This window comes from Bufo gargarizans, chromosome 2 (assembly GCF_014858855.1).
Source record: "Bufo gargarizans isolate SCDJY-AF-19 chromosome 2, ASM1485885v1, whole genome shotgun sequence".
Classification (NCBI taxonomy): domain Eukaryota; kingdom Metazoa; phylum Chordata; class Amphibia; order Anura; family Bufonidae; genus Bufo; species Bufo gargarizans.
This window is the reverse complement of record NC_058081.1, coordinates 678,070,903-678,142,991: the sequence shown is the minus strand read 5'-3', so window position 1 is coordinate 678,142,991 and position 72,089 is coordinate 678,070,903. Positions and strand designations below refer to the sequence as shown.

At 44.8% G+C, this 72,089-nt stretch overlaps 3 protein-coding genes across 4 annotated transcripts in view; 2 read left to right on the top strand and 1 right to left on the bottom strand.

Annotated features, from left to right (window-relative positions):
* Positions 1 to 10,815, top strand: part of LOC122926944 — a 16,631-nt gene extending 5,816 nt beyond the window's left edge. Inside the window, exons 2-4 of one of the 2 annotated variants that reach the window (XM_044278467.1) lie at positions 7,391 to 7,503; positions 8,380 to 8,853; positions 10,101 to 10,815. In XM_044278467.1, coding sequence (XP_044134402.1) covers positions 7,455 to 7,503; positions 8,380 to 8,853; positions 10,101 to 10,780 — 1,203 coding nt within the window. In that variant the 5' untranslated portion in view covers positions 7,391 to 7,454 and the 3' untranslated portion in view covers positions 10,781 to 10,815. The remainder of the gene's footprint in view (positions 1 to 7,390; positions 7,504 to 8,379; positions 8,854 to 10,100) is intronic. The other variant, XM_044278468.1, reaches the window with a different exon arrangement.
* A 17,991-nt stretch (positions 10,816 to 28,806) lies between these two features.
* On the bottom strand, positions 28,807 to 31,134 carry TIMM8B (translocase of inner mitochondrial membrane 8 homolog B). Its single transcript, XM_044278466.1, has 2 exons — positions 30,938 to 31,134; positions 28,807 to 29,115 (listed from the first exon to the last, which is right to left on the bottom strand). Exons 1-2 carry the CDS (start codon positions 31,052 to 31,054, stop codon positions 28,948 to 28,950), a joined length of 285 nt encoding a protein of 94 aa, XP_044134401.1. The 5' UTR covers positions 31,055 to 31,134; the 3' UTR covers positions 28,807 to 28,947.
* Positions 31,135 to 31,384: 250 nt separating this feature from the next.
* On the top strand, positions 31,385 to 44,591 carry SDHD (succinate dehydrogenase complex subunit D). The gene is made up of 4 exons (XM_044278465.1): positions 31,385 to 31,491; positions 37,068 to 37,172; positions 40,376 to 40,520; positions 43,906 to 44,591. The coding sequence occupies exons 1-4, from the start codon at positions 31,446 to 31,448 to the stop codon at positions 44,069 to 44,071; spliced, it is 462 nt and encodes a 153-aa protein (XP_044134400.1). The 5' UTR covers positions 31,385 to 31,445; the 3' UTR covers positions 44,072 to 44,591.
* Positions 44,592 to 72,089: the final 27,498 nt, after the last annotated feature.

Below are 72,089 nucleotides of genomic sequence, written 5' to 3'. Positions count from 1 at the left end.
ACTTATAAATAGCAGTTGAGAGCGCTGGACTTATATATTGCAGTGAGAGCGCTGGACTTATAAATAGCAGTGAGAGCGCTGGACTTATATATTGCAGTGAGAGCGCTGGACTTATAAATAGCAGTGAGAGCGCTGGACTTATAAATAGCAGTGAGAGCGCTGGACTTATAAATAGCAGTGAGAGCGCTGGACTTATAAATAGCAGTGAGAGCGCTGGACTTATAAATAGCAGTGAGAGCGCTGGACTTATAAATAGCAGTGAGAGCGCTGGACTTATAAATAGCAGTGAGAGCGCTGGACTTATAAATAGCAGTGAGAGCGCTGGACTTATAATATGCAGTGAGAGCGCTGGACTTATAATATTGCAGTGAGAGCGCTGGACTTATAAATAGCAGTGAGAGCGCTGGACTTATAAATAGCAGTGAGAGCGCTGGACTTATAAATAGCAGTGAGAGCGCTGGACTTATATATTGCAGTGAGAGCGCTGGACTTATAAATAGCGGTGAGAGCGCTGGACTTATATATTGCAGTGAGAGCGCTGGACTTATATATTGCAGTGAGAGCGCTGGACTTATAAATAGCGGTGAGAGCGCTGGATTGACATTACCCGGTAGGAGCACTTAATTTATATTTACAACTAGAAGCGCTGGGGTCACATATGACTGTGGGAGCGCTGGGCACATATTTGGCAGTGGCATCGCCAGGTTCATGTTTAGTATTGGAAGCGCTTGGTTGCTGTATCAGCGGGAGGGAACGGTTTTCTGATGTTGGTATATGATAGCTTGTGCTGTGTGTAGGGGAGAAATCCTATATGAGGAAGAACAACCTTTTTAAATTGTAACTATAGCGCCATCGGTGACTGTGTGGGGAGGACCTAGACGTGAATATAACTACTCGAAGCCGCAGGGGGGGGGGGGGGGTGAACCTCTGGATCGGACCTATGGGTATATGTGCGTGTTGTACACAATAGGGGCACTGATGTATAATACTTTTCTTTATCTATGTAATATCCCTCATATTTTTTGCTAAAAATTATATATATATATATATATATATATATATATATATATATATATCAATAAAAATCTATGCAGATAAAAAGATAGACTAATTGCCAGGTTTTGGGGGACACTGGACAGCTGGAAGGTGTACCATATTACAAACTATGTATAATCTATGGATTCATAGCCATTGACTCATAATGATGCATGTAAATAATGAATAATACATTGTGACTCGATAGCTGGGATGTAAATAATTAAATAAATAATAGATATTATATATAATTTCATTAAAATACATGAAATTAATAAGTGGAAAAAGATTCAAACATGCATAATTCTATAATTATTAGGCTGCTTTCACACTAGCGTTCGGGTGTCCGCTCGTGAGCTCCGTTTGAAGGGGCTCACGAGCGGACCCGAACGCAGCCGTCCAGCCCTGATGCAGTCTGAATGGATGCGGATCCGCTCAGACTGCATCAGTCTGGCGGCGTTCAGCCTCCGCTCCGCTCGCCTCCGCACGGACAGGCGGACAGCTGAACGCTGCTTGCAGCGTTCGGGTGTCCGCCTGGCCGTGCGGATCCGTGCGGATCCGTCCAGACTTACAATGTAAGTCAATAGGGGACGGATCCGTTTGAAGATGCCACAATGTGGCTCAATCTTCAAGCGGATCCGTCCCCCATTGACTTTACATTGAAAGTCTGGACGGATCCGTACGAGGCTATTTTCACACTTTCGTTTTTTTTGCTAATATAATGCAGACGGATCCGTTCTGAACGGAGCCTCCGTCTGCATTATTATGAGCGGATCCGTTCAGAACGGATCCGCCCGAACGCTAGTGTGAAAGTAGCCTTACTCTGTAAAAAACTCTTCAAGCTGATGATAGTAATGAAATGATAAATAAATAAAACTACATGAGATTACATAAAAAGCCATTAAAAGATAGTTTCACTAATCTCATTGAGCCCGTGTGGGTGTCTAATTGATAGATCCAGTAGACCTCTCGCTTCTGGAGGCTACTGAATCTGTTAAACGGGTTTTCGGGTATGCGGTCGATAAGCGTTATTTTTAGCGGATAGTTTTCTTTGTCAGGCGTAGATGCAGAATGCCTAGAGACGCTGTGTTTTTGATACTGTCTGTGGATATTGTATCTGTGTTGGTTCACATGACAATGCAGTGCCTGTGCCGTGCGACCAACATATTGGAGGCCACATCCGCATTCGATCAGATAAATTCCGAAGCTAGATTGACACGTCATATGATGTTTTATTTTGAAAGTTGTCCCGTTTTTGCATTAAATAAAATCAGTGCGATTATGTGTGATAACTTTGCAGCACAAACACCGTTTGGTTCCGCATTTATAGCTCCCTATTTTTTGTGGCTGTTTGTATACACCAGAATGAGGGGCCTTACTATGTTATTTGGGTTTACTGGGGGCCAGGATGTTTCTGATGGTTGGGGCCCTTCGATATCATCCTGGGTTTTGAAGGCAGATATTTTGCCAGATAAGGGTCCTGAAGTAGGAGGTGCCAGTGTTTGGCCAATGTCATGCGTATAATCTTTTTCGATGTATTGTACTGGGTGATGAAGTTTATGTTTGCTTCTGTTTGTGTCCCTTCTTTTTTCGTGGCAGCTTGAAGACAGTCTTCTTGTGTGTTTGATATACATCTGGTATAGGCGTTTTTTATGAGTTCTTTTGGATAACCTTTTCAAATTCCCCCATAAAGAGATTTGCATAGACTGGTGCTACTCTCGTCCCCATTGCGGTCCCCCTGCATTGGTGATAGGTGGTGTTATTATATATAAAGAAGTTATTTTTAAGGATAAACCATAAACTTTCGAAGAGAAATTCCACTTGTGGCGTTTTTAGTTCGATGTCATTTTCTAGAGTGGTTCTTATGCACTGTATCCCCAACTCAGTGTTTTATATTTGAGTATAGGGCTGTCACATACATAGGGAGTAGGGCATATGTATCTTTTCAGGAGATGTCTCTAAGTTTGTGGATGAGTTGGCTTGAATCGTGGAGGTAACTGGCTAATTTCTATACATGTGGTTGTAGGAAGAGGTCTAAATAGTGTGATAGATTACTTACATTTTGTATTTGAGACAATTGGTCTACCTGGTGGGTTTTCAGTACATTTGTGAATTTTCAGGAGATGGTAGAAGTAGGGGGCACTTGGGGATCTTTTTTTTCTATTTCCTTAGTATAGAAGTCAGTAAGGTTATAGAAGTCAGTAAGGTTTTTTGTTTTGTTAATAATAATTCTGATCATGCCCGCAGCAGACTGGTCCAGATAATTATTCCACTCGTAGGTGAAGATGTATCCAGTCATCTGGAAAAGTGGGGGCAATCCCTATTCTCAAACCCCTAGGGGCTATATTTTCATGGAGATAATTTTTAAAAAATATTACGGTATATCTAATGAATGTAACAGTTCACTTTTTCGATTGTCCTCAAGTGTTTTAAAAAGTTCAAGCATCATATTAGAGTTATTAGCGGTGTAACTTGCCGTATTACTGTCAGCCGCTGTGGATCACAGATGCCCGGTGAGGTTCTTCTTTGTGGTGTAACGTGACACCATTGACTGGCGTTGTTGTGGACGCTGTGGGAAGTATTCCATAGTCGGTACAGTGCTTTGCAAACTTCACTATTGGCTTGAAACACAGAACACAAAGGCTGCAGGTCCTCCGCTTAGAAACAGTCGGACTGGACGTGTCCTCCGGTTGCAGTAAAATCAGACACTGCTCTGGACAGTACATGCAAGAGGAAGTATTGTTTCACTACCACAGCAGACTCCCTATGTGTTTTACTGCAAGGCACAGTGTTCTATACCACTAAAAAGGCTTTCTGCAGCCAGGAAATAGCTGTTTTTTTTAACAAGATTTGTCACAAATAAATTTGGATCGAATCAAACCTTTTAGGGAAATTCGGCTAATCGTCCGAATCTAATTTTAGAAAAATTCGCTCATCTCTAGTCATCAGTATAAAACTCCCAGAAAACCTCTTTAAATGGGGCATTTCATGCCCAATGGCCTATCCCCCAATAGACAAACCAATGGTATCATGTAAAAAGGTAAATCCTAAGGCATTAGTAATGATGGTACAAATATGTGACCAAAAGATGCAAACCATGGGACAAGGCCACCAAATATGACACATTTATTCCAATGCATCTCTAAAAACAAAGTGGCAAAACCATTGGGTAGATATGGTGTAATCTTTCTGGAACCAAATATGTTCTATGTAGGAATTGGATGGGAGGGATGTCTCCACCAGTGTTTCCTGAGAATGGATGTCCTCCCCCCACCTGGTCATCTGTCAGACTGTTCATCCAACCAAACCTTACAAACGGCGCCTGGGAAAATACTTTTTATCAGCTGTAGGAGCAACTACTGGCAATGGTGCCCACTCATGTTTAAAGACCCAACTTCCACCGTACATTTATAGCGGAGGTTGGGAAGGGGTTAAAGAGGCCCTGTCACATCTCATGACATGTCTGTTTTAGTAATTACTTATATCCCCATTGTAGTAACAATTATGTATTTCCTCTATTAATCCTTCTAGAAGGTTAAGAATAAATTTCAAGCAGTCTGCACCCCCAGTTAGGGATATGTTCATACACAATCTAACTCCCCTAACTAGATCAACAATAAAAAAATAAACATCATTAGCACCAACGAGTCCCAAAATGCCCATACTATTAAAATATAAAAGTAATTATTCTGTGCAGTTAATGCTTCACCTCCCCAAAAAATGTAATGAAACCTACAAAAAAAACTCAATGAAAACTACTGATCGCCCCACAAAAATGAGCCTTGACACAGCTATGTAGACTTAACTATTAAAAAAAAAGTTATGGGTGTCAGAATATGGAGATGCTAAGAAAAAAAAAAATTTTCACAAGAAAAACTAAATAAATGTGGTATCGCTGTAATGTTACTGACCCGAGAATGAAGTTAGCTGTCAGTTTTACTGCATAGGGAACGCCGTCAAAGCAAAAGCAATAAAGCTGCTGTTGAATTGAGTTTTTTTTTATTTCCTCATTTTTTCCAGCTTCCCCTTCATTATATTCAGTTTTAAATGAGGCCTTTAGAAACTGCAACTTGTCCCCCCAAAAAACAAGCCCTCATATGGCTATGTGAATGGAAAAATAAAAATAATAATAATTCTTGTTTTAGAATATGACGAATATTCTAAAAAACAAAGTTATAGCAATATAGCGAATATTCGTAAAATACACATATAGACTGCAATTGATCTAATGTAGTGCTATAATCTTTTTCTTTATAGTCAATTTTTTTTGTCTCTTCTTAACTTCAGATTTGGAAAAAATGTACACTATTTAAAAAAAAGTACTATAGCACTATATTAGCTAAATTGCATATGTGTAGTTTACGAATATTCGCTATATTGCTATATATTCTTGTCTTAGAATATGACGAATATTCTAAAAAACGAAGTTATAGCAATATAGCGAAAATATTCATTATTCAGAATATTCGTCTTTTTTTTCCAATGTGTACTGTTATACTCCTCCCCAACAAGCCTCCCCGTCACCATGGGATCGCCTGTGGGTTAGAATATACCATCGGATCTGAGTTTTCACAGTCTCAGGGAAAGCTCAGATCCGATGGTATTTTCTAACCCGCAGGCGATCCCATGGTGACGGGGACGCTTGTCGGGGGGGAGTATGCGAACAACTGTACAGATAGGAAAAAAAAATCGAATATTCTAAATAACGAATATATTCACTATATTGCTATATATTCGTTCTTTAGAATATTTGTCATTTTTTTTCTATATGAAAACATGATCCCCCCCTGCTTAAGTTGCTTGTGGGCCAATAACTCATTGACCCACAAGAAAGAAGCAGGAAGGAATCATGTTTTCAGAGGTTAAAAAATGACGAATATTCTATATAGCGAATATATTCGAAATATTCGCGAATTAGAGAAGTTGCGATATTCGCGATTAATATTCGCTATTCGCGCTCAACTCTCATGACAGTCTGGAGTGGTTCAGCCTTTCTGGCTACAGGCTTCCTTCATTTTGTAGAGGTACAGCCAGTTTAGGAGGCAGCACTTACAAGAACACACTAGCAAGGCTGCTCCAAGAGATATCTTCCCCAACACTGGCTTCAACCCTCATTGCCTACCATGCAGAAATGAAGAAAATGCTCAACCTAGAGCATATAGATACAGAAGGAAATAAAGAAAGAAAAGCCACAAATTTTTTAGGAAAGAGAGAGAGAGGTTAATGCAATATCTGATTACACAATAGAAGTTGCCCAACCAATGTCTACATTCAGACTCACCGAATTATATCTACTAAAGAGTTGGAAAGTTACAAAAGTAGACCTAAACTGGTCGATGTGTGATATTGTTGACTATAGTATTTTTTTCTGATCCTAGAAACTGGGTGTATGTTGCTGAATAATATTGTGTATATCTTACTATGTTAGTCCTGATCCTGATTCTTTTTTGTTATAAGGGGCTTGGAACCAGGATGACGTGTATTGTTAGGCTACGTTCACATCAGCAGCATGGATTCCTGACAGGCTATTTCTGCAGAGAACATTCTGCCGGAGTTCACTGGATCCGGCACTGTCAGATGCAACCGTTATGCCTGTCAGCCCCATTAACTATTATCTGTCCAAGCGCTGCACGCTACGGTGTGAGTCCGGCTGATTCCTGCCATTCTCTGCCGGAACTGGAGGCCGGTTCATAGTGCATAGTAACCTAAATAGTATTCCATAGTAGCCTAAATATGCAAAAGTGAAATACTAATAGAGAGAGAGGCTGATTGATGTGGGACATCAATGATGGAATGCCTGGCTGCTGATGCATGGTGACTCTTATTATGGTGGCCAAATGGTAGCTTGATAATAGGTCCCCCAGCAATTCCTTTGCTGGCTTTAGCTCATAAGTAGGAAAACTGCCTCCACATAGGTTTATGTTCCAGTGTGTCTGACCAGCTTATTAGTGAAAGGCTAGATTGGTGACTGGTATGTGAGTATTGACCTGTGCTATAAGCAGGTTCATGTCCCATACACCACTAGAAGCAGAATATACAATCTAGCACAGAGAAGGAGTAATATGGTCATGTATAAAGAAGGCATGTGGAGCAGGTGCCTGTTCATAGTCCCCGGGCATATCAGCTAACACAAAAGATTAGAACCCAAAGAACTCAAAGTTTAGATGCCATACAAGCTTGACCACTTATTCATCATTTATTTTAAAAAAAGGGTTGTTTATACAAAGGTCAACGTTCCTTTTTTGATAAATCTGTGCAATCACTTAGGGAGGAAAGACTTTGATCCATGAACAAAACTACTTAGATGACGGCTTTTACCATTAGCACTCTAGTTACTTCTCATGCATTCTTTTAGATTATTTTGATTCAAGCTCTGGTCTCCTTCGACCATACATGACAAGAAGAAGAAGAAGAAACTCATGAAAATTACAGACTTTTTCCCATGTTCTAAATCTTTCGCCAACAAAGGTACCTGCTTAACCACTCGTGTAAGATGTAGATGTTTTGTGACTGAAGCTATCACATTAGTTGGCTGCTGGACTACATTTATCACCTATCCACAGCACAGGTGATAAATGTACGATTGCTGGGGGACTGACCGCTGCAGCCCCACGAGAACGAGGACCCCCGAGTCTTCTGTATGACTAGAGAGATTGTGGGCAGAAATCCACAACATAAATTGAAATGATATAAAATTTGCACCACATGTCAAGTCATGTGTGTATTTGGTCTGTCCCACTTCACGTTACTGCGCATTCTTGGACATATAAGGGTATGGCCACTCTGTAAGGTTTCTTGATGTAGTTTTAGAAGCCACCTTTCATAAAACGAGAGGAAGTATAAAGGACAGAAACAAATATTCATATTTTTTATTTATTTATTCACTCCTGGTTTTGGCTTCCAAAGCCACATCAATAAACGTGAACTTGTGGCCGAACCCTAAGAACCGACAATCCAGCTGTCGCACGTGGCCAATGGCCGCATGATGTTGCAGGTTTTAATTCATGTATATGCGATCCTTAAGAGCAATAATTAGTGTTATCAACGGGTGTGCTTGTGTATCAAAGTGTGTGGTAAGGTGCTGGAAGGGATGTTCAGTGCCTTGCAAAACTATTCACCCCCCTTGACTTTTTTTTGTATTTTGGTTCCTCACAACCTAGAATTAACATGGATTGTTTGAGGATGTGCCAAGAGCCTGCAGTCCCATATGGAATGAATAGAGCAGCAGGGCGCATGCTTGACCTGCCAAACCATTAGGATTGGGGAACAAGACCCTCTTCTTGGGATTAGTGGGGGATAGTAACTCTGCATGATATTACATGGCCCATTTATTGTATCTCATAGGAGAAGAGAAGCCCGTCTCCACTCCTGCCATCGACAACACACAACAGGAGGAAAATATGTCTCTCGGTGGATCAATAACATTCCAAACACCCAAGAAAAAAAGGAAAAGGTTTTCCGACCCTGAGAACCAAAAACTTGTAGATATAGTCCTAGCAAATATCCAGCAACTATTTGGGGCTACAGCACTTAACGCCGCTGGCAAGGCATCGGTCTGGGATAAGGTGATGAAGGAGGTGAACAAAGTAGAAGGCATGAAGCGCACAGCTGAAGAATGCAAGAAAAGATGGAACGACTATAAGAGGAGAGTTAAGCAAACAATTGATAACCAGAAATTGCAGCCATCTATGGGGGGTCAGATGTTGCCTCTTTCAGAAATGTTGACCAAACGACAGATGATGGTCGCTCAGTATTTTAAAATGGATGCAAGTCATGGCCAAAATATTGAAGTACATGATGAATATTCATCGAATAAAGGTAATTATATTACGTATAAGTACAAAACTCCATTCACATTTAAAGCTACTTTTACACTCGCGTTTGGTGTGGATCAGTCATGGATCTGCACAGACGGATCTGCAACGATAATACAACCGCATTTATCCATTCAGACCGTATCCGTTTGTATTATCTTTAACATTGCCAAAACGGATCCATCTTGAACACCATTGAAAGTCAATATGGGCGGATCCGTTTTGCATTGTGTGAGTGAAAACGGATCCCTCCCCATTGACTTACATTGTGTGTCAGGACGGATCCATTTGCTCCGCGTCATCAGGCGGACACCAAAGTGCTGCAAGCAGCGTTTTGGTGTCCGCCTCCAGAGCGGAATGGAGACAGAACGGAGGCAAACTGATGCATTCTGAGCGGATCCTTATCCATTCAGAATGCATTAGGGCAAAACTGGACCGGTTCTGAGAGCCCTGAACGGATCTCACAAACGGAAACCAAAACGAAAGTAACCTTAAAGGGTTGTGCAGCAGAGACATATTGATGACCTGTCCTCGGGATAGGCGTCTGACACCCTCCAAGCCCACCAATCAGCTGTTTTGGCAGTGCCGGAAGTACACAACTTCATCCGTTATGTAGTGAATGCAACTGGTTACTGCAGCGCTGCTCCCATTCTCCATGCATCTATTTCCATCGCTAGGGCTGCTTCCAAATGGATGGTTTATGGGGTACAGGGTGTTGTACACTCGCTGGTTAGATGAATGGAATAATCAGTTCCTTTAAGACCAAAGTGAGACTAGAATAGCTCAGAATAGATGTTTTTCAGTGAGTAGATTTTTTCATCTTGGATTAAATGCTCTTAAACCATCGTAAAGATGAGTGAATTGGTTCATATGAATTGATTCGTTCATCAACAACAGAGTTTTTGAATAGATAGGGGCTGTTCCCACTGCCCAAGAGGCTCACCCTTCTCGCTTTATTGACAGGGCTGGATATCTCGCCCAGCACTGTCAATCTTGTGCCTGCGTCGCTGCTCCTGGAAGTGTAGCGCTGCATGCATAGTCGCTGCTCCAGGCGCAGCAGCAGAGCCTCGGGATTGACAAGACTAGGCGAGATGTCCGGCCCCGTCAATCAAGCCGGAGGGGTGAGCCTCTCGAGTTACTCATGAACTCTGTTTAATGAACAAATCGATTCATGTGAATTATTTGCTCATCTGTAAAACCATGCATGATGTTAATAACTATTACTTCTGTCTGCTTATGTTTATTTTCAAGGAGAATGTGTTTCTTCTATTGAGCCTTTCTTGAGCACCTCCTGTACTGTTGATTCTGAAGATGAATTCCACCCCAGCCAGAACATATCATTTTCATCTACCAGCCACCAAGATAAATACATTTCACAGTCTTCACAGGAGCCTCAGGATTCAAGTCAACCATGGGATCCTGACAACACCGAGGCAGTAGATACGTCCCTATCCTCAAACACCACCATTAACTCCCAACTACAGTTGAAGGCTCAAATAGATCAGTTAGCTGCTCAGCAAAATAATTTCTTTCAGGTATTAAAAGGCATTCAGGAGAGTGTCACCGCAAGTCTGAACATCCAGAAAGGCATATGCAATGTTGTTAAGGGCAGCTTTCTGGAGTTGCAGAAAACCCTTCTATCCGGTCAGAAGGCCTCAAGTGATCACAGCGATATCATGGAATTCAGACTGAAAAGTCTTCAAGCTAAACTGGATGAGATGAACAGCATCCTCCAAGTAAAACACCTTCAGGAAATTATCTCCACAGATGGGTCAGAGTTAGGTTCAAGTGGCACACAAGATACAAGATCTACTCCTAGCCTTATACACACACCGGCAGCAACATGTACTCCTAAGAACAACACTCCAGCTAGAAAGAGGGCAGTGGACCAGTCCACTTCATCAGCTGGTTTCATAAAAAAGAAGAAATAGATCATATTGCTATAAAAAAAAAAAAAAAAAATCAACCAAGTATGTTAATACAAAGTAAAGACCCCCATAGACAAAAGTCAGTTGAATCGATGATTTCAGAGGTACCAAACAACTCTTTTATGTCTATGGGGGCCTCGCGATAGATGCTGCAGAAGAAAGGAAGTATTGGCCATGTTGAATTTCAACTCCCGATCTTTTTTTTTCTCAAGGCAGATAAGTCGTCACCAGTGGTGTCTATTGGCAGCATAGACTACTTTCACATGTGCGGTAACAGGGTCCGGCAGGGGAACAGCCTGCCGGATCAGTGCTAAGGCTAGCCCACCGTGCCACCGGAAGTCCGCTCCGGCCCCATTTACTATAAGCCAGAGGTCCAGCCGCAGCACGGAAAACATGCCAAGAGGCGGCCGGACAAAAACTACAGCATGTTCTGACAGCACAGTGGGCTAGCGTTAACATGGATCAGGCAGGCTGTTCCCCCTGACGGACCCTGTTACTGCAAGTGTGAAAGTAGCCTTAGGCTACTTTCACACTTGCGTTTAGAGCGGATCCGTCTGGTGTCTGCACAGACGGATCTGCTCCTATAATGCAAACGATGGTATCCGTTCAGACGGATCCGTCTGCATTATATTTCAGAAAAAAGTCCAATTTGTAGTCAGACGGATTCGTCCAGACTTTACATTGAAAGTAAATGGGGGACGGATCCGTTTGAAATTGCACCATATTGTGTCAACGTCAAACGGATCCGTCCCCATTGACTTACATTGTAAGTCTGGACGGATCCGTTTGGCTCCGCACGGCCAGGTGGACACGACAAAAAGCTGCAAGCAGCGTTCAGGTGTCCGCTTGCTGAGCGGAGCGGAGGCTGAACGCTGCCATACTGATGCATTCTGAGCGGATCCGCATCCACTCAGAATGCATTAGGGCAGTACGGATCCATTCGGGGCGGCTTGTGAGAGCCTTCAAACGGAACTCACAAGCGGAACCCCGAACGCAAGTGTGAAAGCAGCCTTACTCTGCTCTTCTCATTGACAACACTGCATTCTCAGCCAAGCTGTTGTCCGAATGAGCATTCATCCGACACCTACTGCAGATATATGCGCATCTTTAGGCCACCCGCACACGTAGTGGATTACGCACGGTTTTTCTGCACAGATTCTTGTGACGAAAAAAAAAATGCAGCACAATACAGTACCAGCAAAGTGTAGGAGTTTACACAAATCTCTCGTACACTGTGTTCCTTTCTCCCTCCCATGCGGAAATTGACCTGCCCTGTGGATGTAAAATCTGCACCATGTGAATTATGTTTGCGGTTCTTCTGTGCAGACGTCACCCTTTTCAATGCAAGGGTGAGATCTGCAGCAAAGCCACATCAAACCACACCAAGAACCGCAAGTAGCACAACTTGGTTTTGAGTGCGGATTTGGTGAGGAAACACACAGAAAATGGCACGGAAATTCATATGGAGTTTCTACAAAAAAAGTTCCACCTGTGTGCAGGAAACCTTAGGCTGCTTTTACCTAGCCATATCCCTAGGACCCCCCAAGATCTTAGATCACAATGGGGTTCTATGGTGGTCTATGTTCAGTCCAGTAGAAGAGCAGGGGTCCTGGATGTTACAGTTGTAACACAGACACTAAACTGCAGCTGCACGGCTATGTAAAGGCCAGGTTCACACAGAGCAGATTGGATGGGTCATCACAAGTGAATACTACAAAGAGGAGCGCTCGCTATCTGCTGCGTTCATATCATGCTTTTGGTTTCACGTCTGCCGTATACAGTGGGTGAATGGTCAAATCACATAAACTGAATTCAGGTAGCGGCAACCATTCATCTGACATATTCCCAAAAATGTCTCACAATTAGGAGGTGGAGGGAAAATGGGTCAGAATACCTTTTTCTTGCTGCACTGAAAAACATAGCTCTCTACCAAGTCCTTCTGCGCAGAAAGCTATACCCCTGGTTAAAGGGGTTGTCTGGGTTCAGAGCTGAACCCGGAGATAACCCCTTCCTCCCCCATTCAGACTCTCTGAGTTGAGCATCGGAGCAAGGGCTTTTTCTTAAGTTTCGGTGACATACCAGGCTTTGCTAGGCGGAGGCTTCCGCCTAGCAGTGAGCCTGGTGACGACCGCAGCACTAAAGGCTAGGGCAGTGCTATGGACCGCCCATTAGTTTTGGTGATATGGCCAGGATCACTGCTAGGTGGAAGCCTCCGCCTAGCAGTGTGAAAAGGTATACAAACAGCCCTTGCCCTCCGATGCTCAACTCAGAGGGGCTGAATGGGGGAAGAAGGGGTTATGTCTGGGTAAAGACTATGTACACCTATGAGGAATGTTTTTTTGTCATTGCATTCTACCCATTTTTGGCTAAAAGTCCTTTTTCTTTTAATTTGTCTTTAATACAAATTTCAACAGTTTTTTTCATGTGTAGTTCCCACTTTCAGTGTATCTTAAGACTATTGCTTTCCACTTCTCAGTGAATCTACCAGGAGCAGCTCTGACTGCTCGATCTGTAGTCCTTATGTCTGAACTTCTGACAGTTCATAAGCCCTCATTATAGCTCAATCCTTATCAATCTGATGACTCTATATTTAGTTTTTATAAGCTGTTAGAAAAGTACAGATAAGGGCTACAGATACAGCCTGCAGATACACTCTAAGTGAAAACTGTACAAGAAAAAGTTTTTGCATTTTTTTTTAAATGAACGCTAATTGAAAAAAATGATTTTAGCCCAAAATGAGTAGAATGCAATAATAAAGGTGGCGATAACCTTTCATATGGGAGGCTCTGGGCAAAGAATGCGAATACAGCGGCATATGTTAGAGAGTTGAGATTTTCCTGGCATATAGGCCTCATGCACACGACCATGGTGTGTTTTGCGGTCCGCAAAACAGGGATGGCGTCCGCGCGCGTTCCGCAATTTTCAGAACGACACGGACAGCCTTCAATATAAATGCCTATTCTTGTCCGCAAAGTGCGGACAAGAATAGGACATTTTATATTTTTTTAGCGGGGCCACGGAACGAAGCAATGGATGCGAACAGCACACTGAGTGCTGTCCGCATATCTTTTGCGGCCCCATTGAAGTGAGTGGGTGCGCATCCGAGCCGCCAAAACGGACCAAACAACGGTCGTGTGCATGAGGCCATAAGGAAATCAAAAAAGTGATGATAACCCTTTGTTTACTGCTGCACAACTACATATGTCGTGAGGGTTAGCTCTTAGGATACTTTCACATCTGCGTTTTCCTTTCCGGTATTGAGATCCGTCATTGAGTTCCGGAGGAAAATGCTTCAGTTTTGTTCCCATTCATTGTCAATGGGGACAAAACTGAACTGAACGAAATTGAGTGCACCAGAATGCATTCCGTTTCATTTCAGTTCCAATTACTATCATGGGATAGTGATCACAATGTAAGTCAATGCTGCTGGATCCGTTTTTTCTCCTTGTTCATTTGGAAGATCATACAACCAGATCAGTTCTGAACGGATGCAGCCGGTTGTATTATTGATCGGATGCGTTTTTGCTGATTCCCTAACAGATCCAGCAAAAACGCAGATGTGAAAATAGCCTTATCTGTAACCCAAGGTATATAAGAGCGTTGCATTACATTGCTGCTGGTGCGGTATTGCAGATGTAAGTGCACTGTCCTTAGCCATTACACAGTAATTATCAGGCAAAGTGGTCACGCTGTGTACATGGCACAGTAAAGTCAAAAAGCCAGCACCCCCTGGTGGCTGTAAAACTAATTGTGAGCCTGCAGTCTGTGATGTAACCCCTTCCTGTCCTGACTGTGGCAGTAAGAGGTTAATTCACTTTTTTCCATAAAAAAACAAAAAAGTTAATAAATTGAAAAATGATAAAAAATTAAAAAATTAAAAGTGAAATAAAGAAAAAAAGTTATAGCTATAGTTACTAGTTTTAGCAATAGTATAGCAGACTATGCACGCACACACAGTAATCAAAAATATAAAAATATGTGTATTAGTTTAAGCAATAGTATAGCAAAACAATCTAAAATATAGAAACTTTTTTCTTTTTACTTTCGTTTAGCTATATTTAGTATGGGGGGGTTGTGCATAAAATATACAAATTCACACAATTTTAATTTATAAAATAAAAAAATCCCAAAGTTTAAAGGGAGTCTGTAACCTGTTTTCACCAATATAACAGACTCCCTTAAAAATGTCCCAATTTTCCCAAAATTAATATCTTGGAGGGTCAACATAAATTCACTTTGAATGTACTGGCAATGCGGTGCTGTAGAACCATGAACAGAAAAATAGGCGACCAAAATCCAAGCCAGTGGATAAATTACACAAGTAGTGGCCATTTTCACTGTGTAAGGCCTCATGCACATGACCGTTGTTTCATTCCGTGTCCGTTGTTCCGTTTTTTCGTGATTTTCTCCGGACCCATTGACTCTCAATGGGTCCGTTGAAAACTCGGCTAATGCACCGTTTGTCATCCGCATCCGTGATTCCAGTTTGTCCAAAAAATATAACCTGTCCTATTTTTTTCACGGAAAACGGTTCGCGGACCCATTCAAGTCAATGGGAACGTGAAAAAACGCAGAGGCACACAAGATTGCCGTCCGCATCCGTTTTTTTCCTATCATTTGCATGGCAAACTTGACTTAGACTTTTTTTTTTATTTCCTTCATGTCTGGTGATCCTCCAAAAATAAAGGAAGACACACGGAAACAAAAACGGACACAGATCACGGAACAACGCAACCCCATTTTGTGGAACGGAACACAACAACGGCCGTGTGCATGAGGCCTAATCGTAAAGAAAAAAAAATTATAGGAAAGAAAACCTACATTTTTTCATAATTTTCAGTTTTTCCTTAAATATGTTTTAATATTATACCGGCCATGTAATTGCACAAAAGAAAAGTCTAAGGTGTCCATGAAATATAATATCACATACATGTCAGTTGGTTTAGAAATTAATTAGTCATTTGCAGTTAGAAAAGTCCATTGTTAAAACTCTAAAATTGGTGTGGTAAGGATGGAGGGCAAACACTCTGGTAGTGAAGCAGAAGCTTAAAGGGATTCTGTCATCAGAAATGAGCCCTATAAGCTAAACATATGGCGATGTCCCTTGTAAAACACAGAATCCTAAAGTGAGTTTATCTAATGCCCCTGTGGCTCTATATTCCTAAAAAAGACGTTTATATCACCTGCCAATCACTTAAAAATGTGTCCAAGGGGACGTCTCCTGGTGAAAGGTGCCCGGCGCCGCCTTCTGTAGTGAAATAGCCGTCCTCCCTTTCATGCGATCCGCCTACCTCACGTCATCACTGCCTCTGTAACCATCGCTCGCTTCATCCAGATCCCGCGCGTGCGCACTAGGTTGGATGGCTAGGATGGGCTGTAATAGGGCAGTCAGTGGAGGTTCGAGCGAAGTGAGCCGGCCGGCTCATGCGCACTTCGCTATACGAGGCCACTGCCAGTAGTCCGCACGGGTGCAATCAGGATATACCTAGGGCGCACGCACGGGATCTGGATGAAGCGAGCGGTGGTTACAGAGGCAGTGATGATGTGAGGTAGGCAGATCGCATGAAAGGGAGGGCGGCTATTTCACTACAGAAGGCGGCGCCGGGCACCTTTCACCAGGAGACGTCCCCTTGGACACATTTTTAAGTGATTGGCAGGTGATATAAACGTCTTTTTTAGGAATATAGAGCCACAGGGGCATTAGATAAACTCACTTTAGGATTCTGTGTTTTACAAGGGACATCGTCATATATTTAGCTTATAGGGCTCATTTCTGATGACAGAATCCCTTTAGGGCCCATAAAAAAGTACTGAAATAAAAGTCTCCTAATCCACAAGGCAAAACACACAAATTCTACCGACACAAATTCTATTCTAGGAAACTAAACTTTCATTGGACCCTGCTGGTTTACTGCACCTCAGCTCCCATTGAAGTGAATGGGAGCTCAGCGGCAGTTACCCAGCACGGCCACCACACTTTGAATAGGGCTGTGCTTCTTGTTCCATTCACAGTGCTATTGCCAGCACCGGAGGCTGATTGATAGAGGTCCTGGGTCTGGGACCCTCAGAAATCAGATATTAATGACCTATGCCAAAGATTGGTCATCAATATCAGTAAAGCAATACCTACAGTCTGTTATAGGCCAATACTCTAAATACTTTATACCTCATATTAACCCAATCGCTACCCGTACATGTACGGCACTGGAGCGAAGTGCAAATATGGCGCCCGCTCGCGCACGCAGCGGGCATCATGGCCGGCAGGTCTCCGCTGTTTCAAACAGCAGAAACCCACGGCTAATGACGACTGGCAATAATGCCGATCGTGGTCATTAAATCCTTTAGATGCCGTGATCAAGTGAGATCACGGCAACCAAAGGATGAAAAACCCAGAGGCTTGAGCATCCGGGCTTCTTACCGACATCCTCTGCGGCCACTGAGGATACCGGTAACCGGTTTCAATACGCTGGGTCTCTCTGAAGAGACCCAGCGTATTGAAGCTGAAATTCTTATTGTGGCCAGCAGGTGGCAGGCCAACATAAGAAATTAGCAATTCTGTACAAAAATGGGTTTGTAAGCCTAAATATGAGCTTCAAAATAATAAAAAAAGAAAACTGTTAAAGAAAAAAAAATATATTAAAGTTTAAATCACCGTATAATAAAATAAAAATACATAAATAACAAAAAAATATAAACATCATGGGGATCACCACATCCGAAAACACCTGTACTAATGAAATATAAAGTCACACACACTCCAAAATGGTATCAATAATGGTTTGATTGTAATAAAATTACTCCACTATGGTCTAAATTCAATCAGATACTCTCTGAGATATATGAAACTCAAGTGGAGGTGAATAAAGATTTAGTTCTGTTAGGACTTTACAATAAGAAACACACTTGCCTTAGAGATCGTTTATTTCCCTTTTTAATTGCTGCACTTAAGACCATCATACCAAGACATTGGTCAAGTGTAGAGACCCCATCCATACAAGAACGGCTAAAGGAAGTTACGTTAATCAGTAGATTTGAAAAATTAAAGTGGACAATTGCAGGGAATCTCAAGAAGTATCTCGGGATCTGGACCAAATGGAACGACTATGCATCTACGAGCATGATATCCAAATACTTTGATTAAAGCATTTCTTTTGAGATATGATTTTCTCCTTTTGATTACATAAAATAACATGTGACAATGTTTTGTTTTGTTTCTTTATGACCCTTTTTTCTATGTCTCCTCTCCCATTCCCTTTCCCTTCCCCTCCCCCTTCTCTCACCCTTCGACGAACCTATTTCAAATGCTATATATCAGGTTCCTTAAATTGTAATCATAAATAAAGAAAGAATGCCTATCTCTACATGTTGTATTTTCAATTTGAATATTCAAATAATTACATTGGATATACTAATCATATGTTTTTGAATACATCATATTCATATAATTTGGTCATTGATCGATATTGCTTATGTACTTACGCAAATAGAATGGTGACGGATACCCTAATTTGCACTGTATAAAGCTTGTAATGCCTTTGTTATATTTCTCAATAAAACAAAAATTTATAACCAAAATGGTATCAATAAAAACTACAAATTGTCCCGCAAAAAAAATGAGCCCCCACACAGCTCAGTAGATATAACTATAAAAAAGTTAGGGGGGGGTCAGAATATGGTGATGTGAAAAAAATGAATTTAATGAAAAAAAAAAAACATGGTGTATACAGACAAAAAGTGGGGCACCATATGGACACCATATTAGGGCACTGTACTGCTAGGATACTGTAAGGGGGACATATTAAAACACGGCTCATGGAATTTTTCCGATAGGAATAACTTTTCCCTTAAATTTGATTTTGACATGATTTATTGAAACACCTGCTTATAGATAAGAACTAATATTTGCATTTATTCTATCTGTAGCCAGATTCTTTCTAAGGCCTCTTTCACACTTGCGTTGTCCGGATCCGGCGTGTACTCCACTTGCCGGAATTACACGCCGGATCCGGAAAAACGCAAGTGAACTGAAAGCATTTGAAGACGGATCCGTCTTCAAAATGCGTTCAGTGTTACTATGGCAGCCAGGACGCTATTAAAGTCCTGGTTGCCATAGTAGGAGCGGGGAGCGGGGGAGCGGTATACTTACAGTCCATGCGGCTCCCGGGGCGCTCCAGAATGACATCAGAGCACCCCATGCGCATGGATGACGTGCCATGCGATCACGTCATTCATGAGCCTGGGGCGCCCTGACGTCACTCTGAAGCGCCCCGGGAGCCGCACGGACGGTAAGTATACTGCTCCCCCGCTCCCCGCTACAGTTTACCATGGCTGCTAGGACTAGCGTCCCGGCAGCCATGGTAACCATTCAGAAAAAGCTAAACGTCGGATCCGGATCAATGCCTTTCAATGGGCATTCATTCCGGATCCGGCCTTGCGGCAAGTCTTCAGGATTTTTGGCCGGAGCAAAAAGCGCAGCATACTGCGGTATTTTCTCCGGCCAAAAAACGTTCCGGTCCGGAACTGAAGACATCCTGATGCATCCTGAACGGATTTCACTCCATTCAGAATGCATTAGGATAAAACTGATCAGGATTCTTCCGGCATAGAGCCCCGACGACGGAACTCTATGCCGGAAGAAAAGAACGCAGATGTGAAAGAGCCCTAAGGCCTTTAATTATAAGCAACAATTAAAATGTGCATTTATTCTATTAGTATTGTATGTAGCCAGGCAGGTGAAGAAATGACTATTTATGCAGCAGATTGTTTTCATGTCCTGCATGCACAACTTTTGTCTCCGCTTAAAAATCATCTTCTGAGCGGAAACATAACGGACCCCATTATAGTCTATGGGGTCCTAAGGGCTCAGTTTGGCATCAGTTATGTGCCTTTTCCGTTCTCCTGCTCCTAATTTGGATGATTATGGCTTACAGCTTATGAAACCCAAAGTCACAATTGTTAGGTCCCCTTTGCTCAGGGGGTATGGATTAATTAGCTGACTAGAGTGTGACACTTTGAGCATAGAATATTGAACCTTTTTTTTTAACAAAATTCAAATTTTAAACAGCATTAGGCCTCATGCACACGACAGTATTTTTTCACGGTCCGCAAAACGGGGTTCCGTTGGTCCGTGATCCGTGACCGTTTTTTTCGTCCGTGGGTCTTCCTTCGTCCGTGGCCTAGCCATGCGGAGCCAAACGGATCCATCCTGAATTACAATGCAAGTCAATGGGGACGGATCCGTTTGACGTTGACACAATATCGTGCAATTGCAAACGGATCCGTCCCATTGACTTTCAATGTAAATTCAGGAGTCCCTTTTATAATATTGGATCTGAGTTTTCTCCAATCCGATGGTATATTTTAACTTGAAGCGTCCCCATCACCATGGGAACGCCTCTATGTTAGAATATACCATCGGATTTGAGTTACATCGTGAAAACTCATATCCAACAGTATATTCTAACACAGAGGCGTTCCCATGGTGATGGGGACACTTCTAGTTAGAATATACTACAAACTGTGTACATGACTGCCCCCTGCTGCCTGGCACCACCTGATCTCTTACAGGGGGCTGTGATCAGCACAATTAACCCCTCAGGTGCCGCACCTGAAGGGGTTAATTGTGCGTATCATAGCCCCCTGTAGGAGATCAGGGCTGCCAGGCAGCAGGGGGCAGACCCCCCTCCCTCCCCAGTTTGAATATCATTGGTGGCCAGTGCGGGCCCCCCCCCCCCCTCCTTCTATTGTATTAATAACATTGGTGGCACAGTGTGCGGCCTCCCCCGGCCCCCCCTCCCTCCATCTATTGTAATTATAACATTGGTGGCACAGTGTGCGGCCTCCCCCGCCCCCCCCTATTGTATTAATAACATTGGTGGCACAGTGTGCGGCCTCCCCTCCCTCCCTCTATTGTAATAATAACATTGGTGGCCAGTGTGCGGCCTCCCCCGGCCCCCCCTCTATTGTAATAATAACATTGGTGGCCAGTGTGCGGCCTCCCCCGATCATTGGTGGCAGCAGAGTTACGATCAGAGTCCCAGTTTAATCGCTGGGGCTCCGATCGGTAACCATGGCAACCAGGACGCTACTGCAGTCCTGGTTGCCATGGTTACTTAGCAATAGTAGAAGCATCATACTTACCTGCTGGCTGCTGCGCTGTCTGTGACCGGCCAGGAGCTCCTCCTACTGGTAAGTTACAGGTCTGTGCGGCGCATTGCTAAATGAACTGTCACTTACCAGTAGGAGGAGAGCTCCCGTCCCGGTCACAGCAGGTAAGTATGATGCTTCTACTATTGCTAAGTAACCATGGCAACCAGGACTTCAGTAGCGTCCTGGTTGCCATGGTTACCGATTGGAGCCCCAGCGATTAAACTGGGACTCCGATCGGAACTCCGCTGCCACCAATGATGGGGGGGGGGGGAGGCCGCACACTGGCCACCAATGTTATTATTACAATAGAGGGAGGGAGGGGGGGCCGGGGGAGGCTGCACACTGGCCACCAATGTTATTATTACAATAGAGGGAGGGAGGGGGGGGGCCGCACTGGCCACCAATGATATTAATACAATACAATAGAGGGAGGGAGGGGGGCCGCACTGGCCACCAATGAAATTAAAATTGGGGAGGGAGGGGGGTCTGCCCCTTGCTGCCTGGCAGCCCCTGATCTCTTACAGGGGGCTATGATATGCACAATTAACCCCTCAGGTGCAGCACCTGAGGGGTTAATTGTGCTGATCATGGCCCCCTGTAAGAGATCAGGTGCTGCCAGGCAACAGGGGGCAGTCATGTACACAGTTCGTAGTATATTCTAACTAGAAGCGTCCCCATCACTATGGGAACGCCTCTATGTTCGAAATATACTGTCGGATCTGAGTTTTCACGAAGTGAAAACTCATCTCTGAAAAAGTTTTTATGCAGACGGATCTTCGGATCTGTCTGTATGAAAGTAACCTACGGCCACGGATCACGGATGCCAATCTTGTGTGCATCCATGTTGTTTCACGGACCCATTGACTTGAACCGTTCTCCGTCAAAAAAAAAATAGGACAGGTCCTATTTTTTTGACGGACAGGATACACGGATCATGGAGGCGGATGACAAACGGTGCATTTTCCGAGTTTTCAACGGACCTATTGAAAGTCAATGGGTCCGCAGAAAATCACGGAAAACGGAACAACGGCCACGGGTGCACACATCGGTCGTGTGCTTGAGGCCTTAATGTAATTCCTTCTAATTTGCATTACTGAAATAAATGGACTTTTGCACGATATTCTAATTTTTCGAGTTTCACCTGTGTATATATATATATATATATATATATATGTATATATACACACATACACACACAACTCAATGTATTTTACATCCATATACACTATGTTCTTTACCTTTTGCTGATATTGGATACTGTATGTTTTTGTATTTTCTGTGGATCATGAATAGTTTTATGCTTTTTGTTTAGTCGGTTTACATTGTGGTAACTGGATGATATTGTAGTAAATGTATTACGGTACTTTATGGGAATTATCCGCACGCTGATGACTTCTGTATTCTGCTACACGCTCTATAACATTTTCCCACAACTAACATTTTATATGCCATGGGGGTGGAAATATTAGCTTACCCTGCGGACAAATTCAAATTTTAGAAAAAGCAAGTGGATGTTTTTGTTACTTACTTTTGATGGATTCTATAATCTGTCTAATGACACCGGCAGGCTCGCTACATATAATACGGGGATACAAACCAGGAGGTATTCTTTGTGCGTCTTACTGGGTTACTAAAATTTCCACAAATGATTATTCATTGTATAAATAAAAATCATAAAACTGCTAATGTACTTTGTGTGTCTGTTCTTCATATAGTTAAAGGCTATTGCCACCTATAAAGGCAAGTTCTTTTAATCTTTGCATTGTACTAGTTTTGGGCTAAAAATCAGTTTTTCAGTTGGTCTTTATTAAAAATGTTCAACTCCTGACAGCTCATAGATACTCATGATAGCTAAATTCTTATCAAACCAATAAGAATATGACTTAAAGGGGTTGTCCGAGTTATGAAAAAAAATAATATAGCACTGAATATCTGATATATAACTGAGCTAAGCAAGTTTTATGCAAAAAAAATATATTTTTTTCCTAATTTCCCTGGTTCTTTTCTGGCCCTTTGTTTACATGCAATAAAAACAATCTCTGCCCCTCCCCCTGCTCTGCTAAGGGAGTGAATACAAGAGCTGCCCTGAGTGCTGGGAGACTCTGCAGCATGTTGTATGTGTAGGACTACAAGTCCAAGCTGTATAATGACACTGCTAAGGGAGTGGATACAAGAGCTGCCCTGAGTGCTGGGAGACTCTGCAGCATGTTGTAGGTGTAGGGCTACAAGTCCAAGCTGTATAATGACACTGCTAAGGGAGTGAATACAAGAGCTGCCCTGAGTGACATGTCTGCCTGCTGGGAGACTCAGCCGCATGTTGTATGTGTAGGACTACATGTCCCAGCTGTATAATGACACTGCTAAGGGAGTGAATACAAGTGCTGCCCTGAGTGCTGGGAGAATCTGCAGCATGTTGTATGTGTAGGACTACATGTCCCAGCTGTATAATGACACTGCTAATACACACAGGATCTTCCCCCTACCTTCTTGTGCAATGTTCTCTCTAGTATTCAGCTCCAGTGCCCAGAATTGTCCCTGCTGCAGAGCTGTGCAGCTGAAGGGGTTAAGTATCCTAGCAAAGAGCAGCCAGCAGTGAAGGGGGGCGTGGCCAGCACAGTGACGTTTCGTTTACAGGCTTGTAAACGACCTTTATCAGAGCAGGGAGAGAAGCTGACATCACAGGTCATGTGACCCTCAGTGAAATCTGAGAAACCAGCCACTGGAGATAAAGTGGGTGAATTGGAAAGCTGTTACATTTGCCCAGTTAGGAACATAGAAAGAACAAAAAAAAACTCGGACAACCCCTTTAAGTGTTTATGAGCAGTTAGAATTTCAGGCCTTATTCCCACAACAGTGAAAAGTGGCCATGTGATCGATGGCTTGATAATGGCCATCACACACGTTTTCCGAACAATGACAGTCTATAGGTGCATTCACACTTCCATGTTTGTTCTTTAACAGATCATGAATGCCTGCCTTCAGAAATCTAGAACATGTCCTATTTTGTTTTTGAATTTTTTTTTACTGCGGTTTTTCATCACTGTTGTGTGAATACAGTCTAAGGGTCCATTCACACATCCGTGTGCGTTTTGCGGATCCACGGATACGCAAAACACGGACGGCTGCAATGTGCGGACCGCACATTTCCGGCACTAAAAGAATATGCCTATTCTTGTCCGCTATTGCGGACAAGAATAGGACATGTTCTATTTTTTTCAGGATTAGAATTGCGGACCCGGAAGTGCGGGTCCACAATTCCGGAACGGGGCTGCACGTCGTGCAGCCCCATAGAAATGGATAGGTCCGCAATTCCGTTGCACAGAATGCGGAATGGAATTGCGAACGTGTGAATGGAGCCTAAGGGCTACTGATCAAGCTGTAGAGGAAAAACAATTGAAGATGTTTAACCCCTTAGTGACCACCCATACGTGTTTTTCACGGCAGTCACTAAGGGGCCTTGGGCTGGAGCGCCGTCTTTTTACGGTGGCACTTCAGCCCAAGTTAGCGATAAAATCAATCGCTGTAGCTCCGTGCCCGCAGCTACCGGAGGTAGCTGAGAGCTCGGGGCAGTGATCAGAGACTGTGACAAGCGGTCTCTGATCACGTGATCGCCGTGATACACTTTATCACGGCGATCACAGAAAATGGCGGCAGCGGAGCTGCCTGCACTAAACACTCTCCCTCCTCTCATGTAAGAGAGGAGGGAGAAAGTCTCCAGTGCAGCGATCGGGTCCCCCACCACCCCTTACCCTCAAGAAAGATGGCGGCAGACTGAAAGCCGGCCGCCGCCGCTCACAGTAAGGTCTCCCCAGATATATACTTTAAATAAAGTTATTAGGGAGCCCCCCCCCCCCCCCATCTAATTAAAAAATAAATAAAAATGGCGCAGACATGAGCACTGGTTACTGTGCTGAAGATCTGCCTTCAGCACAGTAAGGCTGGGTTCATACAAGCGTGACGGATTGGCTCAGGATGCGTTCAGGGTGAGTTCAGTGAAACTCGCACTATTTTGCAAGCAAGTTCAGTTAGTTTTCTCTGCGATTTTGTTCAGTTTTTTCCGCGCGGGTGCAATGCGTTTGATGCGTTTTTCACGCGCGTGATAAAAAAACTGAAGGTTTACAAACAACATCTCTTAGCAACCATCAGTGAAAAACGCATCTCACTCGCACTTGCTTGCGGATGCAATGCGTTTTTCACGCAGCCCCATTCACTTCTATGGGGCCAGGGCTGCGTTACAAACGCAGAATATAGAGCATGCTGCGATTTTAAAGGGTTTCTACCACCAGAAATACTGTCATGTAGCTGACTGACATTAGCGATTCGCTAATGTCAGCACTAGATCACAGTATGTTTCTAACAGTAATCCCTGCAGCCGTTTTTGTTAAAAATGTACTTTTATAGATATGCTAATGAGCCTCTAGGTGCTATGTGGGCATCATTAGCACCTAGAGGGCTCCGTCCACTAACCATTTCAGCCGCCCATCGCGTCCCTCCAGCCCGCCCCGCTCCTGTTGATTGACGTGAAACTTCTCAGTATCGAGTACCAATTCCCGCGCCTACGCCGTGCGCTTCTGTATTCGGCGCAGGTGCAGTGAGTGAATGACGCGCTCCTGGTGCCGGCTTTCTCATTGTAACGTAGTTGGCGCAGGCAGAATACAGAAGTGCACGAGCGCTAATGTCAGTCAGCTACATAACAGTATTTCTGGTGGTAGAAACCCTTTAAAGCATTGCAAAAGTGATGCGTGAAAAAAAATACACAGCCCCATTGAAATGAATGGTGCCGGATTCAGTGCGGGTGCAATACGTTCACCTACCGCATTGCACCTGCGCGGAAATCTCACCCGTGTGAACTCAGCCTAAGGGGCCTAGTTTTTAAAATAGGTTCACTTTTGGGGGGGTTCTATTATTCTGACACTTATAAGCCTCTGCGCACTTGGCTTGTTGGAGGAAAAAATATGTACTTCAAAATTTTTTTAATTTATGTTAAAATGTTTAGTCTCCTAAATAAAATAAAAACAGCCACAGCATGATCCCGGCTACAGCTCCCTCCCTCCCTGGCATCTTCTTGTTCACTGCGCCATTCCTATACAGCGCCCATTGCTTCTCCCCTGCGGCGTGAACGCGATCACTGTCTGCTTGCACTGCAGCGCAGTGAACATGCAGATGCCAGGGAGGGAGGGAGCCGTAGCCGGGGTCGCGCTGCGGCAGGACGCGCACAGCCCATGCGCGAGAAGAGCGCGGTCACGGCTACAGGGAAAAATGTCCATCAATATGCGGAGGAGCGGCATAGGGGCGGGCTTATCCGACGGTTGAGTCAAGGAGGCCTCTGCCCCGTGACTTCAGCACGACTTCAAAAAGGTGCCAAACACAGTTTTATTAGTCGATTTTATGAGACAGCACAACGCAGAAAGAAGATATGAATACATCTTTGGGCACACTATGAGAGATACTTTAGGTACTGTGATTAGTGCAAATTGTCTTTTCCAGGTGACAGGTTCCCATTAATGAGGAGGCGGAGATGATATTCATTTGAAACCACGTGATGCCGCGCTGCGCTGGGAACCACAGTGCAGTAGGAAAAAATAAACATAGATGTAAACAACGCATGGGGGACCGTCGGATCCATGTAGAAATGGTGAAAATCCCTAAAAATATATGAGGGGACCTTGATTCAGCTGTTAATAGGGAGTACACTTTTTTTTTTATAATAATTTTATCCCGGACAACCCCTTAAGTTTCTGGATCTTCAAAGGACCAGAGTCTCCAATACACTGCAACTGAGTGCAGTCTAAAGGGCAACATATTATAGATCAGCCACATAGAAGTATTGCCCTATTATTGATAAAAAAAACGCTCACGTTGCAGGTCAGCATATACCTATATGATGCAGCTTTCCACGGCTCCTCCTGCAGGTTACTCCCGGTCAGCTCTTACAAGCAGAAGGTCATCTCTCAGAATACACTGGAGATTCCACACACAGCACTCACAGATTGTATACAGTTAGGCCAGCTACACGTGCTCATGGATGCAACTGAACTGGATACAACAAATGCAGTATCTCACAAAAATGAGTACACCCCTCACAGTTTTGCAAATATTTTAGATATTTTTGTGGGACAACACTGAAGATAGAGGTGTGTTAAATTTGGTATTATTTCTCTCATACTGGGCACTGGGACTTCTACATGGCTCCTCATGGCAAAGAACTCTCTGAGCATCTGAAAAAAAGAATTGTTGCTCTACAAAAAGACGGCCTAAGCTATAAGAAGATTGCCAACACCCTGAAACTGAGCTGCAGCATGGTGACCAAGACAGCAGGTTCCACTCAGAACACCCCCCGCCACGGTTGACCAAAGAAGTTGAGTGCACCTGTTCAGAGTCATATCCAGAGGTTGTCTTTTCAAAATAGACATAGGCGCGCTGCCAGCATTGCTGCAGAGGTTACAGGGGTGGTGGGGGTCCGCCTCTCAGTGCTAAGACCATACTCTGCACACGGCATCAAATTGGTCTGCATGGCTGTCGTCTCAGAAGGAAGCCTTTTCTAAAGATGATGCCCAAGAAAGTCCACAAACAGTTTGCTGAAGACGAGCAGACTAAGGACATGGATTAAACCATGTCCTGTGGTCTGATGAGACCAAGATAAACCTATTCAGTTCAGATGGTGTCAAGCATGTGTGGTGGCAACCAGGTGAGGAGTACAAAGACAAGTGTGTCCTGCCTACAGTCAAGCATGGTGGTGGTAGTGTCATGGTTTGGGCCTGCATGAGTGCAGCCGACAGTGGGAGGCTACGGTTTATTGAGGGAACTGTGACAGGCCAAGCACGTCTCCAGACCTAAACCTTATTGAGCATCTGTGGGGCATCCTCAAAGGGAAGGTGAAGGAGCACAAGGTCTCTAACATCCACCAGCTCTGTGATGTCGTCATGGAGGAGGGGAAGAGGATTCCAGTGGAACCTGTGAAGCTCTAGTGAACTCCATGCCCAAGAGAGTTAAAGGGCTTCTGTCAGCCCACTAAACCGTTTTTTTTTTTTTTTGGGGGGTTAATAATAATCCCTACACTGCGAGCTCCATCCTCAATGCGCCTGGTGTAGATGTGACGTCATCGGCGCAGGCGCACTGAGAGGCGGCCGCTCTCTCGGCTGCTCCATCCTCAATGCGCCTGCGCCGATGACGTCACATCTACACCAGGCGCATTGAGGATGGAGCGGCCGCCTCTCAGTGCGCCTGCGCCGATTAAAGACAGGTATGGCGCAGGTGCGATATTTTGAATTCAAACAGGGCCAGCAGAGAACGGTTCCGTTCCCTGGCCCTGTCAATCACACAGCGGAGGGGGCGTCATTAGGAGCGGAGGATGCGGCTGCTACCAGCAAGTAGCCGCCCTACTTGCTGGTAGCAAGGTAATTTACATATTATAAAAATAGCTTTTTAACTAAATCTACTGAACCAAAATGAATATTTAGCTTATGTATAGGGAGCTCGCAGTGTAGGGATTATTATTAACCAAAAAAAACAAAAAACGGTTTAGTGGGCTGACAGAAGCCCTTTAAGGCAGTGCTGGAAAATAATGGTGGTCACACAAAATATTGACACCTTGGGCACAACTTGGCCATTTTCACTTAGGGGGTACTCACTTTTGTTGCCAGCAGTTTAGACATTAATGGCGGTGTGTTGAGGGGTACACTGATTACTGTACATTGTATCAAAGTGTCAGATCTTCAGTGTTGTCCCATGAAAAGATAGAATAAAATATTTACACAAATGTGATGGGTGGACTGACTTTTGTGAGACACTGAATATTGCTGGAGATTATGTAAAAAATATATAGTCCTCAGCCGTCTTCTCATCCCCATGTATTATTACATGAGCCTGGAACACAGCTACAGGTTTAGGACAGAGATTTAATAACACGCATCTGCAGATTTATATAATAAAACAGTCGTACGTCGCAATTATCACTATTACAAAGGAGGGATTTCAGTCACTTTGCTGATATTACAGTTATCAGTCCGTGTATATCGGGGTCATTGGGTTCCTTTCTGTACCATCTGGGCAAAGCGATTGGTAATGGACAGGGTGGTGTCGATAAAGCGCTCCACGCAGCTGACCAGGCAGCCCTCCGTCCGGGAGTCCAGTTTGGTGCTGGGTTTCTCCATACACTTGTCCCAGCACACGTCCATGAATTTGTGAACCTGGAAAATAAAAATACAGATATTATTCATTAGCAGGACATTATGAAAGACTTTTCCCGCTGGTATCACAAGGCATTTCCTAATGCCAGGAGGCTGGCGAGGCCAGCGACCAGGGGGTCCAAGAAGTCAACAGAGCACTGGAGAAGATTCAATGGCTGGACGTTTGCAGAACTGCGCAGGAAGCAGTTCGGCTTGTTGTGCTACGCTGTTTCTGCAGCTCCCATGTACTGAGCTACTGCTACAGCGGGAGCGCTCTGCTGTTTCCTGGCACGCTGGTGGTCGGGGCTGTGTCTTATCTCGTCTTGGTAATGGGTGGGGTGAGACAACCCCGTCACCTCTCCAGACATTTCTGTTATAACAATTCTGGGCCATCTATTCTTATAGCTCTATGCTGTACCATTCTCCTGTTATTTCTACTCAAATGAACTGTCAGCAGCTTGCAGTAAAAGGTACAGATGGGTGTTACCAGTTGGCGGTGTGTCCCTGCAGTCTGACACCAGCAGCACCTGCTACTGGTAACACCGAGCAGTACCCGGCAATTCATTCATAAACGGCTAGTAGGAGTAACAAAGTAATGGCACAGAATGGAGTCATAAGAAAAGATGCTCCAGAATGGCTATTACATGGGGAATGCAAGTACTTACTAAGACAGACAAGTCCGGAGAGGGGACAGCTCCTCTTTAAAAGGGAACCTGTCACCTGGATTTTGTGTATAGAGCTGAGGACATGGGTTGCCACTAGCACATCCGCAATACCAAGTCCCCATAGCTCTGTGTGCTGTTATTGTGTAAAAAAACAAACAAACAAAAAACAATTTGATACATATGCAAATTAACCTGAGATGAGTCAGGGACAGGGCTCCTCTCTCAGGGACATTTGCATATGTATAAAAACTTCTTTTTTTTACACAATAAAAGCACACAGAGCTATGGGGACTGGATATTGCGGATGTGCTAGCGGCCATCTAGCAACCCATGTCCTCAGCTCTATACACAAAATCCAGGAGACAGGTTCCCTTTAAGTCATATTCTTATCAGTTTGATCAAAATTGACCTATAATGAGTGTTTATGGAGGTCAGGAGATTAGACATAAGGCTTCACATGAGCCGTCGGATGACAGGATTCAAAGAAAACAGAAAATGACAGCTTGCAAAAAGACTGATTTTTAACTCCTGCATCTCAGACACAAGGGAATATTTTTAAGAAAGACCAACTGAAAAAATGATTTGTAGCCCAAAATGAAATCATAAAAATGCCCCTGATGCTGTCCATAGCCTTTAAAAGGGGTATTCCCATCTGGGACATGGCTGGCATATCCTAGCAATCAGATAAGTGTAGGTCTTATGTAAAGATAAGGGCCAGCCCCTTTAAAGGGGTTCTCCGGGCTTCTACTAATCCTCAGGATAGGTAATCGATATCAGATTGGTAGGGGCCTGACACCCGGTGCCCCCACTTATCACCCGTATGAGGAGACTGCGCAGGTGCCCCCACCCTGCTCTCTCCCTGTCCGCTGCTGCATTGTATGGTCTTTGCCATAGAAGAGGAAGAGAGAAGGTCCATGCATGGGCACTGCGTGCACCGTCTCCTCATACTGCTGATAGGTGGGGGCCCCTCCGATCTGATACTGAGGACAGGTCATCAATAGTAAGAGCCCAGACAATCCCTTTAATCCACCCCTGACCATGGCGGGCACCTCATACCACTGCGGGGCATCTGGGTAATATTTGTAATGAAGATCCATCAATCAGTATTTAGTTTTCAGCCATGTCTGGCCAATTCCGTCCACAGCTCTGGTAACCCACGTGTGTGCCTGTGCCCTCACCTGAGCCGTAAACTGCGCCTTCTGCTGCTCCACGGCCAGCATCCTCTGCAGCTCCGCCGTCTCCGCAGGACTGGCGCCCACACCGGACAAGTCAAGATCCGAATCAAAGTCCGCCATGCCGACAATTACCACGACCTTCAGCTGCCGCCACCGACCCTCCGTGCGACTGACCCTTCACTGCCTGTTTCAAACTGCGCTCTGATTGGCTGAGCCCAAAGCCCAGAACGAGGCGTGAAACGGTGCAGTGTCCCACCAAAGGGCAGCGATTCTCTCTCCTGATTGGCTGCTTGTTTTATGTGGGTGGTCTTTACTGCAAAAGCTTGAGTGAGCAGTGCCCCGTCACTTTTTTTTTTTTTTTTTTACAGCGGTGATGTAACTCTCCGTGTACCAGACTAATAAAGTTAATGCAGACATTCTAGAATGATAAAGTTTTGTTGATACAGATTACAGACCTGTTTTGTTTCACTTCCTGGTCGCAGTGTGTGACCTTGGTTGGGTGTCGGGCAAGATGGCGGCTTTGGTGAAAGTGGGAGCTCTGTGCAGGGCAGGCAGAGGTGAGGCCGGGTCTGGGTGCCCTGTAATGTTATATACGCCTGGGTGTAGCTTATTACAGACGGGGCGGGTTTTTTATTTCAATGTTTATCGCAATCTTTATTGCATATAACAATAGACAGATTTGACAGCTCTTCTGGTGGTTATCTTGGTTGTCACCCAGCGTTTCATTGGGTAGGATTGGATGTTGCTATGTGTGTATACGCGTATATGGATTTAGAATGGCTGCTGGCTGTTTTGTTTTTCACTGGAAAAATGCTCTTTTAACCCCTTCAGGACCCTGCCATTTTTCACCTTTCTGCCCTCGCCATTTTTTTTTTACAAATCTGACATCTGTAACTTTATGTGTTTATAACTTTAAAACGCTTTTACTTATCCAGGCCATTCTGAGACTGTTTTCTCGTCACGTATTGTACTTCATGAAAGTGGTAAAATTGAGTTAAATTTTTTTTATTTTTATTTATAAAAAAAATGCCAAATTTCAATTTCTCTACTTTTATGAAAGTTTAGAAGTAAATCTTGAATTTTTTTTAAAAAAATCCAAAACCCACTTTTTAAGGACCAGTTGAGGTCTGAAGTCACTTTGTGAGGCTTATATAATAGAAACCACCCAAAAATGACCCCATTTTACAAACTACACCCCTCAAGGTATTCAAAACTGATTTTACAAACTTTGTTAACCCTTAAGGTGTTCCATAAGAATTAATGGAAAAATAGAGAGAGGATTTCAAAATTTCACTTTTTTGGCAGATTTTCCATTTGAATCCATTTTTTTCCAGTTACAAAGCAAGGGTTAACAGCCAAACAAAACTCAATATTTATTGCCATGATTCTGTAGTTTACAGAAACACCTCATATGTGGTCGTAAACTGCTGTACCGCCACACAGCGGGGCGCAGAAGGAAAGGAGCGCCATATGGTTTTTGGAAAGCAGATTTCACTGGGATAATTTTAAGCTGCCATGTCACATTTGAAGCCCCCCTGATTTACCCCTAGAGTAGAAACTCTAAAAAAGTGACCACATTTTAGAAACTACACCCCTCAAGGTATACAAAACTGATTTTTACAAACTTTGTTAACCCTTTAGGTGTTCCAAAAGAATTGATGGAAAATAGAGATGAAATTTCTGAATTTCACTTTTTTGGCAGATTTTCCATTTTAATACATTTTTTCCAGTTACAAAATGGGTTAACAGCCAAACAAAACTCAATATTTATGGCCCTGAATCTGTAGTTTACAGAAACGCCCATATGTGGTCGTAAACTGCTGTACGGGCACACGGCAGGGCGCAGAAGGAAAGGAATCCCATACGGTTTTTGGAAGGCAGATTTTTCTGGACTAGTTTTTTGACACCATGTCCAATTTAAAGCCCCCCTGATGTACCCCTACAGTAGAAACTCCAAAAAAGTGACCCTATTTTGGAAACTACGGGATAAGGTGGCAGTTTTGTTGGTACTATTTTAGGGTACAGATGATTTTTTTTGGTTGCTCTATATTACACTTTTTGTGAGGCAAGGTAACAAGAAATAGCTGTTTTGGCACCGTTTTTATTTTTTGTTATTTACAATATTTATCTGACAGGTTAGATCATGTGGTATTTTTATAGAGCACGTTGTCACGGACGCGACAATACCAAATTTTTTTTTTTTAGTGTCTCCACATTCTGAAAGACGTAGTTTTATTTATTTTTTGGGCGCGGCTGTCTTGTGTAGGGGCTCCTTTTTTTTATTTTATTTTTTATGAGATGACGGTTTGATTGATACTATTATAGGGTGCATATGACTTTTTGATCACTTGCTATTACACTTTTTGTGATGTAAGGTGACAAAAAAATTGGGTTTTTTTACACCGTTTTTATTCTTTTTTTTTTTTTTACGATGGTCACCTGAGGGGTTAGGTCATGTGGTATTTTTATAGAGCTAGTTGTTACGGACACTGCAATACCTAATACGTATACTTTTTTTTTATTTACTTAAGTTTTACCCAATAGCAGCATTTTTTAAACCAAAAAAACTGTAGATTCTGAGCCATAGTTTTTTTTATTTTTTGGGTGATTGTCTTAGGTAGGGGCCTAATTTTTACGGGATGAGGTGACGGTTAGAATGGTACTATTTTGGGGGGTATAAGCCTTTTTGGTGCACTTTTTGTGATGTAAAGTGACCAAAAATGGTTTATTTAGCACAGTTTTTATTTTTTGACCTTGTTCACCTGAGGGGTTAGGTCATGTGTTAGTTTTATAGAGCCAGTCGATATGGACGCGGCGATACCTAATATGTGTACTTTTCTTTTCTTCCTCTATTTTTAACAATTTTAGTTTCCCTTTATTTTGGCAAAAGGATATATATTTTTTCATTTTTTTCTTAAAACGTTGCATTTTTTGGGGGAAAACTTTATTTTTATAACTTTATTTTTTGTCCCACTCTAGGACTTCAACTTTTGGGGGTCTAATCCCCTTTACAATGCATTCCAATACTTCTGTATTGGAATGCATTGGCTGTATGAGTAATACTGTGTGTATTACTCATTAGATTCCTGCCTGTGAGATCCAGGGGGCTGGATCTCAAAGGCTGTTCACCGGAAGGCAGCACCGATGCCTAAGGAAGGCATCGCGCTGCCTTCCATGCCATTGGGTCCCCGTCACAGCAGCACGGGGTCCCGATGGCAGCTCTGATAACCGTGAGGACATTGCACATCAAGGGTTAATGCATCGGTGATTTCACTGATGCCGACACATGCAGCAGGGGCCCGACTATCAGTGACCCCTGCCGCAGATCGGGTGGGTGCAGGATATGTATGGTGCTGGTCCTTATATCGCTGACATCTGTGCCGTACATGTACGACGCGGGTCCTCTACGGGTTAAGGTTGTCACTAAGTTTTTAGTTTTTTTTTTTTAACCTTTGATACGTCTGATTAGTGGTTTGTCAGTGCTGAGACCTACGCTGATCTCTACAATGATGACAGGAATCGCATTTTTCCTAAAATGGCGGCTGCACGTGTGAGGACATGGAGCAAGGGAGTCTGGGAAGGCGGGATCACCCTGATTGACATGCATGCAGCCAGCCCTATGATGTCACAGCCCTATAAATACGGCGGCCATCTTAGATTCAGATATTTTGCAGCGTTCTGAGTGCAGGGACAGACATGAGAAGGCGCTAGGGACAGCAATTGGAAAAACCTCATTGTCAAAAGAAAAACTGAAAAAACAATTTATAAGTGCAGGGAAAGGATAGGGAGGAATCATTTCACAGCATCTTAGTGCAGGGAGAGATGTCAGAAGGCGCTAGGGACAGTGCTAGAAAAGCGATTTACAAGTGCAGGGAAAGATTATTTGGGGATCCAAATAGCCATTATACAGCTCTGTCATTCCAGCAATTTGTTCTTGTTATTGGGGTGCAAGTGCTAGGTTGAAAAGCCTTTAGTGGCCTATTTTAGTACAAAAAGAGAAATATATACGTACTTCATTGTTGCAGTTATTTGTGGCCAAAGCGTTTAGTGGCCTATTTATGTAAAGAAAGAAAAATATATTCTCAGTTCACTTCTGCAGTTATATCTGGTGATAGTGTTTATTGGCCTATTTCAGTACAGAAAGAAAAATATATATGCACTTCACCTTTGCTGTTATTTGCGCTGAAAGAGTTTAGTGACGTATGCCGGTGGAAAAACGAAATATATTCAGCGTTCACTGTTGCAGTGATATGTGTTAATATCTTTAGTGATGTATCTCGTTTGAAAAACATTTATTCAGCGCTGCAGTAATATTTGTGGTGAAATCTTTACTGAGGTATTTTGGTAGATAAGGGTACTTTCACACTAGTGTTAAAGTTTTCCGGTATTGCGTTCCGTCCTAGGGGCTCAATACCAGAAAAGAACTGATCAGTTTTGTCCCAATGCATTCTGAATGGAGATCAATCCGTTCAGGATACATCAGGAGGTCTTCAGTTCAGTCACTGTACGGTTTTTGGATGGAGAAAATACCGCAGTATGCTGCATTTTTTTCTCCGGCAAAATTCCGGAACACTTGCTTGAATGCTGGATTCTGCATTCATTTCCATAGAAATGTATTAATGCCGGACCTTTTAATGCAGACCTTTTAAAAATGTGAAAAATAATAAATACCAGATCCGTTTTTACGGATGACACCAGAAAAACGGATCCGGTATTGCAATGCATTTGTCGGACTGATTCAGCATTCAGCGCAGCAGTAATATTTGAGGAGAAATCTTTACTGACATATTTCTACAGAAAACGAAAAATGTATTTGGCGTGAATGATATCATTCCAATGCTTCTTGTCCTGGAATAGATGCTGGAAAATCTGGCTGGTCAGCGGACTGGAGACGTGGCGCCTACATCTCACGGCCACATGAGCTCTGTGGGGGCTGAACTGGAAGAGGAGGAGGACATTGGAGCACAGACAATCTGTAGCGAAATGGGTGGTTTTTTTACACAGGGGACAGGAGAGGAGGAGCAGCCAAAGGAGCTACAGGCCGATGAGGAAGACGAGGCAGAGGACCCAGACACACCGCGGCAGTATGCAGTGGAGATGGAGGCAGGGAGTCCCTCCGAGTCACTTGCACAAATGGCCCGCTGCATGCTCACTTGCTTGTGTAGTGACAGCAGAATTTTTACCATTTGGCAGAGGGATGACTTCTGGCTCTTCACTTTGTTGGACCCTCGCTACCGGTCCAAAATGGGGCCTTTTTTAAACCCACTGAGAGGGAGGACAAACTAACCTACTACAGAGACATCCTATGTAGTCAGTTGGCCGCTGCCTATCTGCGCCATCGTCCTCTGCGTTCATGTTCCTTTGCCATGGCTGCAGGGTTGGGAGGGGGGGGGAGCAGTTCCAGCTCCATCAGCAACAACTTGAGTCTAGAGTCGCTGATGAGCAGCTTTCTTCACCCGCGTAGTGAAGAAACTACTCACCAGCAGCTGCTGGAGGCTGGGGGACCTCGAATGGAGTGGCCTGCTCTTTCTCCAGACCTAAATCCCATTGAAAACCTATGGGATCAGCTGAGTGGCCGTGTAGAGGCTCGTAACTCTGTACCCCAGAACCTCAATGAGGGCTGCTCTTCAAGAAGAGTAGGATGCCATGCCTCAGCAGACAATAAGTTGACTTGTGAACAGCAGGAGACGTGGTTGTCAAGCAGTAATTGATTCTCAAGGCCACATGAAAAGTTATTGAGACAGTGACATTTTTGTGGGGGTATACCCACCACTGGTGTTGGCTTTTGTTTCAGTAGATTGAGATGAGGAAATCACCATTGCTGCTTCTACTTAAATGCCCGACAGTAGCCAGAACTTTTTTTGTTTTCCATAAATTACACCCGAAAGCCAAATATTCCTAACTTTTTGTGAGTAGTATGTGTGTGTATGTATGTATGTGTGTGTGTGTGTGTGTGTGTGTGTGTGTGTATATATGTATGTATATATATATCCAGCAGACAAAGCCACCGCAGTTGTAAAGTGATGACATATGTCAGTGGGATGCTACTTTTCATCATGTTTGTTCCTTTAGTTATAAGACTGTTTTGTGTTATGTTATATTAATATTTCTTCTGTATTTTTTCCAATTTCAGCTTTTCCCTTTAGTAAATCTTTGCTGATAAGACCGGCAGTGTTTTTGCCACAAGACAGAACTTCATTACAAGCAGCCCCAGTCCAAGTGTCCCAAAGTCGTCATGGTAAAAAGGCTCTAACAGTTTTGCATCTCTAATAGAAATGTTATAGTTTACATGATGCCATCTCCATGCAGAATCCCAGAGCTGTAAGACCACCCTGCCAACCCATTTTCCATAAGTACCTATCACAGGAAGCTGAGATCTGTAATGCTGTTTGCAGATGCCCGGAGTTGCTTTAGGATTTACTAATCCTGTAGATGGCGTAAGCTTAGACCGCCTGTCTAGTCCTGCACCAGATATATCACAGGGGCTCAGGCTGGATGATAGATGTGGTGCGGGGAGAGACACTTCTGTCTAGCTGTATACTAGGAGCGGACTGGGAACTTAAAGTGGCCCTGGAAAAAACCTAAAAGTTGCTCCTTGTTGTACCAGGTCCAAATTGATGGAAGACGGGACAACACAACTAGATGGAGTCAATTATACCGTAGTGCAGCAAAAAATAACTTCCAAGTAGATACCATAGTGCAGCACAACATACTACCCCAAAGGCTGTCCCTCTGTGGTGGCCATCCATAGCTACCACGCTCTGTCCTTCTCCTCTAATTGTCTCTAATTAAGATATGGATCAGGGGGCTTAGGACGTGAGATGCGGGCCACAGCACTAAGCCAGCCCTACCATTGGTATGCAGCCTGGACTTCCCCTTAGTAATGACCCCCATAGTGCCCCCAGTAGTATGCAGCCCAAGCGGCCAAGGAAAGAAGAAAAACATAAAATAGCAGAGTCCTGTTCCAAGTCACTATCTCCGGTGCAGCCCACAGGCCTCATCCAGCCTGCAGCCTGAGATACCATTTGTAAATTGCCTGGTATAGTAACCTGTGGCCTACGAGCGTGAACAGTAGGGCAGGGAGCTATAGGCTCCATGCCCCACCTCAGTGTTCAGCTGTAACTATCCTGAGGATAGCCATAGAACTGAATTCAGGAGGGAATGTTTGTTCTCCAGCCGGGTACATGAGTACATGATGCTCCCAGTGTTAATTAATGATGAGAGCATCAGATCATTATGTACCCGGCCAGCAGTACTGAAGATGAGTTGGGTGGCCCCCTGAACATCGGCCTACTGGGAAATTTCCCTGTAGGGTCTACAGTCTACAGGGTCTGCCCCTACTCAATACCAACTATTGGGTGGCTTAGTTTGAGATAGACCTTTGTCAGTGTGGCACATAATGGCTCATCCTAGGCCTTGCCCTCTTCCTTGCAAAGCTCCTACCCTTTATACAAAGCCCTGTCCCCTCGTCAAGCAAGTCGGAAAAAAATGTAGAAACTCTAGTTGCACCAGTATGTGCCACTTAGACTGATTCTAGAGTTTTTTGCGTTCTTTGGCTGGTTCATATCACGTTTTCCCATCTGTTTAACGTATACAAAAAACTATACATTAATTGGATGCCTCAGACTGATGCCATACAGTGGCATCTGTTCACCATAGAGTTCCATTTTAAAAAAAAACAAAAAAAAGTATACTTATTTATTTTATTTATGAGAACGCAGTGTGCTGTGTTTTTGTATCCTTGTTTTCTAATGTATTCGTCAGACATAGAATGTCACGTGAACCCAGTCATTTCAGAGTTTTTATGTAGCCATATATACAGCAAAAACGGTACAAACCACATGGTATAAGAACACAAAAAAAGAAGCTTTAGCAGTCCGTGGGCCTGGAACATGGAAGGATTGTTCAGATTGCTGCTCTCCAGGGTTAAGACGGGGCACGATTTTCCGGTGTTCTTTGACCAAGAGCTATTCGATCATCAAGCAGGGCGAGGTCAGGGTGCGCACTACTGTGTGCCATTAGTATTTCTGCTGCATCCTCCCCCATCTCTATACAAGTGGTTTCTCCATATTTTACTTAGAAAATTAGTAGAACGCGTGATTTCACATAAAGGGAGTGTCTAGGACACTTCATCTCCATTTAACGTGACCGTGGACGAGCTGCAGTACCAGACACAGCCTATGGGCAGATGTGGCGCTCTTTTAGGGGGAACAAGACAACTTTTGTTACCTACTTCTGGAAGTCCATTTAAAGTGTACCTGTTGTTTTAAAAACTTCTGATGCATAGTGACACATCAAAGGGGGCAGCAGTCTGAGTGCTGGAACCCCCCACTGATGCCTGAATGAGGAGATGGAAGTGCTCACACAGAGGATGGGGATGCGCTCGGTTCCATCTGAAGCGGTAAGGCTGCATGTGATCACTTCTATCACCTTGTTTTAGCGATTGGTGGAGGACCCCCACCAAATCAAAACCTCTGACACGTCACTATGACATACTAGATTTGTACAAGTACGCTTCACAGCCATTGCACACCTTTGGCTTGCCAAGGTGAACCTAGTGTTTGCAACCAAATCACTATGATTGGCGTCCTGTAGGAGCAGGGGTTCTCAAGGATTAGCCTGCTTGGCAGTATTCTGTAATATCCAGCAGCACACCTGTCCTTATGTCGCCTCTGGTATTGCAGCTCAGTTCCTTTAAGGCCCCTTGCACACCAACGTTGTGCATTGGGGACCGCAATTTGCAGTCCCCAATGCATGGGCAACGTTCGTGCGGCGGCCGGGACGGATCGAGACCCATTCAACTTGAATGGGTCCGTGATCTGTCCGTAGCGAAAAAATATAGATCAAGTTCCGATCCGTGCTTCCGTTCCGCATCTCCGTGATTGCGGACCCTTTCAAGTAAATGGGTCCGCATCCGTGATGCGGAGTGCACACGGGCCAGTGCCCGTGTATTGCGGACCCGCCATATGCGGACCGCAATACAGCCACGGGCACACAACGTTCGTGTGCAAGAGGCCTAAAGGGGTTGTCTGAGTCTTTTATTCTGGTGAGCTATCCTTTGGATGGGTCATCAGTATCTGATCAGCAGGGGGTCTGACACCCAGAGCCCCCCGCTGATTATCTGTTTAGTCCAGTGTCGTCACTGGCCCAGGGTCAGTTGAGAAAAGGCCGAGAGCCGCTGCCTTCTTAAACAGCTAATCGGCGGGGGTCCCAGGTGTGGGAAAAGTCTTGGAGAAACCCCATTAAAACAAATGTGGCTAAGCTTTAATACCCTACTCAGACTGTAAACAAGGGTGCAGCTTTTATTTGTTTTCCAAGAAGAAAGCAGGCATGTTTTCTAATCATGAACAACCCCATGAATTAATTTGGGAGGGCTAGTAGATCAATACAGTCTAGAGAATAATTTTTTTAAGTGATCAAATTATTATTATTTTTTTAAAGCCTCCTCCAAAGCAGCCTCCCTCCACTGGACTGCCGAGCGAGCAGTGAGCGTGGTTCTCCTAGGCCTTCTACCCGCAGCTTATCTGTATCCTGGAGCTGCGGTGGACTATTCACTGGCGGCAGCCCTCACCCTGCACGGACACTGGTAAGAATGACTGATCAGAGCTTCTGTGCATGCGCCGTTCTAGCTTTAGCTTATCAATATGTACTTGTTCAATCTATTCACTGACATGTGCAGAGATCTTCATCTTACTGTCTTAATAAATGGCATTGGCCACCAACAACAGCTTGACCAGATTGGGGGTTACTAGTTATCCATTGCCCCCGCCATGCATGGTCAGCTTCAGGCCCCTTTCACACGGGCGAGTATTCCGCGCGGATGCGATGCGTGAGTTGAACGCATTGCACCCGTACTGAATCCCGACCCGTTCATTTCTATGGGGCTGTTCACATGACCGGTGATTTTCACGCATCACTTGTGCGTTGCATGAAAATCGCAGCATGCTCTATTTTGTGCGTTTTTCACGTAACGCAGGCCCCATAGAAATGAATAGGGTTGCATGAAAATCGCAAGCAAGCGCGGATGCGGTGCGACTTTCACGCACGGTTGCTAGGAGGCGATCGGGATGGAGACCCGATCATTATTATTTTCCCTTATAACATGGTGTTAAGGGAAAATAATAGCATTCTGAATACATAGTACAATAGCGCTGGAGGGGTTAAAAATTGTTAAAAAAATAATAATTTAACTCGCCTTAATCCACTTGATCGCGCAGCCGGCATCTCTTCTGTCTGTCTTCTGTGCTGTGTGGAGGAACAGGACCTGTGGTGATGTCACTCCGGTCATCACCTGATCCATCACCATGGTAAAAGATCATGTGATGGATCATGTGATGACCGGAGTGATGTCACCACAGGTCCTGTTCCTACACAGCTAAGATGAAGACAGAAGGAGATGCCGGCTTCGCGATCAAGTGGATTAAGGTGAGTTTAATTATTATTATTATTTTTGTAACCCCTCCAGCCCTATTGTACTATGCATTCTGTATTCAGAATGCTATTATTTTCCCTTATAACCATGTTATAAGGGAAAATAATACAATCTACAGAACACTGATCCCAAGCCCGAACTTCTGTGAAGAACTTCGGGTTTGCGTATCAAACACGCGTGATTTTTCTCACGCGCGTGCAAAACGCATTATGTTTTGCACTCGTGCAGAAAAATCGCGCGTGTTCCCGCAACGCACCCGCACATTTTCCCGCAACGCCTGTGTGACAGAGGCCTTAGACCTGTGTGATCCAGAGGAACGGAAAGCAAAACCCTCAGGCCATACATCTATACAGCCCTAGTTTATGGCAGCAGCATCATAAGCAATGCTAGAAATATATATTAAACCCCTGTAGGACCGAGTGTTCTTCGCGACGCAGTCCCTCTTCTGAAAAGAGTTAATAGAGAGTTAAGTCCCTCTTCTAAAAAGTTACTTTATGTGGTAATAATTGTGGAATGCTTTCACATATCTAAGCCATGCTGAGATTTTTTTTCTCTGAGACTTTGTGCAAAAACGCTTCCGTTACAATAATACAACCGCATGGATCCACCATGAACGGATCCGGTTGTATTATGTCTTCTATAGCCATGACGGATCCGTCATGAACACCATTTGAAAGTCAATGGGGGATGGATCTGTTTTCTATTGTGTCAGAGAAAACAGATCCGTCCCCATTGACTTACATTGTGTGTCAGGACCGATCCGTCTTGCTTCGCACCACATCGCGGATAGAAAAACCCTGCTTGCAGCGTTATTCTGTCTGCGATGGGAGCGCAACCAAACGGAACAGAATGAATTTTGGTGCATTCCATTTCATTCAGTTCAGTTTTGTTCCCATTGACAATGAATCTCAATAGCAGAATTGAAAACGCTAGTGTGAAAGTAGCCTCAACGTGATTACAGTGCTCTAACGTCTTATTATTTTTTTGCACTGTAAAAAATTACAAATTTATATTTTGTTGCCATATTCTAAGAACCATAACTTTATTTTTTTATTTTTATGTTGACAGAGCTCTGTGAGGATTTTTGTTTTTGTGGGACAGGCTGTAGTTTTTATTGATACGTGGCTTTCTGATTGCTTTTCTTATTACCTTTTTCGGGAGGTGAGGAAGAAAACACCGCTCTTCTGTCAGTTCTGTAAACAATGTGATGACACGATTATGACAACACATTTCTATAGTTTTTTTATTTTAATGTTTTTGTATCATAAAGACCCTTCTAAGCATTTGTTTGTGTGCGTCACCAAATTCTAAGACCCATGTTTATACTCCCACCGAAGTACTTATTTTATGTTTGGTATGTTGTAGTTTTATTGTTGTTATTTATGGGTGCATACCGTATTTCCTTGATCACTTTTAATATAATTTTTGGTGAGGTGACTGAAAAAATGGCATTTCCTATATTTTTCTGTATTCTGTTCATTCTGGGGGATAAGTCTTGTGGTAATTTTATAGATCTGTTTGTTACAGACACTGAGATAACCAGTTGTCTCAATAATAAATGACTGGATAAGGTGAAAATGGGCGATCTATAGCTCGGCTGCCTAGTGCTTTTAATCAGCGTATCACATAGCGGACTCCTGCATTGCCCTGACTTTCCTAGGCCAGGTGAGGCAGGTCTTATGGTGTAGGTCCCGTGTGTTAGAAGCCACTTTGTTGCTGGTAGATGGGCCTGACACAGTTTTGATGAAAAGTGTGTGCAAAGAGCTTCTGATTTTCCTATAGTAAGTATAGCAGTAATGCAGTTTGCATTTATGCATATTTCCAGTCTTTTGTGTCTTTATACATAAAGTAGTGTGCTGCTGCTTTCACGTCTGCAGACGCCAGTTCTGGCAGAGAATGCTGGGAGTCGGCCAAACGCAAACCACACCGTGCAGCGGTTTCTGGCTGGCCAAATCTCAGCATTTTTGCCAGATCTCTGCCAGACCCCATTATAGTTAGTGGATCCAGCAGGCATTCTGGGAGCTGGAATAGCTGCCGCAGATGCTAAACCAGCCTAAGCCCTTGTTTGTTTTTACATTGCAGCCACGGTGGTGGGCACCTGAACCCCATAGTATACATCATACATCATTTCAAAGTGCCCGTCTAACTGCACTTTGCATCTATATATATATATATATATATACCTATACCTGTACCTGTCGGTATTACACTGACAGTTTGCAAATTATACCCTCCCTTCAGGTCCTCCACTGTGTCACATGTCCAACACTCTGACTCCATCCTAAGTGTGGGCAGGAGGTCAGTTTCTCCGTTCATTCCTATGGGATCCTGGATGTGAGCGGCCTAGGCATGAATCAAGAAACTGACTTCCTATCCACACATAATGCGCAGTGTGAGATGGAGAGTCAGAGTGTCGGCCACGTGACACAGCAGAGGACCATAAGGGAGGGGATGACCCACATATACAAGCAGTAGGATATTCTGTATTTTGGGGGGTGTTGCCATCTGTCTAATCTCTATGTTTTATCTTTGCTTTTAGGGGTCTTGGGCAGGTGCTGACTGACTACGTGCATGGCGATGCGAAAATTAAGCTGGCCAACACCGGACTGCTGGCGCTCTCATCCTTAACGTTTGCTGGTCTTTGCTATTTCAACTACCACGATGTGGGGATCTGCAAAGCAGTTGCAATGCTGTGGAGCCTGTGAGGGCTCTGCAGATGAATGTATATCCGCTCTTGTATTTTATGCTTCCGACGGATAAGACAAGGAGGCGGCAGCAGCGAGAAGATGGATGAAGACATGACAATTTGCTGCCCACAGTACTGTACATGCCGTCCAGATTGGTTTGTACCAGAGCTCCACGTGTGATTCATAAAAGTGCTTAACACAGCCATTTACCGTATTGGATATGTTTTATAATATCCGAAGAGACGCAGGCTATCCGCAATCATCCGGGATTAGTTAATCTACAGTTCATTCTTGCTTAAATTTTGGGTTAACGTGTCACGTATTCCAGTTACTGTGGTTTAATTCTTGATCTGCCAGACTGCTCAGCCTAATTTCACGTCTTCCAGATGGCGAAGGCATCCCAGTCTGGTTATAGAGGTACACTAATCATTATCTCATTTTGCGTTAAAAAAACAAAAAAACATTAAACTGAATGAAGGTCACATGAACGAACAATGACGTTTGTTTAGTGCTTGAAATAAATAAAATACCCCAAAAATGTTGTCTGTATCTTTATTATTTTTTTTGTTTGCATGCAATAGATTGACCTTGACATTATTGGGGTTTTCCGGCAATTTTTTTTTACTGATGATCTATCAGTATTTGATCAGTGGGGGTCCGACACCAGCTGTTTGAGAAGACGTGACCTTCTCTCTGCTCACCCGGCTAATCGCCGTACATTTTATAGCGGCTGTGCTTTGCATCGCAGCCCAGCCCCATTAACCTCCAATGGGCCTGATCTGCGCCTAGTCTAGGTGACCAATAAACATGACATCACCTGTCCTAGGAGAAGCTGGAGAAGACCACAGTGCTACTGTGAGCACCAATGCCTTCTTAAATAGCTGATTGGCAGGGGTCCCATTTATTGGACCCTCACTGATCAGGTTCTGATGACCTATCCAGAAATAACGGCCTTATTTCAACCTATATGTATATGACCTGTATGGATGTATATCGCTCGTACATGGAGGTCCTTCTCTGAACTCTCCTTTTTCAGCCACTGTAAACAAGAACTCTCTATTTTTTGGGGGCAGCCCTCGCCCATCCATTTGTTAGATGGCCCTTATTAAAGGGGTTGTCCCATTACAAACACTCATTCACACCCCACCGCAGGATAGGGGATAAGTGCCTGATTGTTGGGGATCCAATCAAGGTGGCCTCCATTTTTCAGAGCTACTTTGGAACTATGCCAGTTTTCCTCTGCACCAGTTTTAATAAATCTCCTCCACATCAGTGGGAGTAATCCACAGTAGTAACAAGCCCACAAATAACATTAGTGGCAATGGCTAGCTCCCCTGTTCCTGTGTGGCACTCCCTGGCACCCATTGTCGTTTTGAGATGGGACAAGTTTATAACCCACTGTTTTAGCGATACAGCATTGTATAGACTTTTTTTGTTTTAATACTTTTTCTCGGGCAGTGGTTTGCTGGTCAGCAAGGTTTGATCTGTTTTGTTCTAGATCAGTCTTCTGTTTCCAGGCAGAGGGGCAACTTATCGAGATCTGGGTTCTATTTTATGTGGCGATCCTCGCAGTATTTCCCACCTAGAGTTCCCCAGAAACCAGCAAGGACTGACACTTTTAGGCCAGACACACACGAGCGAGTTGAATGCGATAAACTCGCAGCTTGTGTCAGTGTGAGGTCCCGTTCTGACCTCCGCTCCTCTGACAGGATCTCACAGCATTAGGGCTCATGCACACCACATCTGAGCCGTATTTTTTCTGGCTCTGATTAGGGCCCATTCACTTCAATAGGACTGGAAAAGATGCGGACGTGCTGTCCGCATCTATTGCTCCGTTCCGTGGCCCCGCAAAAAAAAAAGAACATGCCCTATTCTTGTCTGTTTTGCGGACAAGAATAGGCATTTCTTTCATGGGCCGCCCGTTCCATTCCGCAAATTGTGGAATGCACACGGCCAGCATCCATGTTTTGCGGCCCGCAAAACACTGCGCAGTCGTGTGCATGAGCCCTTATACCGATTTATAAATGTGTAACCCTGAGAGTCCTGGAATGTATTGTATCACAGTGACAGCATTATATCAGTGTAAGGGTCCATTCACACGTCCGTTGTTTGTTTCCTGATCTGTTCAGTTTTTGGACAGCACAATGTCAGATTTTTTTTCAGGATCCATTGAAAATGAATGGGTCCAGATCTGTTCAGCAAAAAACGGAACAGATCAGGAAAGAAACAACGGACATGTGAATGGACCCTTAGGGCTCATGTACACGAACGTGTTTTCATTCCGTGTCCTTTCGGTTTTCTTTGTGGACCGTATGCGGAACCATTTACTTCAATGGGTCCGCAAAAAAAAAAACTGAAGTTACTCCATGTGCATTCCGTATTTCCGTTCCGCAAAAAATATAGAACATGTCCTAATATTGTCCGCATTACGGACAAGAATAGTACTGTTCTATGAAGGGCCAGCTGTTCCGTTCCTCAAAATATGGCATGCATGCGGATGTCACCAGTATTTTTTGCGGACCGCAAATTACATACGGTCGTGTGCATGATCCCTAATTCAGTAGATTTCAGGATTCTAAGGGTTACACAGCATTATAAATCAGTATAAGGGCTTGTTCACACGACCATGCCGTGTTTTGTGGTCCGCAAAACACGGATGCCACCCGTGTGCCTTCCGCAATTTGTGGAACTGAACAGGAGGCTCATTATAGAAATGCCTATTGTCCGCAAAACGGACAAGAATAGGATATGACTGATAATTTTTGCGGGGCCAAGGGACGGAGCAACGGATGCGGACAGCACACAGAGTGCTGTCAGCCTCTTTTGCGGCCCCATTAAAGTGAATGGGTCTTCACCTGAGCCGCAAAAAATTACGCTCAGATGCGGAACAAAACCACGGTAGTGTGAATGAGCCCAATGCTGTGTTATCCTGTCAGAGGAGCGGAGGCCAGAACCTCACACTGACACACGCTGCGAGTTTATGGCATTCAACTCATTCGTGTGTGTCTGGCCTTACAGTGTTAGGCCTCATGCACACGGCCGTTGTTCTGGCCTGCATCCGAGCTGCAGTTTTGGCGGCTCGGATGCGGACCCATTCACTTCAATGGGACAGCAAAAGATGCGGACAGCACTCCGTGTACTGTCCGCATCCGTTGCGCCGTTCCGTGGTCCGCAAAAAAAAAATATATAACGTCCTATTCTTGTAAAATAATCAGCAGGCACTCACCATCTGGATTTCACACAAATATAACACATTTATTTGAGAAATAAAATAATTAAAAATATTGATTAAGATAAATGAATAAATATTATAAATAAAAATGGATGTCAATATATTTTTACACACCGCATATAAAGTTATTAACCATATATCAATAGACAATGAATAAATGTGGTAGAGACCATTTGTAAAAATCAATTAATCAGAAAGGTATCGCTTAGATTATTTCGTATACGATTTTCGGATAGTATTCGAATATAATTCCAAAAATTCACTAAGTGTCCTTGTCTATATATTCTTATGGGTAATCCAATACAATCCAGTACTGAGTTGGTTGCAGAATGTTCGTATTATAATATATAATTGCCCAAATTTCGATCAGTCGTTTTTCATACATATCATTGTTGCCATGAAGTGTCTGGCTTTCACAGTAGGACACTAATGCTATGCAATTTGTAAATGGGTGGCTTTCGAATTAATAGTTCAATATAACTAGTCTCTTATAAGATTTAAAAATTCGATTGTGCTTACTGTAGAGGCGTCCCTCTCGCAGTTAAGCTACTCACCCAGACCCAGAGCGCTGGTATTTGTATGGTATAGTGATTGCGCTCAGCTGTTGGCGTCTCCCTTAATGTTGGACGAAAAAGACAATGTTGTTATCGATCTTGTATAGTCTTTGCTTTTTCGATTCTTTGGACCAAAGAACCGAAAAAGCAAAGACTATACAAGATCGATAACAACATTGTCAGTACTGGATTGGATTGTATTACCCATAAGAATATATAGACAAGGACACTTAGTGAATTTTCGGAATTATATTCGAATACTATCCGAAAATCGTATACGAAATAATCTAAGCGATACCTTTCTGTTATTCAAATTCATTGTATTCGCTTTTTTATCCGATTTTTTTTTTTTATTTTTATTTTTTTTATTTGATTAATTCGATTTTTACAAATAGTCTCTACCACATTTATTCATTGTCTATTGATATATGGTTAATAACTTTATATGCTGTGTGTAAAAATAAATTGACATCCATTTTTATTTATAATATTTATTCATTTATCTTAATCAATATTTTTAATTATTTTATTTCTCAAATAAATGTGTTATATTTGTGTGAAATCCAGATGGTGAGTGCCTGCTGATTATTTTACATTTTTATTTCGGCTAAGAGATTGGGTGAATCACTTGCAGCAGAGCACCATTACCGCAGTGACAAGCAGAGTGAGCCACTATAATTTACAATCCAAGTATACAACGTCCTATTCTTGTCCGTGCTTTGCGGACAAGAATAGGCAGTTATATTAAAGGCTGTCCATGCCGTTCCGCAAAATTGCGGAATTCACACGGACGCCATCTGTGTTTTGCGGACCGCAAAACACACAATGGTCATGTGCATGAGGCCTTAATAGGATAAATAGGGGCCTTTCAGAAGGGCAAATATTTTTCCAGAGGTTTCTCAGTACTCATCTGCAAAAGACTGAAAAGTCAATGTGCAGTTTCTTGACAGTAGAGGGCGCCAGATCCATAGAGAAATTGAACAGTAATTTACTGAATACAGTAGCAAGCATCTCAGACATCAGAAAAATATGCAGTGTAATCTAAAACCACTTCAAAAAGTCTATTAAAGAAAATCACAATCCATAATCTGCTTTCATAAATGACTACACAGTCTGATAATATATTTCAAGTATCCACCTCTGACAAGTAGCTCTATGTAGTTTTTGTACGGCATTAGTGACTGTAATGTGTTTTAATGAATCTTTAGTCTTTCAAAACTGAAAAACCAGGTCTAGATTGATAACCTGTTTCTGTAATTTGCTCTATGTTAAAGGGGTTGTCCAGTAATGGATAATGATGACCTATCCTCATGAAAGGTCATCATTATCACATCTGAAGGGGTCCGAGTCTCGGCACTTCCGCCAATTAGCTGTTTCAGGGAGACGGCGCACTCGCAGCACAGTCGTCTCCCAGCAGCTTTTTAAGCACAGCGCCGTACATTGTATAGCAGCTGTGCTTCATATTGCAGCTCACTTCAATGGGACTGTCACATATGTGAGGTCACATAGCCTAGGAAGAGTAGTCAGAGGTTGTGTATTTATCCTTTATCCAGGCAGTGCTCCTCTGGGACAAAGGTATGTGTCACAGTGGACTGTGTCATGTTCCTGTAACCTTGTATATAGCTGGTTAATGCTCTCCTTTTACTAGGTTAGTGTTTGTTTTATTAGATGTAAGACGTATTGATAGTTTTCATACTGTTAGAGAGAAGGTACTCTGATGTAGTAAAACCCACCACTCCCTGGCTGATAACACAGACAGGGAAGGGGGTGGTTGGTTGATTGGTTGTGTCTGTATATATTTCTGTGACTGGGGAAAAGTTAGTCGTTGGGGGTTTTCAGAGGAAGCTGCTGCACTCTGCCCCATGGATATGCTTGCAATACTGAAAATTGGAATATCTTTAGCATTATCTGCATCTTCGTGCTGATAGTTGAGGGTATCATTGTCACGTTCCAGTGTGGGAGGGAAACCCACACCGAATGTAGGAGGTAAAGGGGTGAGGGGAAAAGGCAACTAAGGGAAAGGAGCTGGTCACCTCCTAGAGAAACCCTAATCAAAGTCCTGACTGGCTGCAAGTATGAACTGACCCCGAAGGTAGAGGAGTTCATACACAGGAACCTAAAGTCCTAATTCACCCTGTAGGACCCTGGAACCAGTGTCAGGACAAGAGACAACCTGTTCCTCCAAAAGGTAGGACGAACCAGAGTCTCCCTCAGGCCTAAACACAAATGACAGGGAAATGAGCAACACAAGATCACCCAAACAATAAACAAAAGGGAAAGACGACACCTAACTTCAAATGACTATGGAAGCACAGGAACTCTGCCGAGATCCCAACACCAGCAATCCAAGACAAGACTGAATAAAAGCTATAAACCGCACCACAGGGTGGGAGAAGTACAAATAAATAGGGAAGATAAATGACCACATAAGCAACACCTGAGGCAAGAAGTGTCTATTACCATAAACAACACAGACACAAATTGATCCACAAAGAATCTGTAAGATCAAACCACGTGTTGCCAGTCTCACTGATCTCCTGGCACCTGTCGCAGGAACATCTGTGACAATCAACCTGAAAGTGCGAGGAAGGGTCTGACCTTAGATATCCTGGAATCTTATAACATGCTACTGTATATTTGATATGTGTGAACTGTCCATCTAATGAGAATAAAATTACTTTACAGGGGCCAACTCCTATTGCTCAGTGACATTGTTGGTGGCAGCAGTGGGATAGAGGCACCCAGCAGAATGCAGAGACAAGAACTTGAGCTAACTGTGGCCGCCCTAAGGTAGTGATGCAGGAATAAGCCTGAACTTACTGACATCCTGACAACACTTCTTGTCAAAGAACAAGATTTTGGCCCAGACTCTTCATCCACAATTGTCACCACGACACATCCACATCATTCTCCACTAAAGAGCCGCGGATGCAGACCTCGTTGAAGAGTTGTTTCACAGAAGGATGAAAGTGCTCAGTGGAGAATTAAGCACCAGCCTGAAGATGGTGCTAAAGAAAACTGTCTATAAAGAGGTGGCAAGGAAGGACAAAGCCAACAGAGTCCTGCACTAGGTAATCAATGGAAATGTTCACCCCGGGACATTCTCAAGCTGTCAGCTGCATTTCCCAACTTTCAGGAGGACAAGGAAGACATTGATGCATATTTGGAAACATTTTACATCATGTGTAAGTTTTGCCACATTCCACAAGAGTTTGTTTAAAGGGAACCTGTCGCCAGGATTTGGGGTACAGAGCTTAGGACATGGGCTGCTAAATGGCTGCTAGCACATCCGCAATACCCAGTCCCCATAGCTCTGTGTGCTTCTATTGTGTAAAAAAAAAACGATTTGATACATATGCAAATTAACCTGAGATGAGTCCTGTCCCTGACTCATCTCACATACAGGACTCATCTCAGGTTAATTTGCATATGTATCAAATCTTTTTTTTTACACCATGAAAGCACACAGAGCTATGGGGACTGGGTATTGCAGATGTGCTAGTGGCCATCTAGCAGCCCATGTTCTCAGCTCTATACACAAAATCCCAGTGACAGGTTCCTTGGTGGAGAAACTTACAGGTAGAGTGAATTGTATCTTTTGTGCCCTTTCAGAGGAACAACAGTTGGACTATGCTGAGTAAGATTAATGGGGCATTGTTAGCACGTTATGCAATTACACCAGAATATTATACACAGAGTGTCCATAACCCACTGAAACCTACTGAAAGAGATCCATTAAAATTATTTTGAATTTAGCAGGAAGTTGTACCATGCCCTGGACCAGTGTACTCATGGCTGTGGGGTAGACACTGTAGCAAGCTGTGTCTGAAAGAGCAGTTCTTGGAAAGACGTTCAGTAGGAGTTAATGAGTGGGTGATGGATCAGGAACTTCAAACATTGGAGGAGGAAGCTCTGCACAAATCTCTATAACACCAGCCAAGGTGCTTTCACCCAACTGCTTGAGGCTTCCCATAAACCATATGCAATGGCTCCTGCTGCACCACAAAACTGCTATAGATGTGGCTCCCTAAGGCATCCACAAGCAGTTAGTTGGCATTGGGGGTTGCCTCTTGGCTATCAAAGAAGGTCCGGTGGCATAACCCATTGCTGCAGTCTATCAGCAAGGGATGGTCAGCTGGTTGAGGATGTGCCTAGTAGCAGGGAATGCCAGCAGGATGTCAGATGGACCACTGAGGGTGGAAAAATCTGAGTATGTGATGATGCAAGTCCATTTGAGTGATGCTGAGAAAAAGAAAAAGAAAATCACGTAGTTCTGGTACAGATGAATGGACAACCAGCTGAAGACTTCTTGGACTCAGGAGCCTTCATTGCTCTGGTAGAACCCTGTATGGTCACCTTGGATAAAATAATCCTAGAACAGACAGCTAAGATTATGCTGGCTGGAGGAGAAAAATGAGAAGTGCCTGTTTCCCAGGTGACTCTGGACTGGGAGGAAGATCCCATTACTGTAAGGAGTAATGGATTAACTACCTGCTGATGTACTGCTGGGCAATGATGCTGGGGACATCTATTGCAGCATTACCAAGAGACAGGCAGCAACAGGGCATGGCCTACAGAAGGGGGCGTCCATAAGATTCAACAAGCATAAAACGCCTGAAAAACATCACATAGGCGCCTGAATGTTAGGTTGCCATGGCTGCTCTGAATTCCTCTTTGGCCAGTGTTCCAGTCCTTGTATTTTTAGATTCCTTCTGATGTTTCATTGTACAAACTGATGTCTCAACCTATGGAATTGGTGCAGTTTTATCCCAAGTTAATAAACACTAAATAGAATGTCCAATTATCTAATTGAGTCACAAGTTGTTGGCCAAAGAGACTTTTTATGCAACCATAGAAAAGGAGTTTTTAGCTATTGTTTAGACATTCAATGAACTATAGCGATATCTATATGGATGTGAGTTCACAGTGGTGACTGACTATAACCCCGTAAGTTGGATGCATAGAATGTCAGGGGACAATGGAAAGTTGCTTCTCTGGAGTTTGGTACTGTAACAATACACCTTCACCATTCAACCCTGGAAGGGAGCCTCTCACAGCAATGCAGATGGACTATCACGGTGAGCTGCTACAGCAAGAATCAGCCACCTCCGGCACGCCATCTGTTCAGAAACTACAACTCCCAGAATGCTTCATTCACTTCTATGAGAGGTAGAAGAGCAGCCAAGCATGTTTGCATGCTGGGAATTGTAGTTTTGCAACACCTGTAGTGCGGAAGGTTGCTGATCCCTGTGCTACAGACTAATCAGTTGTGGCTGCCTCAGGGCTCCCCATGTTTAAGGGTTGTCCAGAGGTCTACTGTCTGGGGTGAAGGGGACTATGTCAGTCATGTTCCTGTAACCTTGTATATAGCAGGTTAATATGCTCCCTTTACTAGGTTAGTGTTTGTTGTATTAGATATAAGGAATTATATTGATAGTTTTCACATCACCCTGTTACCAGAGATAGGGTACTCTGATGACCTCTTTAACCTTCTGGAAGTTGCTGGGTCTGGGATCTCAATGTTATGGCAGCTTTTTCAAGCATTCTTCTCTACCTGGGTAGTAAAACACACAGCCCACTGCTAGCTGGTAACACAGACAGGGGAAGGTGTGTGTCTGTATATCCCTATGACTGGGGAAAAGTTAGTCCTTGGGGGTTCTCGGAGCAAGCTGCGGTGCTCTGCCCTCTGAATTTGCCTGTGATACTGGAAATTTGGAATACCTTTAGCATTATCTGCATCTTCATGCCGATGGATATTAACCTGAGACTGAGAGGAAGGGCCCATCATTAGACATTGTGAGATCTTACAACACGCTACTTTATATACTGATATGTGTGAACTGTCCACTTGATGGGAATAAAGTGCTTCACTGGGGCGAACTCCTATTGCTTAGTGCCTACCTTTGGTGGTCACGAGCTGCTTTCATGACTGTATATAATTAGCTCTCTTTCAAGAAAGAAAACCAAGCTGAGCCTCTACTGCCACCAGATGTAAGGTGGCTATCTTATAAACAGGCCTTGAGAGACATAACTAAAGCTTGCATTACACCTGCTGATTTTTTGGCAAATGATCACCAATGAGTGCTTGTATGAACGCTGGTTAGTATTTATCTTGCAGTGTAATACTGCCACCGATTGCTCAATGAACGATGCTCGTTCATCAGGCAATCCAAATCTTTTGACATGTTAAAAAATTATCATTTGCAGGCGGCAGATTGTGGGGTCTAATCACGATCTGCCGCCAGTAAACCACTGTACAGCATGGGGACGAGCGATGGCATAGCTTCCCTTTTGATAATTGTCTGCCACATCGGGCTGTGTAATGCAGCCTCAAGGATTGTAGCTAAGCCAGTGGCTCATCTGCAGCTGTTTCTGGATGATTGCCCCTCATCAGTGCAGAGCAGAGAGAGCTGGCTTAGGCTACTTTCACACTTGCGTTTGATCGGATCCGTTCTGAACGGATCCGATCATATTAATGCAGACGGAGGCTCCGTTCAGTACAGATCCGTCTGCATTAATAACTTAGAAAAATTTCTAAGTGCGAAAGTAGCCTGAGCGGATCCGTTCAGACTTTCAATGTAAAGTCAATGGGGGACGGATCCGCTTGAAGATTGAGCCATATGGTGTCATCTTCAAGCGGATCCGTTCCCATTGACTTACATTGTAAGTCTGGACGGATCCGCACGCCTCCGCACGGCCAGGCGGACAGCTGAACGCTGCAAGCAGCGTTCAGCTGTCCGCCTGGCCGTGCGGAGGCGAGCGGAGCGGAGGCTGAACGCCGCCAGACTGATGCAGTCTGAGCGGATCCGCATCCATTCAGACTGCATCAGGGCTGGACGGAGGCGTTCTGCTCCGCTCGTGAGCTCCTTCAAACGGAGCTCACGAGCGGACAGCAGAACGCTAGTGTGAAAGTAGCCTTAACTGGGTGAGAGGCCTTTGGGTATCAGCAAGAACAGGACATGGAAAGTTCACCTGAGAACCTCCTTGTGATATCAAAAAGCTTACCTGACCAAAAAACTTGTGATGTCATCATGTCACAGTAACTTACCTCATGGAAGCACACTTGTGATTCCACAGAACCTCTCCTGACTGAAAATCACTTGGGCTGTTACAGAATCATACCTCACAGAAAATAACTTGTGATGTCACAGCAGTCATCTGACCAAAACCTATTTGTGATGTCACACCAGTTTACCTAACTGAAACACTTTTGTGATATCACAAACAAAGGATACCTGTGCACACTAATAGCATTGACAACAGCATAAGCAACGTGAGCTACGCTGTTTCCTATCATATATTATTTTCCCATAATGTCTGATATTCAAGAATATCTCCTAATCTGACATCTATCAGGTGCCTTGATGCCAGAATTTTTTTGGGTATTGTATGTCACAAAGTATGTGTTTTTTATCTCCCAAAGATGTTGAAATCATGACAGCAGCAGATATTAGTGCAGGTTCCTGTAATTGTGCTTTATTGCAAAACACTTTTCAATCTACATTTCTTGCATGAAAAGAATTTTTGATTTGGGGAATTCCCTGAAACACTCCAAGACTTGTACTTTTGTGTCAAAAGTTTAAAGTGAACATTTTTGACTAAAATTATAAAACTTTGTGCTGAGCCCACAAAACGGAAGTCTGACTTGGCTACAAGCCACAATGGTTGCACAATATTAGAGACAATTATGTGTGTGTGGATGGAAATGTCTACCGTGTGTGCAGAATGGTGGTTCAGAATGTAAATTACTGTCAGGAGCTGGAATTTTTGGGGTCATATTTGGATTTCCCATATTTATGATTCTAATTCTCTTTTCCTTCTGCAGGAAGTTACATGGTGCTTGTGCAATAGACCAGGAACTGGTACACTGCCGCCACTTTTGCAGTGGGTCAGGATATGGGTAGAACATAGTTTGTAGTTTGTTTGTGACGCCAATTGCAGCGTGCGCAGGGTACTATCACAGGGTACTCCCAAGGTGTTATAACGCACGTCCCAGGTTAGGAATGCCAGAGTGGTGTAATGGCCTATAATGTCTCTGTATGGTAATGATAATGGTGTCAACGGTGTCTCCTACCTGGGTACGGCTGGACTCCTGGCTCCTGGGTCACTTGCAATAAATTGAGTTTAGTGATAGTAGGAGTAATGGAGGGATTTTGCAGCAGAAATTAATGTCCAGACCTTTAGGTGAAATACAAACTCGTCTTTACTGAAGATAACTTTCATCCAAGCAATGTACAGCTTTGGTCTTAGGTCCCAGCAGGCTTTGGCAATAGTTGGCAGGAATAAATCTTCTGCACTATAAATCAGGAGGTTGCAGGAGAAGACATCTGCATGTTAGCTCTATAACTGTGGCAGAAATTTAGCTTCTGCGCTTCTCTCTATCTTCTGCTGTATGGGGACTGACTAGCTGAGGAGAAAATGGCTTCTCCTAGGTCTCTGGACTTTGCTCACAGATAGGCTCATAGGGAATGCTGTTGTCCTGGAACTCTGGAGATTGTCTGCTTGCTTCTTCTTCCAGCTGAGGCTGCAGGGCTCAGACTGGGGATGTGATCAATGTCTCAGCCGAGACAAGATCCTGGCTTTCTGGGACTCCTGAACTCTATCTCACAGCCTTCCCCAACAGGGGTTGCTGGCACACTCACTCTAACTTCCTTCTCCACCCAAGTGCAGGATGTGGGAACAGTCCACACCTCCACAGAGGGGGAGCTAAGCTGGAATGAACCATTCCAGCCTAGATGTACTAAACTGAAACTAATTCCTTACCAATCCACTGCTGCCACCTGCTGGTGAACATGGAAAATTACAAGGAAATTTACATTTAACATAGTTTTAAATGCACAGTTGTGAAGACATGAGCAAAATCATATCAGATGACAAGGTAAAGGCTCTTAGGAGATAGTAGCGGGGTAGAGGCATGTAGTAACACAACTCTGGGGTGTTCCACTTGAATTGAAGTGCATTTGTCAATAACCTTATTCACTTTATTGGAGTTTTTCCTTCATAGACATATGGCATAGATGTAATAAAATTGTGAATGGTAATGGTCTCCTGTTCATCGAAATGCATGGCCACTGCCAAGCTTAAAGGGGATATGCTGAACACAATATTAATGACCTATAATTAGTATATGTCACGGTCCCTCCCGTGACAGAGGTGAGAAGATCGGATAGACTTGCTGCATGATAGGCTATCTGACAGGTCTCTCTGTTTTCCTCTATGTATTCTGTTGTTTGGCAGGATCTCACCTCTCCTCAGGTGCCGCTCATTATCAGTGATGAGGCTTTATTTAGATCCACCTCACACGGCTGACCATGCGGTTGATATTTTCTCCTTGGAGTTGCTAGTGCTGGTTTGTCTTGGATCTCCTGCTTCTCCATACTTCTCTAATCTAAGTACTAGTTGCCTTTTTTGTTTGTTGTTCTCTGTTGTGTTTTGGTTCCAGGCCTCAGGTAGACGCAGGTTTCTTCATCTGGGAAGGAACCAGCTGTCTCGTCTCCTGCTACCTATCCTAGGGCTCGTCAGTTTTAGCAGGGCATAGGTATACGGCATATGAGAATTTCCACCATCAGGATCTGCTCATACTGGCAGGAGTTAGGGAAAGGCCTAGGGATTTTTAGGAGGTCAGCATCCCCCTTCCGTAGCTTTTGAGTCCTAGACTGTTGTCTATTCTATTTTGTGTGTATTTGGTGTTTTCCCCTTCCCCATTACCCATGACAGTATAGTGCTGTGATGGCTAACCTCCGGTGCTCCAGCTATGGTAAATGTATGACTCCCAAGATGCACACTTGCTTGGCTGTTCTCAGAACTCCATAAAAATGAATAGAGCATGCTGGGAGTTGTAGTTTCACCACAGCTGGAGTGCCGGAGGTTAGCCATCACTGGGATAGGTCATCAGTATCAGATTGGCAGGCATCCGACTACTGGGACCCCTTCCGATCAGCTGTTAGAAGAGGCGAGAACTCCATGAGCACCATGACCTCTTCCTAGGCAATGTGACGTCACCGTACATTGGTCAGATGGCCTACTTGCAGCCCAGCCCAGGTTAATGGAGCTGAGCTTCAATACCAAGCACAGTTGCTATACAATGCATGGCCCTGTGCTTGGAAAGATGCCGGGAGCCGTCTGTGCTCACCAGATCTCTGGTGAGCATCATGCTTCCTAAAACAGCTGATCGGCTGAGGACAGGTCATCATTATCATTTCCTGGATAAGCCCTAATGCTAGCCACTCATTTTAGCAAGGACTAGGGTATGGAGATATCAACCTGACACACCCCTATCACTAAATAGGGCCTTGCCTACAGTTGAATAATAAGGGTCATCCACTTTGTTCACCCTGAGCGGTGCCTGCTGGTGGTATGGAATCCTTGGTTGAGAACACAGTGTACCTGCTAGCTGGTGAAGTGAATAGGTAGAGTGGTCGTACTAACAGAGGTCAGAACTAGAGTGGAAAAAAAGGTCAAAGCAAAATCGATAATCAGTAATCGCATCAGTAAGGCAGAATAATCAGAAAAGAGTGTGAGATCAAACACAGCAGCAAATTCCTGTATGACCCTGGTACAGCTGAGGACCAGAACAAAGTGGATAGATCACAAATAAAGTCACTGATTAAAAAAAAGATTACTCTCATTACGATGTACATAAAGTACAGGCCAGGGCAAAAAAAATATTTTGGGAGTGCTTTTTTTTTTTTTACTCTGTGCGGCTGGTTCTTTCTGATAGCTGTCATGAAGGTTAACTCATTATGCTGCCTAAGCTAGACCCACCAAAACCAGTTTTAGTTTCAACACGTTTAGTAATGTAGATTATGGAAATGTGCTGTAAGCTTTTTGGGAACGGCCACGTGTTCTGGTTTCTCCGTACAGGAGTGGATGGTAAAAGGAGAGAAAGTATAAAGGACTGATACAACTTTTCTTTTTTTTTGCATTCACTCCTGCTTTTGGCTTCCAAAATTGCAAGCAGAGACCTGACCATGTGGTGGTACCCTAAGGCCCCTTTCACACGGGTGAGTTTTCTGCGCGGGTGCAATGCGTGAGGTGAACGCATTGCACCCGCACTGAATCCGGGACCATTAATTTCTACAGGGCTGTGCACATGAGCGGTGATTTTCACGCATCACTTGTGCGTTGAGTGAAAATCGCAGCATGCTCTATATTGTGCGTTTTTCACGAAACGCAGGCCCCATAGAAGTGAATGGGGCTGCGTGAAAATCGCAAACATCTGCAAGCAAGTGCGGATGCAGTGCGATTTTCACGCGTGGTTGGTAGGTGATGATCGGGATGGGGACCCGATCTTTATTATTTTCCCTTATAACATCGTTATAAGGGAAAATAATAGCATTCCTAATACAGAATGCTAAGTAAATTAGGGATGGAGGGGTTAAAAAAAATAAAAAAAATTAAACTCACCTTATCCACTTGTTCGCGCAGCCCAGCTCGTCTTCTTTCTTCTTCTTTGAGGACCTGGGAGAAAAGGACCTTTGGTGACATCACTGCGATCATCACATGGTCCATCACATGGTCCATCACCATGGTGACGGACCATGTGATGAGCGCAGTGACGGGCTGGGCTGCCGGGCTGCGCGAACAAGTGGATGAGGTGAGTCTAATTTTATTTATTTTTTTAACCCCTCCATCCCTAATTTACTTAGCATTCTGTATTAAGAATACTATTATTTTCCCTTATAACCATGTTATAAGGGAAAATAATAAAATCTACACAACACCGATCCTAAACCCAAACCCGAACTTCTGTGAAGAAGTCCGGGTTCGGGTCTGGGTACCAAACATGCCGCTTTTTCTCACGCGCGTACAAAACACATTAAAACACTTTGCACTTGCGCGGAAAAATCGCGCATTTTTCCCCGACGCATCCGCATCCTATCCGGCCCTTTCAATGTGTTGTCAGCGTTCAGGTCTAGCATAAAAATTTTGGAAGCAGTTCAAAATCCCTAGTGAAATCAGTAATTTAGGAAACCTTTGCATCTCAGGGCGGGTGCTCTGCTTGCAGGCAGGGGTAGTTAAGGGACATAAACGGACAGAATATCCAACTCTACCCTGGATCCCACTTCTCTTAAAAAAAAGCCTGAAAACCCGATGGAGGAAATGAAATCCATCCCTTTTGTGCTTCAACTGGTAGCAACAGAGTTCTACTGGGTATAACCGTGAGTAAGGAAAGGCTGGACATATTTGATGCTCCAACCACATCGCGATTTGAATCTATTTGAATAAGGCCTCATGCACACGACCGTTGTGTGCATGCGTGGCCGTTGTGCCGTTTTCCGTTTTTTTTTCGCGGACCCATTGACTTTCAATGGGTCCGTGGAAAAATCGGAAAATGCACCGTTTTGCAGCCGAGACCGTGATCCGTGTATCCTGTCCGTCAAAAAAATATGACCTGTCCTATTTTTTTGACGGACAATGGTTCACGGACCCATTCAAGTCAATGGGTCCGTGAAAGAACACGGATGCACACAAGATTGGCATCTGTGTCCGTGATCCATGGCCGCAGGTTACTTTCATACAGACGGATACGGAGATCCGTCTGCATAAAAGCTTTTTCAGATCTAAGTTTTCACTTCGTGAAAACTCATATCCGACAGTATATTCTAACACAGAGGCGTTCCCATGGTGATGGGGACGCTTCTAGTTAGAATACACTACAAACTGTGTACAAGACTGCCCCCTGCTGCCTGGCAGCACCCGATCTCTTACAGGGGGCCGTGATCAGCACAATTAACCCCTTCAGGTGCGGCACCTGAAGGGGTTAATTGTACTATCATATCCCCCTGCAAGAGATCAGGGCTGCCAGGCAGCAGGGGGCAGACCCCCCCCTCCCTATTTGAATATCATTGGTGGCCAGTGCGCCCCCCCCCTTCCTCCCTCTATTGTAATAATTTGTTGGTGGCACAGTGTGAGCCCCCCCGCCCACCCGGCCCCCCCTTCCTCCCTCTATTGTAATAATTCGTTGGTGGCACAGTGTGCGCCCACCCGCCCCCCCCCTTCCTCCCTCTATTGTAATAATTCGTTGGTGGCACAGTGTGCGCCCCCCCATCGGCCCCCCCTCCCTCTATAGCATTAACAACATTGGTGGCAGTGTGCGGCCTCCCATCTCCCCCCCCCCCCCGATCATTGGTGGCAGCGGAGTTCCGATCGGAGTCCCAGTTTAATCGCTGGGGCTCCGATCGGTAACCATGGCAACCAGGACGGTACTGCAGTCCTGGTTGCCATGGTTACTTAGCAATAGTACAATAGTAGAAGATTCATACTCACCTGCTGGCTGCTGCGATGTTCGTGTCCGGCCGGGAGCTCCACCTACTGGTAAGTGACAGGTCTGTGCGGCGCATTGCTAAATGAAGGCCGGGGGGGGGAAGATGGGAGGCCGCACACTGGCCACCAATTTTGTTAATGCTATAGAGGGAGGGGGGCCGATGGTGGGCGCACACTGTGCCACCAACGAATTATTACAATAGAGGGAGGAAGGGGGGGGCCGGGGGGGCGCACACTGTGCCACCAACGAATTATTACAATAGAGGGAGGAAGGGGGGGGCGGGAGGGCGCACACTGTGCCACCAACGAATTGTTACAATAGAGGGAGGAAGGGGGGGGGGCGCACACTGTGCCACCAACGAATTATTACAATAGAGGGAGTAAGGGGGGGCGGGGGGCCGCACACTGTGCCACCAACCTATTATTACAATAGAGGGAGGGAGGGGGGGGCGCACTGGCCACCAATTATATTCAAACTGGGGAGGGGGGGGGTCTGCCCCCTGCTGCCTGGCAGCCCTGATCTCTTACAGGGGGATATGATAGTACAATTAACCCCTTCAGGTGCGGCACCTGAGGGGTTAATTGTGCTGATCACGGCCCCCTGTAAGAGATCGGGTGCTGCCAGGCAGCAGGGGGCAGTCATGTACACAGTTTGTAGTATATTCTAACTAGAAGCGTCCCCATCACCATGGGAACGCCTCTGTGTTAGAATATACGGTCGAAAATGAGTTTTCACGATCTAACTCATATCCGACAGTATATTCTAACATAGAGGCGTTCCCATGGTGATGGGGACGCTTCAAGTTAAAATATACCATCGGATTGGAGAAAACTCAGATCCGATGGTATAAAAGGGACTCCAGACTTTACATTGAAAGTCAATAGGGACGGATCCGTTTGAAATGGCACCATATTGTGTCAACGTCAAACGGATCCGTCCCCATTGACTTGCATTGTAATTCAGGACAGATCCGTTTGGCTCCGCACGGCCAGGCGGACACCAAAACGACTTTTTTTTCATGTCCGTGGATCCTCCAAAAATCAAGGAAGACCCACGGACGAAAAAACGGTCACGGATCACGGACCTACGGACCCCGTTTTTGCGGACAGTGAAAAAATACTGTCGTGTGCATGAGGCCTAATACAAATGTTATAATTAAGTCTGAGTAATATTTTTGTGGTAATTGTGATTTTTTTAAAGGTAGAAATAAAAGGTATATTTTATAAGGGGGGTTTACTAGTTTTGTTCTGTGCTAAACCTTTGCATCTCCATATTTTTTTTTTTTTTTAGAACCTGGATTTCTTTATATAGTTTTACAAAAGTCACAAAAATCTGCCACATAGTACATTGTAATGAATAAATTTTTGAGATATAGGAAATTTTTATAAAATGAATAAAAAAAAGTGTCAGGTTTTCCTTCCCTTGGGGAAAATATTCAGTTTGCTGCCCCCCCCCCCCCCCCTCAACCATCTGAAATGTTACGGTATCACTACACGTAGAGGGCCACAGGTGACCACATCTGTAGTTGAAGAATGCATATGGTTTTACTGTAAATCAGTGTGGTTTATGCAACACGCCAGCCCTGCAGGGTATAGCGAAGTGAGGTCACGGTTATGGGCAATCGAGGGTTGCTCACTGTATTGGAGAACCCTGGGCAGGCATGTGGCAGTGAAGGAGAGGTAGACACGGTTCCTCTGGGGCACACTCTGGATGTAGGGACCAGGCCTGATGGTGGATGAGGTGCCCTGGATGTTACGGGTATTTTGAGTGCCTGGGGCAAGGTCCCTTTAAGGTTCGTAACGCCAGTGCCTTTGACGGTGGCACACCGGTTGATAGTTGGAATAAGTGAGGTACACAGGTGGTATAGTGAACCAAACGTTGCTTTACTAAACAGTCCAACTTTGTACATGCAGATGGTGACACAGTCTCTTAGTTCACAGATTTACAAGCAGGCTTATTTCACAAGATGGCAGGTATTGATTATGCAAGATACTCAGAGGGTAAATTCACAATGCGCTCAGAATCAGGTTGTACCTTTCCTCAGAAATAGCGTACACTGTCCTTTCTAGAACTCCTGTCTGGCTTTCTATCCCAAGGCCCGGATGCCTAAATGGTGGCTTAAATCCTTGGTAAATATATCTTCCTCTTGTATTAAATCCTTGCTTTACTTCCTAAAGCATCTGCCCATCAGGGTTACTTATCTTTGCCTGTGATATCCTTACTTGTCTGGTGGATGACTGTGGGTTTCTCCCAGGAGGTCCTGTCCTGCAACTGGGGTGACTCAACTGAGCTAATCCTAGCCTCAGGAGCTTCAGGCTGATGAGGTAACTCCTCTAATCCCCTGGAATGAACTACTTCTCCCCTGTCTGGGCCTTCCTATATATATCTAGGGCTCTCCAGCTCCCTCTAACGTCTGGGAGGCTAAACTACACCCTGACAGGCCTGACACCCAGATAATACAGAGAAAACAAGCACATGACATTTAATGCAATGCAACACATTAACCGGTGCAGTGCCCACCTTTACCTAGTGGGACACTACATACCCCCACGCTATAACGTTGCCCGTCCTCGGTGCAACATGGAGGGTCCGCCCATCTGGAAGCAGCAACCTGAAAGACAGCTGAGAACATGCACATACAATATTCACCACATTTAACAACATAACAGTGGGCAATATGGATCACTGGAAGGAGTGGTGACAAGGGGCGTCGTTCTCTTCTCTCAGGATAGTGTGAGGGAACAGGGGCGCTGACCTGGCACAGCGTATCAATAAACCAGGATAGTCCATATAAAAAGCAAATAAACATAAGTCCTTGGAGGCTCAAAGAACAACATGAGTCAGTACCCAGGCTTGTAATGGTTAAACAGGGGTTTCTCGTGAGGGGCTACCTGGGCCCATAATGTAGTCCCCAAACCTCACAGGTGGGTGCCCCCTGGTAGAACGGGTGGACCTTCTTACTGGCAGGGATTCTTCCTGCCTGGATTCAGGAAGGTCAGAGGAGCCCCCCGCCTCTGGAGCTTCTTCAGGAGCTCTCTGGGGTAAGGTGTCCTGAGGCTGAGGGCTAACAGGAACAGGAACCAATAAATTCAACCAAGGCGTGAGGGCCCAGTGGAGCGGCTCTTTATCATGGATCAAGTTCTCCACAGCCTGCATAGGGTCCATAGGTGGGGCCGGCAACTCTTCTTCGGAAGGCTCAGGCTCCATCTCCTCTGCCGCTGGTTCTCCCTCTATACAGGGCTTGAGGCGGTTCCTGTGAACAACTTGGGGACCTTTTCCTTCTCTGGAGACCTGGTAAATGTGGGCCGCAGCATTGGGTATGGCAGTAATAAGGTAGGGAATACTTTCCCATTTGCTGTCCAACTTGCTGGTCCGGTGGTTGTTTTTCAACCACACCTTGTCTCCAAGAGCCAGGGGTTCCGCATGGGCAGTCTGGTTATATTCGTTTTGCTGGCGTTCCCGGACAGTTTCCATGCGTTCCTGCACGATCTCCTTGGCATTAAGAAGACGCCTTTGGTGCTCCACTACCCAATCAGTCTTGGGCAGTGGGTTGATCACATCCGGCACCTGTACCCCTAGGGAGTGATCCGCAGGCAATCTCCCTTGTCGGCCGAACATGAAATAGAACGGGGTGTAACCGGTGGAACAATGGATGGTGTTGTTGTAAGTGTACATAAGCTGCGGCAACAGAGTAGGCCAATCTCCCCTCGTCTCAGGGGGTACTGCTCTCAGCATTTCAATGAGAGTCTTATTCATTTTCTCACAGAGTCCTGTTACCTTGTGGATGATAAGCGGTGGTCCGGACCTTCTGGCAGTTGTGTAGCAGGCACATCTCATGAAACAGCTGTGACTCAAACGCAGACCCTTGATCGGTAAGGATCCTTTCTGGGCAGCTGTAGGGCAGCAGGAAATGCTTCCAGAACGCCTCCGCTGTGGTCTTGGCTGTCAGGTCTTTCACAGGCACTGCTACGACAAACTTGGTGAAGTGATCAATTATAGTCATGGCATATGTGTACCCTGAGCGACTCGGCTCCAACTTTACATGATCAATGGCAACCAGTTCTAAAGGAGTCTTACTTACAATAGGATGGAGAGGCGCCCTCTGGTCATGGCGTTCAGTCCGCCCCACAGCACAGGCAGTGCATTCTCGGCACCATTTCTCAATATCTTCTCTCATCCCGATCCAATAGAATCTTCTGCGAATGGTGGCCTCAGTCTTTTGCACACCGAAGTGTCCGGACTGGTTGTGATACATATCCAGCACCAGGCTGGCATCCCGACGTGGCAGGAGAATTTGATACACTCTATCATAGGACACTGGATCCAGACTCCTTCTGAGCAACAGGCCTTTTTGAAGGAATAGTTGGTGGCGATGTCTCCACAGTCTCACTAGCTCTGGGTCTGCACTCTTCCTGCGGATCCTCTCAGGGATCTTTCCACTGGTAAGGAAGTCAAGCAGTTCACCGAGGACTCTACTTTCGGACTGGAGCTTAATCCATCTTTCATGATCACCACTGGACTCAGGACCATCTGATGAGGAAGGATCAGCAGCAGGGGAATCTTCAGCACGGATATTATCCTGTTGGGTAAATTCATCGTAGAACGCTGGCATCTCCACCTCTTCCCAGGCATCTTTCGGTTCATCTGGGGCTTCTGTAGTGGGGAGTCGTGACAGAGCATTAGCGTTGTCGTTAGAGCGGCCTCCCCGGTATTTCACAGTAAAGTCATAGTTGGCAAGGCGGGAGGCCCATCTTTGCTCCAGTGCCCCCAATTAGGCTGTATTCAGATGCGCCAGGGGATTATTAACTGTGAAGGCAACAAACGGTGTGGCAGCGAGATAGTCCTTAAACTTTTCGGTCACAGCCCACACTAAGGCAAGAAACTCCAGCTTGAAAGAACTGTAATTCTGGTCGTTCTTCTCAGCTCCCTTCAGGGATCTGCTGGCATAGGCAATCACCCTTTCTTTGTTATCTTGCACTTGAGCCAGCACGGCCCCCAGGCCTCTTTTACTGGCATCTGTGTAGAGGTGGAATGGCTTCTGATAATCTGGGTAACCCAGAACAGGGGGTTCAGTCAACTTCTTCTTTAGGAGTTGGAAGGCAATTTCCCGCTCTTCATTCCATTCAACAGGAATAGGAGTCTTTTGGCTCTTCTTTGGATGCCCCCTCAAGAGTTCCTGGATGGGATCCACAATTTGTGCGAAATGCGGGATGAAACGCCTATAATACCCTGCAAAACTGAGAAAGCTTCTCACCTCTTTCACGGTCGTAGGAGTAGGCCAGTTACGGACAGCAGCAAGTTTATCAGGATCAGGCTGCACTCCTTCGGCACTGACAACGTGCCCGAGATATTTGACGGCTGGTTTCAGCAGGTGGCACTTGGATGGCTTGATTTTGAGGCCATATTTAGTAAGAACTTGAAACACCTCACCCAGGTGCTTTAGATGGTCCTCATACGTCTTGGAGTATATAATGACGTCATCCAGGTATAATAGTACCGTCTCAAAATTCCTATGGCCTAAACAACGTTCCATCAGCCTCTGGAACGTTCCTGGAGCATTACACAGTCCAAATGGCATATAATTGAATTCAAACAGGCCCATAGGTGTAGTGAAAGCAGTCTTTTCTCGATCTTCTGGGGCCATGGGTACCTGCCAGTACTCACTGGTTAAGTCCAAGGTGGAGAAATAGGCTGATGACCCCAGGGCAGTCAAGGACTCCTCAATGCGTGGCAATGGATATGCATCTTTGTGGGTGATTTGATTAATTTTCCTGTAATCCACGCAGAACCTTATGCTGCCATCTTTCTTCCGAACAAGTACTAGGGGCGCAGCCCAGGGACTATGGCTGTCCCGGATTATATTAGAGTCTTTCATCTCTTGTATCATCTCTTTCACAGACTGATAGGTAGTAGGTGGTATGGGTCTGTGCCTCTCCTTAATAGGAGGGTGAGAGCCAGTGGGTATGGTGTGTTTGATTACACTGACCTCTCCATAGTCCGTGGAGTGTTTGCTGAAAGCCTGGTGGTGCTCCTTCACCAGATTCAGGACTCCCTCTATTTGCTCCTTTGGGGTGGATTCGTTCCCCACATGTAGTTCTTCCCACCAGGATGCCGTTGGGGTGCTGCTGCTCTGTGTGGTCTGGAACGCCTCCGTGGCAGGCAGACGGATCACATCCTGGAAAGACACTTGGAAAAGCTGAGCAACGGGGCAATGCTTAAGGAGAGTAACGGGATGATCACCAAAGTTAATTAAACGGACAGGCACTTTACCTTGAGACACGGTCACCAGGCTCTTGGCTGTCCGTATGAAGGGATGATCTTTAATGGGAATAAGTTCCACTAGGGCTTGATAGTCCTGGCCCTGGATCCTTAATACAGCACGGCACCACAGGATGATCTGGGAATTTGGAGGCAGAATTACCGGCCGGTTATCCCGGATCCGGACAGTACAAATTTCTCCTTTCTTGTTGGCAAACCTTTGTTGAGCACACAGCACGCTGATAGTCTTTTGAATGACTCTTCTGGAAGCAGGCGAGGCTGAAGATAGAGTTTGATTCAGGGCGTCAAGCACTTAGGAGTAACAATTTTTAAGAACATTAGTCCCTAAGATCACAGGGTGTCCTCCTTTATCTCCTGCTTGTACCACAATTACGCCTTGCTGTGGCAGGGTGGCTTCTCCCACCTGAAGGGTAGGTTCCCAATACCCATGCACTTTCACTGGCTTACGGTTGCTGGCAATGATATCTAGCCAGGACTCTGGTGGCTGGGTGAGGAGACTTGGATCCCAGAACTTGTCAAAGGCAGGCCGTTGAATGGTGGTGACCTGTGACCCAGTGTCCAACAGGGCTTCCAAGGGTATCCCGTTGATACATATATAAATTTTTGGACGGGATCCTACATACTTAGGCATCCAGCTTGGATCCTTTGGACCTACCGTTCTACCTCCCGAGGGGCGGTCCTCTGCCTCAGGGGTTGCCCGTTGTAACTGCCAGCACATTGATTCAGTATGTCCATATTTCTTGCAATGGTGGCAGACAGGCTGTTTCCTGCTTCTGGGCCGGTACTTCGGTCGCCCATCAGGCTCTTTTGGATATACATCTCCATATGCAGGTGGGAGCCTTGGAGGAAAAGGACCTTCATCTTCTAGTAACAATGGTCTCTCCCACTCTATTTTCTTGCACACCTTCTCTAAGCTTAGAGTAAGATGGTTCACCTGCTCCATTAATGCGGCCACCACATCCGTGACCGGAGCTTGGGTGGCTTGACCGACTCCTGCAGACCCCACATTAACAGTCTTTGGCTGACAAGCCTGGGGTTCTGGGAAGGTTGCTGGCCCTGGAGCAGGGTTCTGGCCTAGTATACTGATGGCCAATTCTTTAAAATCCAAAAATGCACAGTGAGGGTGTTGAGCTGACAACATCCGTAGCTGGCCCTTTAAATGCTCAGTACCTATGCCTGCAATGAATTGCTCTCTAAGAGTCCGGTCCTGGTCCTCAGCTTCTTTAGGATCCACTTGGACTACAGCTCTCAGCGTCTCTTGTAAGGACAGGGCAAAATCGCGGAGCGACTCTCCAGGCTGCTGCTTTCTGCTGAAGAAACGCATTTTAACTTCTGACACTGTTCTGGCTTCAAATGTGGTGCCCAAGCGTTCAAAGATCTGTTCCAGGCTACTCTTCTCAGAACGGGGCCATGACATTACTTCCCTGCGGGCGGCCCCTTCTAACTGAGCTAAGAGGATCTCCATTTGTTGCTCAGCAGTTATGGGATAAAGCCGGAACAAGGCCAGTATCTGCTCCCTGAAGTCCTTTAACTTGTGGGCTTCCCCTGAATAACGTGGGAACCAGGGGGCCCCGAAAAAGTACGGCATGGTTAGCGGCATCAGGCTTGGCGGTGCCGCGGCGGCAGGGGCCCTAGAATCGGCTGCGGACATGGCGTTGCTAGGTGAGTATGGCCCTTTAAATATAGCGGAGTGGACCGGAGCGGCAGGGGCAGTAACTTTTTTGGACAAGTCTTTGGTTACTAGCGGGGGTCCCTCCGGTGCCCTGGCAGGGGTCGGGAAGCTTCCGGTAAGGTAAGCGGAGAAACCGGCAAAAAGTTTTTAAAGTCTGTACTTACTCCAGTGGTGCTAGCTCCAGGTCTCGCGAGATGCGCAGCTACGGGTGTCGGACGTCCTGCGTATCGCGTCAGCAGATGGGCGCGGCCTCTCGTAACTCCGGGACTCAGGTAGGCGGCACCATTTCCTCCAGACAGGGAGGCGTTCTTCTTCCTTGTTGGCTGGGCGATGGCTCTGCCTGTTTTTTTTCGCGCCAAAGTCCTCTTTTTCACGCCAAACAGCTCCACGAGGCGCACTTGTAATCCAATCAGGTTAAGTGGGCAATATGGCTGTCTATTCACTGACAGCAATCGGTGACTTAAATCGGCAGCAAACAGTCCATACAATGCAATCTTCACACCGCAATTATCACAGTTCACTTTGGCCCAGCAATTTGCAATAAAACAATTAGGGCTTGTCACTTTAAGGCAATTTACAGCACACAGTTTTTCTATCCGCAATGGCGCAGGAATGTTCGTATACTGTTCGTGACGCCAATTTATGCAACACGCCAGACCTGCAGGGTATAGCGAAGTGAGGTCACGGTTATGGGCAATCGAGGGTTGCTCACTGTATTTGGAGAACCCTGGGCAGGCATGTGGCAGTGAAGGAGAGGTAGACACGGTTCCTCTGGGGCACACTCTGGATGTAGGGACCAGGCCTGATGGTGGATGAGGTGCCCTGGATGTTACGGGTATTTTGAGTGCCTGGGGCAAGGTCCCTTTAAGGTTCGTGACGCCAGTGCCTTTGACGGTGGCACACCGGTTGATAGTTGGAATAAGTGAGGTACACAGGTGGTATAGTGAACCAAACGTTGCTTTACTAAACAGTCCAACTTTGTACATGCAGATGGTGACACAGTCTCTTAGTTCACAGATTTACAAGCAGGCTTATTTCACAAGATGGCAGGTATTGATTATGCAAGATACTCAGAGGGTAAATCCACAATGCACTCAGAATCAGGTTGTACCTTTCCTCAGAAATAGCGTACACTGTCCTTTCTAGAACTCCTGTCTGGCTTTCTATCCCAAGGCCCGGATGCCTAAATGGTGGCTTAAATCCTTGGTAAATATATCTTCCTCTTGTATTAAATCCTTGCTTTACTTCCTAAAGCATCTGCCCATCAGGGTTACTTATCTTTGCCTGTGATATCCTTACTTGTCTGGTGGATGACTGTGGGTTTCTCCCAGGAGGTCCTGTCCTGCAACTGGGGTGACTCAACTGAGCTAATCCTAGCCTCAGGAGCTTCAGGCTGATGAGGTAACTCCTCTAATCCCCTGGAATGAACTACTTCTCCCCTGTCTGGGCCTTCCTATATATATCTAGGGCTCTCCAGCTCCCTCTAACGTCTGGGAGGCTAAACTACACCCTGACAGGCCTGACACCCAGATAATACAGAGAAAACAAGCACATGACATTTAATGCAATGCAACACATTAACCGGTGCAGTGCCCACCTTTACCTAGTGGGACACTACATTTCTACACTGATTGTTCACAGCATGAGGTTTTGGTGGCTATGCTGTTTAGCTTGTAAGGGTACTTTCACACTTGCGGCAGGACGGATCCGGCAGGCTGTTCACCCTGTCGGATCCGTCCTTCTGCTGTTTCGCCGTGCCGCAGCTCCGTCCCCATTAACTATAATGGGGACGGCGGCGGCGCTCCGGCGCAGTACGGCAGTGCACGGCGTAAGGTCGCCGGACTAAAAGTCCTGCATGTCCGACTTTTTAGTCCGACGGCCTCTGACCGCGAACTGCCGTACTGCGCCAGAGCGCCGCCCCGTCCCCATTATAGTCAATGGGGACGGAGCGACGGCACGGCGAAACAGCGGAAGGACGGATCCGACAGGGTGAACAGCCTTCCGGATCCGTCCTGCTGCAAGTGTGAAAGTACCCTTAGTCGGCTATTGACACTTCCTGTAGACTGTAAGCTCCTGTGGTCAGAGTTCTCGCCTTCTGCATCATCGCTGCTGACATATCTGCACCCTTATACACTTACATTTTTTGTTCACTCCCTGTTCCAGAAATGACCAGACATCACTTATGACACAGGGCGATGGCTCCCATATGTCTTGTCCCCTTCACCCCCTATGCTGTAGGTGCACGACATCAATTTCATAGTGCCGTCAGCCTGGGCCCATATGAATCTTTCCTGGTGCAGGCGGTTGTGCCACGTGATGTCATATGTTCAGCTACAGTACTGTCATGTGAATAGTGACGTAACAGCTGTGAATCATTCTCAGGAATTTATTCTTCTACCCGGTGGAGCCTGGAGCTCGGGAACAATCTTATCTGCCAAGTAAGGGCTCATGCACACAAACTTATTTTTTCTTTCCGTGTACTTTCCGTTTTTTTGTTTTTTTTGCAGACCATACGCGGAACCAATTATTTCAATGGGTCTTCAAAAAAACAAAAGTTACTCCGTGTGCATTCCATTTCCGTATGTCCGTTCCGCAAAAAAATAGAACATGTCCTATTATTGTCTGCATTACGGACAAGGATAGGACTGTTCTTTTAGGGACCAGCTGTTACGCAAAATACGGAATGCACACGGACGTCATTTCTATTTTTTGCAGACCACAAAATACATACGGTCGTGTCCATGAGCCTTTAACCGACTCTAACAAAACCTGACAAAGGTCTGGTATGACTTTGGATTGAGGAAAGATTTCATGATCATCAGACCCAGTGGTTAGACTTGCACTAATCACACATTGGTGGCATATTCTAGGGCGACACCATCAATGTTAAAGAGCATCTGCCAGCACGATCAACCTTAGTATACTCTGCCTGGTAGGGTTGATCATGCTGGGAGCAACAACCCGTCTCTTGAAGCAGTCCGATGAATAGTTTTTGAGATATTCGAGATTTTTATTTTTATGCTATGGCCTAA

Bases quoted from the DNA above. Each gene is read 5' to 3' on its own strand.
- TIMM8B (XM_044278466.1), bottom strand. From the start codon at position 31,054: ATGGCGGACTTTGATTCGGATCTTGACTTGTCCGGTGTGGGCGCCAGT. The intron at 29,116-30,937 runs GTGAGGGCACAG...TTTATTTTCCAG, and splicing joins AGGCGCAGTTTACGGCTCAG to GTTCACAAATTCATGGACGT.
- SDHD (XM_044278465.1), top strand. From the start codon at position 31,446: ATGGCGGCTTTGGTGAAAGTGGGAGCTCTGTGCAGGGCAGGCAGAG. The intron at 37,173-40,375 runs GTAAAAAGGCTC...ATTTTTTTAAAG, and splicing joins AGTGTCCCAAAGTCGTCATG to CCTCCTCCAAAGCAGCCTCC. The intron at 40,521-43,905 runs GTAAGAATGACT...CTTTGCTTTTAG, and splicing joins CTCACCCTGCACGGACACTG to GGGTCTTGGGCAGGTGCTGA.